Here is a 72,089-nt window from a genome sequence, read left to right as displayed (position 1 = left end):
ATGAAAACGGATCTTTTCCAGTCCTGTGGCCACTGCTGAATTTTCCAAATTTGCTGGCATGTTGAGTGCAGCACTTTCACAGCATCATCTTTCAGGATTTGAAATAGCTCAACTGGAATTCTATCACCTCCACCAGCTTTGTTCATAGTGATGCTTTCTAAGGCCCACTTGACTTCACATTCCAGGATGTCTGGCTCTAGGTCAGTGATCACACCATCGTGATTATCTGGGTTGTGAAGATCTTTTTTGTACAGTTCTTCTGTGTATTCTCGCCACCTCTTCTTAATATCTTCTGCTTCTGTTAGGTCCATACCATTTCTGTCCTTTATCGAGCCCATCTTTGCATGAAATGTTCCCTTGGTATATCTAATTTTCTTGAAGAGATCTCTAGTCTTTCCCATTCTGTTGTTTTCCTCTATTTCTTTGCATTGATCGCTGAGGAAGACTTTCTTATCCTTACATGGCAAAGTTCAATTGTCCATCTCCTAAACTTCTTGGAAATTTCACTGATCTCTAAACCCCCAAATTCTAGGAACTACCTCTCTTAATGTGTAATTAAGTATGATTTCAATTGACTAGTTTGTTCTGAATGAAATGGAAGAAAGAAGATGCATTTTCAGCTCCTAAATCCACTATTGCTGGTCTTGATTGGTATTGTTTAAGGCAATGCCTTTTGGGTCACATTCACAGCCTCTTCAAATTAAAATTTGTAAGTGAAAGAATTGCCACAGCACTGCCCTCCCCCCCCCCATACTGCCCACCCGACTGTCTGTGTATGCAGGGTTTGTTTTTATAATCAGTATGCCATTTGACAAAGTAAAAATGTGAAAGTGAGGACGCTCAGTGGTGTCCGACTCTTTGGGACCCTATGGACTGTAGCCTGCCAGGCTTCTCTGTCCATGGGATTTTCCAGGCAAGAATACTGGAGTGGGTTGCCATTTCCTTCTCCAAAAAACAACACCTTGCATTGTGTTATTACAAAGCAGTGTTTATGTAATGATTACATATTTTCACTTACATAATTATGAAATGCTCAATTGTTATTATGCTGCACAGTAATTGACCACAAATGGCACATATTTCACATGAATGGCTGCAATTCCTGTGACTTTTCTTATCAGGGCCAGCTTCACGAGCATGCAAGCGGTGTAGTCCCACATGGCCCTGTGCTCCAGAGAAACAAAGCTTGGTTTAATGCTCTGCTGTTACTGTCTTGAAATTGTTAATAATTTCTGAGCAAGGGGCCCCACATTTTCCCTTTACACTGTATGCATATTATATAGTAAGTCCTATTAAGTCCTTTTTTATATCCATCCACTTTTGCAAGGAATCAGGTCAGGCTAAGAGATAGACACAGAGGGACTGGGCAGAGAGTTGAGAGACCACACTCCTCTGGAAATTCCAGTTCAGCAGTCCTTGTCTCCAATCCAGCCTGGAGGGCTTCTCCTGTTACTTAGAAGATCCTGGCCCTTTTCTTCCCCTGGAGGAAGGAGGAAGTTTGCTTTTCAGAAAATAAGTGATTTAAATTAGCTGACTGTAAAGGGAGGAGGCTGAGAATGTATGTGAACGGGAGGGACCGCTGATGGAGAGAGTGGAGAAACAGGAAAGATGCATTTGGAGGTTTGAAAACATGAGGTGATGCCAGAAGTCAGTGGCAGCCCCTGAGCCCTACGGTACTGGGGGATCTGGGGAAGGAAGTGCTCCAAAGGAATTGTTTTTCAACCTTCATCTCCCTCTGGTCTTGGCCTCTGCCTTAATCTAGAAGCCAGACTCGGCTAGCTTTAAGTCTTTTTTCCTTTTAGTATTTATTTATTTATTTGGCTGTGTCAGTTTTTAGCTGTGGTACTCACTTGGGGTTTCTAGTTGTGGGTGCAGGCTTACCTGCTCTGCAGCATTCAGGATCTTAGTTCCCCAGACAGGGATGGAACCCATGTCCCCTGCATTGCAAAGCAGGTTCTTAACCTCTGGACCACCAGGGAAGTCCCTGGCTTTCAGTCTTATTGAAACTACCTGGTAGAAGGATGAGCAGAAGATTCTGGTCTATGTAATTTTTTTTTTTTTTTTTTTGCAGAAGGAATTGGCCCCAAATATCTCCCTGTGGTTTAAAATGCCATCTGACAGAGACCATTTAGGTTAATGTGGCGCAGTCACCCTGGAAGGATAAAGGGTAGGATTGGGGGGCTCCTCTTCAGTCCCTTCTTTGTCATAACCCTTGTGCTGGTGTTGTCTGCAGCAGGAGGTGGGCTCTGCTGGGAGAGGAACAAAGAGAACAATTCACAGTGACCAAGTGGCCAAGGAAGGGCCTTCAGTAAAATGGAAGTACTTAAGGGGGTTAATTGTTGCAGTGAATATGCAGTGCAACCTACCTAGCTCTCCCTGACTCCCCTATAACATCTTCAATGAAAATGATATTGCTCCTTATGGTTTTGTGTTAGTGAATTTCTATGGGAACTCAAAAAAAAAAAAAAAAAAAAGGCAAATTCTGAATCCAAGTTGATTCACCTGAAAATAAAGTTTTTCACAAGGCCCGGGAACCAGAGAACAAAGGGACAGTGGGCAATTGGCCTTTGGGTGGTGTGGCCTCTGTGAGAATTTCACTTCTGCTGTGATCTTCCTGATGAAGTCGGGTCATGAGAATGAGGGTCTGTGGCCCAGACTGTGGTGGGGTTGGTTGATGATCCCGTGAGCCTTGTGTAAGCCTTGTGTAATCTATGAGCCTGTCAGCTTTGGGATTTGCCATCCTTACTCGGGCTCTTTATAAAACGTTTGCATTGGTTAGGTCCATGTTTTGCTTAACTCATATAGTAGACTTCAGACATCATGGGAAATAGTACTGATACTTTGTCACTAGTTATGATGCTTTTAAAATTCTTTTTCAAGTTTATCTTTTATTGCTTTTTCTCTTTCTCTCTTTCCTCCTTTCTGTTTATGCCTCCACACACACACGTAAAGGGACTTCCCTGGTGGTCCTGTGGCTACTAATCGGCCTGCCAATACAGGGGACACAGGTTTGATTGCTTGTCTGGGAGGATCCCACATGCCTCGGGACAGCTAAGCCCCAGAACCACAACTACTGAGCCCTCTCTCTAGAGCCCAGGTGCTGCAGCTACTGAATCCATGTGCCTAGAGTCCATGCTCTACGACAAGAGAAGCCATCACAATGAGAAGCACACACTCAGCAACTATAGTAGCCCCCGCTCGCCACAACTAGAGAAAGCCCATGCAGCAACAAAGAATCAGCACAGCCAAAAATAAACAAATAAAAGTTAAGAAAAAAAGTACATGTAAAGCTTGATCAATGCGAGGTGGTTAGCTTTACCAATGCTAGGAGGTTAACTTAAGTCTCCAGCCACAGGCCAGAACACTGGGCAACCATGTGGGGAAGAAATATTTTGGCAGCAGTGTAGCTTAGGAAGCCAATATTTTTACCATAAGTTACAGTAAATATTTACAAATTCAGTCTCATGTGGGTGTTCAGACTTCGAGTGAAAAGCAATCTCATGCACTGATATTTACTTTGAATATGCTCCCCTCTTTTCAGTAACCATGACTAATTCCCCTTTACACAGAGAGTAGAGAGCAAGTTGGCTCTCAGTCTACACACACACACACACACACCCCCCAAGTTACTATGCGCATTCTGGCAGTAGGCATACAGGTAGAACGCAGAAATAAGATAACAAATGCAGTTCCTAAAAGCATAGTTGTTGTTGTTTAGTCACTAAGTCGTGTCTGGCTCTTTGCAACCCCATGGACTGTGGCCCAGCAGGCTCCTCTGTCTATGGGATTTCCCAGGCAAGAATACCGCAGTGGGTTGTCATTTCCTTCTCCAGAGAATCTTCCTGACTCAGGAATCAAACCCATGTCTCCAGCTTGGCAGGCAGTTTCTTTACCACCGAGCCACTGGAAAGCCCTAAAATCATAGTACCAATTAATAAATAAACTAAACATTGTTGCTAAAAAGACTCAATCACAAGTCCACTGATTCTTACTCTGATTTCTCCCAGAAAGGCAAAGAATCTGCAATTTCTGAGTGTGATGCAGCAAATGAACTGAATCTAGTAGAGACATTTATTGAGTATTGTTGATGTGGTGAGAAATGTGAGGATAAGTAAATTGCCTTCAAGAAATTTCCATTTTTAAAAAGACACATTAACAATGCAAAGTTAAGGTACTATAAAAGATGTGAATGACACTAGAAGATAGCAGCAAAAGAGAGACAGAGATGATGAATATTTAAATGGAGCATGTGGAGTTGTCTCAGAGAGGTAAGAGATTACTTGGGGCTGGCCGGAAAGGACAATCTCTCAAGAGGAGGTAAATTTGCATTGAGTATTGTAAGGGGGCATTTCAGGCAGCAGAAGCCATGAGCAGAATCACAGTGCTGGTGAATGGTTTCTGTGCACAAGAGTGAAATGAGTAAGCCGATCTGTCTGTGAAAAAGTTTTAGGATGATAAGTAATTGGAGGTAGCTGGTGTGTTGGCTTGAGTATCAGGAACAGGATAATCACCATGCACCATGAAAAACTTGCTCTGACATGGTAACCATCTCCGAATCCGCTTTCCCCTTCAAGCCATCTTGGCCTTCTTTCCCTTTCGGCTTTAACCTTGAAGCCAAGAGTCTGTTCTTGTTGGATAGGCCTGCCCTTCCTGGCTCCAGTGGTGCAAGTGTGACACAAGTCTAGGCATGGCAGATGAGTGTCAAGGCCACATAGGAACTCCTTAAATCTCATTACTATTCCAACTTGGACAGGGCCAGTGTAAGAAATGGAGTGGTGAAGTCTTCTTGCCTCTGAATGTATGGAAATTCCCTCTATGTGCACAGTGAAAACAGAAAGGCTTCTCCTATTTACTGTCCCCAGGACCCACTCACTTGGCCCTCAACCCACGAACTCAAGAAATGGGTATAAAATTGAGAATTTGTTTGAGTGATAAGTATTACATCAAGATTCTTTTTTGTTTGTTTTTTTTTTGGCCATACCATGAGGCTTGCAGGATCTTAGTTCCCCAACCAGGGATTGAACCCAGGAGACTGCATTGTTGAGTGCTGACTCCTAACACTTAACCACCAGGGAATTCCTTCAAGATTCCTTTCAATCCCTGAGCAAGGCTTTATGAATGCAGACCTGATAAGGCATTATTATAAGACATGAAAAGCACAGACTTTGTGGTGGTACCTTCAGAGTGAAGTAATTCTGGAGAGTAATTATGAAGCAGGAGAATGATTATACAAACTGCAGACTAAACATTTAAGCCATGTGTGTGGGGCCAGCTGACAAGCAAAGGTAATTAATAGGCAGTTCCAATGTGGAAGATTCTGGAAAATAGAGTTCTGTCGTCTGAAGTACAGTTTCTGACAGAAAAATATTAGTAGGATGAATGTTGTTGGATCAAATAATCTTGAGAGGAAGGATATTCTCAAATCACTTTTGAAAAGAATCCTGGCAGTGTTTGGCTCCTTCTGTCCCTGTAAGTGTATGAAAGAGTGTTCTCCTTGTGTATTACGGTTGGCAAGCGTGTGGGGAAAAGAAATGTCCCAAGCAGCCACTACAGCTGTACAAGCAAGCCGCCGGGAGGATCAGACTCTTGTTAGTTTTTATGAAGTTAGGTGTCTGGTCTCTGTTTCTTTGCCTTCCAAAGGCACTTCCTGGCAGAGAGTTACAAGCAGCGTCTCACGGAAAACCCAGGTCTGCAGCATCTGCTCTAGTGCTTGGCAGGCTACAGCTGGCCCTGAGCGTGGCTTGAGAATTTTCCGGGTCAGGTGTGGCAATGACGGTGATGGTCCTCAGCCAAAGAGACCCTGTAATCACTGCTCCCTTCTGCCCCAGATGTGATGATTAGTAACAGGGATTATTCCTGCCTTCCTTTGGGTCACAGAGGGAAAAGAAGGGGAGCATAGTGGTTTTTCTGGGAGGGCCAGAAACCCAGTTCCCAGAGCTAAGTTTTAGAAAATCATGAGACTGACCTTTGTTGACCATCGTCTTCTGTGTTCTTTCGGTGTACCCTATCCTCCACACCACGCTCATCCTCACTGCTGACAGATCCCTTTGTCCTACTCTCTAAATGTCCAATTTAATCTTCCTTTGGCATACCACCAAAGTTTTCTTTCTTTTTACTCCAATACCCCACCTTCCAAAATGATCCCTATACCCATTTCTTCAGAATGGCTCAAAATCCTCCAAGCTAGGCTTCAACAGTACACGAACCGAGAACTTCCAAATGTTCAAGCTAGATTTAGAAAAGGCAGAGGAACCAGAGATCAAATTGCCAACATCCACTGGATCATAGAAAAAGCAAGAAAATTCCAGAAAAACATGTACTTCTGCTTCATTGGCTACCCTAAAGCTTTTCACTGTGTGAATCACAACAAACTGTGGAAAATTCTTAAAGAGATGGGAATACCAGACCACCTTACCTGCCTCTTGAGAAACCTATATGCCGGTTAAGAAGCAACAGTTAGAACCGGACGTGGAACAACGGACTGGTTCAAAATTGAACTGAGCGACTCAACAACAACCAGTTCCCTGAGGGCCAATTTCAGAAGAAGCAAACTGACTAATTTACACAAATATGTGATTGCTTGGTGCCCTTAGAGGGTTATAAGATTAAAGTGGTTATTCATTATAGGAGACCTTTAAAGGTCAAGTGGTTGAGAATATTTTATATCCTGTTCTGTTGTGATGCAAATCTCAGTTTTACAGTGTTTATGTGTGCTCAGTCATATCCGACTCTTTGAAATCCCATGGACTGTAGCCCACCAGGAGGGTTCTTTACCACTGCAGCACCTGGGCAGCCCTAGTTTTACAGGCTGCAGCTCAATAAACATAAGCAACCTACTTAAATGTCAAGGTAGGTCTTGAACCCAGATCACTGGCTCCAAGAGGCCTTGTCCATTCCCTCACACTCTGCTGCCTGGAAAACAGGGGAAAATATTTTTAGGTAGTTGATTCTTCTCAAATTTCATTAATAGGGTAATGGATAGGTTAATCTCCATCAATTAGCAATCTGCTAAGGGGGTATGAGGAACTGAGGTGTGTGTGTGCGTGCATGCTAAGTCGCTTCAGTCATGTCTGATTCTTTGTGACCCCATGGACTGTAGCCCACCAGGCTCCTCTGTCCATGGGATTCTCCAGGCAAGAATACTAGAGTGGGTTGCCATGCCCTCCTCCAAGGGCTCTTCCCAACCCAGGGGTAAAACCCAAGTCTCTTATGTCTCCTGCATTGGCCAGTGTATTCTTTACCACTCACATTACCTGGGAAGCCCAGTCTCTAAAAAGTAGCAATCTTCTAAGGGAGTATGATGAACTGAGTTGCATCTCCACCAAATAAATTCATATGTTAGAGCTCTAACCCCACTGGGAAGGTATTTGGAGATGAGGGCTTTTGGGGAAGATTGTGGTTGTTGTTCAGTTGCCAAGTCATGTCTGACTCTGCAACCCCATGGACTGTAGCACACCAGGCCTCCCTGTCCTTCACCATCTCCTGGAGTTTGCCCAAGTTCATGTCCATTGAATTGATGATGCCATCGAACCATCTCATCCTCTGTTGCCCTCTTCTCTGACTTCAGTCTTTCCAAGCATCAGAGTCTTTTCCAAAGAGTTAGCTGTTTGCATCAGGTGGCCAAAGTATTGGAGCTTCAGCTTCAGTATCAGTCCTTCCAGTGAATATTCAGAGTTGATTTCCTTTATACTTATGTATAAATGAAATCACAAGGGTGGGGTCCTTATGATGGGATTAGTTCCTTTAGAGGAAGAGACACCAGATAGCTTGCTTGCTTTCTCTCTCAGCCATGTGAGAGACAGGACACGGCAAGTCAGGAAGTGTTCCTACCAGAACCTGACTGTGCTGGCACCCTGGTCTCAGACTTCTAACTTCCAGAACTGGGAGAAAATAAATTTCCATTGTTTAAGCCACCCAATCTGTGGGTACTTTGTTGTGGCAGCCCAATCTAATACAGGAGAATGCAAAGAGAACTAGGACCATGGTGCCAATGTGTTTTTAGCCATATATTTTTTACTTATCAAATGATCACCTGATATATCCCAAGAAACTGGGAAATAATTAGGGGGGAAAAAACAGGAAATTATGTTGGTACCTTCTTACTAGGTTTTCTTAAAATTATATTTTGCTTTGAAACCCTGAGTACAAGCCACTTGCTACAAAATAATCCATAATTTCTCTTAACCTAATGATATTAGCTTGGAGTTTTCCTTTTGCCCCTTTCCTAATTGAGTACAATGTTCCCAATTGTATTAGTGATTTAAAAAATGCAAAAAACCACGCATAGTCTTTTAAAATAATTATCTTTTTGACTTAGTTGGTTTCATCTGATTGTCCAGATGAAAGAAGTGCCCTCAAATGAGCTTTCTTCTCTGCTAGTTACTTTCTTTGATGCTAAACCCATACATCTGGTGAGTGGCAGACAGGAGAGCTTCCCCCATGATAAGCTGAGTGGGGATGATTCATATCACCCAAGGGTGATGTCATAGCCCAAGATCAACGGAAACTTGCTTAGGCACAAGAGGAGTTCATTGTCTCTCATAACTAAACCATGAGAGGCCAGGGGTGTGGCTGAACTTTAGGGTAAAGGAGATGAGGACTCAACGATTATAAGCCTCCATCCCTCCTTTCATGGCCTCTTTGTACCCTACTTTTTATTTCCATTCTTCCTGACAACGTCCTCCTGACGGCTGGAAATAAGACCAGCAGAAGTAACGAATCCACTCAGTTCATAACTTAGGTCCAGGTCTCAACCCCTAAACCAGTTGACACTGATTTTTTAAACCACTTGAATAGGGTGAAGGAAGAGATTATCTCCCAAAGATAAGAAGAAATCCTATTCATAAAAGAAGTGTGGAAAGGAGCTGTATAGATTCCAGATAAATGATGTTATAAATGGTTATGAGAATCACATATAAATGATGGTAAACAGATTGTTTATATATTATATGTATTCTTGAAATATATGTATTCTTCAAAACATTTGATTTGTAGCATCTAAAATTCCCACTATTTTATATTATTGAAGTAGAAATATGAACAGAAACTTTCTATTTTAAATACATAATAAAGGTGTACTTAAAGACTTTTGATTCACACGTTTTAAAGACTGGCGGTTTTCAGATGGAAAATAAGGAGAACTTTTCAAAAATAATAGTAACAAGGAAGAACTCAAGTAATGAAGTATTTATTCACTTATCATTTTTCCTTGAGTATGTGCAATGTAACTGTAAAATAAGGAGACAAAAAAAAGTGACTAGAACCTTAAGCCAATAAGTTTAAGTTGTAGTCATTTTGTTGGTATGTGTGTGCTTAGTCACTCAGTCGTGTCTGACTCTTTGCAACCTCATGGACTGTAGCCCACCAGGCTCCTCTGTCCATGGGGATTCTCCAGGCAAGAGTCCTGGAGTGGGTTGCCATGCCCTCCTCCAGGGAATCTTCCCGACCCAGGGATCAAACCCAGGTCTCCTGCATTGCAGGTGGATTCTTTCCTGTTTGAGCCACCAGGGAAGCCCAAGAATACTGGAGGGTAACCTATCCCTTCTCCAGGGGATCTTCCCAGCCCAGGAATCCAACCAGGGTCTCCTGCATGGCAGGCGGATTATTTACTAGCTGTGCTACTAGGGAAACCCTTTGTTGTTTTAATAACAGCTAATATTTATTAAATGTTTGTTAAGTGCAAATTTGGAAAACTCAGCAGTGGCCACAGGACTGGAAAAGGTCAGTTTTCATTCCAATCCCAAAGAAAGGCAATGCCAAAGAATGCTCAAACTACCGCACAATTGCACTCATCTCACATGCTAGTAAAGTAAAGCTCAAAATTCTCCAGGCCAGGCCTCAGCAATACCTGACCCATGAACTTCCTGATGTTCAAGCTGGTTTTAGAAAAGGCAGAGGAACTAGAGATCAAATTGCCAACATCCGCTGGATCATGGAAAAAGCAAGAGAGTTCCAGAAAAACATCTATTTCTGCTTTATTGACTATGCCAAAGCCTTTGACTGTGTGGATCACAATAACTGTGGAAAATTCTGAAAGAGATGGGAATACCAGACCACCTGACCTGCCTCTTGAAAAATTTGTATGCAGGTCAGGAAGCAACAGTTAGAACTGGACATGGAACAACAGCCTGGTTCCAAATAGGAAAAGGAGTACATCAAGGCTGTATATTGTCACCCTGCTTATTTAACTTCTATGCAGAGTACATCATGAGAAACGCTGGACTGGAAGAAACACAAGCTGGAATCAAGATTGCCGGGAGAAATACCAATAACCTCAGATATGCAGATGACACCACCCTTATGGCAGAAAGTGAAGAGGAACTCAAAAGCTTCTTGATGAAAGTGAAAGTGGAGAGTGAAAAAGTTGGCTTAAAGCTCACCATTCAGAAAACTAAGATCATGGCATCTGGTCCCATCACTTCATGGGAAATAGATGGGTAAACAGTGGAAACAGTGTCAGACTTTATTTTTCTGGACTCCAAAATCAGTGCAGATGGTGACTGCAGCCATGAAATTAAAAGACGCTTACTCCTTGGAAGGAAAGTTATGACCAACCTAGATAGCATATTCAAAAGCAGAGACATTACTTTGCCAACAAAAGTTCGTCTAGTCAAAGCTATGGTTTTTCCTGTGGTCATGTATGGATGTGAGATTTGGACTGTCAAGAAGGCTGAGCGCTGAAGAATTGATGCTTTTGAACTGTGGTGTTGGAGAAGACTCTTGAGAGTCCCTTGGACTGCAAGGAGATCCAACCAGTCCACTCTGAAGGAGATCAGCCCTGGGATTTCTTTGGAAGGAATGATGCTGAAGCTGAAACTCCAGTACTTTGGCCACCTCATGTGAAGAGTTGACTCATTGGAAAGGACTCTGATGCTGGGAGGGATTGGGGGCAGGAGGAGAAGGGGATGACAGAGGATGAGATGGCTGGATGGCATCACTGACTCGATGGACGTGAGTCTGAGTGAACTCCGGGAGTTGGTGATGGACAGGGAGGCCTGGTGTGCTGCGATTCATGGGGTCGCAAAGAGTCAGACACGACTGAGCAACTGAACTGAACTGAACTGAAGTGTGGTAAGTATTATAAAGCTTTTATTGACATTATCGGAATTAATGCTAAAAACAAGTAGTTACCAAACTAAGGTCTATGGCCCCAATCCAGCCCACCATCTGTTTTTGTACAGTTTTATGGGAACACAGGAGCGCCCCTTCATTTATTCATTGCCTGTGGCTACTTTTATGCCACACAATCGTGTAGTTGCAACAGACTGTATGGGCTGCCTAAAGAATCTATCAAGCAGCCCTTTATAGAAAAAGTTGATTCTTGAAAACAATCCTACAAAGTAACTACTGTTATCCCCACTTGTTGCCAAGGTCACTTACTGGTTTTGTCAGCATGGTAAATTAGACTCAGGTCTGTCTGAATATAATAATCGATAATCTTTTTAGATATTTTCACAGCAGAGGACACAGGTCCTAAAGTCAGACTGTTTTCATATCCAACTCTACCACTTAGTAGCGCACACTGGACATTTGCTTGCCCGCCCAGTGTCTCAGATTTCTCCACAACTCTTCCGGTTGGTAATCCCTGTTGCTGGTCATCCTTGACATCAGCACAGCCCTTGGCCCCAGTGTCTGTCTGCTTTAAAATGATTTCCTCAACATTTTCAAAATTCCCCTCAGATACTCAAGAACAACCAGGGTAGCCTTGTTATCTGGGCAGGGTCCCCGTGGACCCTGGTCCCCTTTTCTCCCTTCGGGGGTGTTTTTGGATCCCTACTCCTCATCCACCATGTTGAATTGACTAGATGCCCCAAAGAACTCCAGGCCTCATATCTGTGGGATCATTCTGGGGCCCCCGCCCTGGCCCTGATTTTAGGAAGCTGACCTGAAAAGCAATTGTTCCTCAGGAGAGTTGTGTCTTCTCTAGTGAGACTTGGTAAGACTAAGCCACCATACAAGTACAGACTCACTTGATGACTCCCATCTGGGAGACACAAGTTCATGACTCTGGGGTACCCATGGCCCACTGTCAACCCTTGGGCTGCCATATGTTGGGTGCATGTATCAGCCCTCACCCCTCCATGTTCTGATAGAAGGCAATGTCTGGTTTCCGTCCTCCTCCCTCTGCCCCAGGGCAGCAATCCCTTCACTGGTAGCAGGATAGTTGAACCTCCTCCCTGCCCAGTTCTCCAGAGATCTATGACATTCTCCTCAGAGGGCTTTCCAGCTGTTTGCCTGCAATTCCTCTAGATCCTCTCTGACTGACACCTTCACTAGGCTCCAAATATTCATGTTTAAGCCATGCTGGAGAGATAGGCATTCTTTGCGCAAATAGGACCGCTCATCTTTGTTTACTCCCAGGCTCTTCCCTCCCCCTGCCCTCCCTCTGATGATGGTCTGTGGAAGGCAGAGGTACTGACAACACTGGAAGAAATCACATTCTAGGAATGCAGTAATTCCCCAGGGGACTTCAAGAGAAGCTATGGCCCAAAAATGTGATGTTCTAGTTTATTCCAAAAAATTTCAAGCAGTGACTTTAACATGGTCAGAAAGCCAATTAACTTCACATTTTCTTTTGTACTCAGGGGAAGGGTTGCCTTTGTGGTCACCAGCCACAAAGCCAGTAAACGAACCCTTGAGAGAGTCATTGGAAGCTGGAATTCATGGGTGGCAGGATAGGTGACATAATCAGCATTAAATACATAAATAGTATCAGGGAAATGCAAAGGCAAGCAGATCTATGTTGTTTCAGTACAAACGTGCTCTGAAGGGCTATGATGCTATGAATAATAACAGCTTCTCCTGGGGACAAGGAGGTGGGTGGAGGTGAAATTAGCACATCTAACAATGAAGAGCACAAAGAGATGGTTGTGGCACTTGCATAGGAAGTGTCTACATACTGTGACTAATCTTCACTCACACTGATCAGACAATAAACAAATGCGAAAATACCTGTTCTCCACGCAGTGTTCTGTATCTCCATCAATAATCAGTATGCCTCATGCAGGACCATGAATTTTTTAAAATATTAAAAAGTCAAATTGCAGGGACCCTGAAAAACATATTTGCCTGGAGACATTTACCTTAGGGACTCTCTGCCTTGGGGTCATCTTATTTTCTTTCCTATTAAGGTGCTGTTGCTTTTATTTGTAATTTCTCGTATCTCTTTTAAGGTTTGTGTTTTCTTGCATGTTTTCTGCATACTTAAATTGCTCTTTCTTTGTGGTCTCTGTTTCAAAAATCAACTTGTGTCTCATAATATTGTGTGCCCCTCGACTTCTTTTCAGGCTGGTAAACTGCCACCCTTTCTCTCTATCTCTTGGATCATCTGCCTGTTTTAGTCTGCCATTCTCCTTCTTTCTGTGTCTCACTCTCCCTCTCCCCACATACACACCATAGCACAAATATGCACACACAACTGGTGAACGTGTTGCTTTAATGAATAGGCAGCATGTTTACACAGAATTTGTCCCTTGCTTTAGGGACTATGAAATTCATGAAACAAAGAGCCCCATATCTGATACAGAAAAAAGATCCCAGGGTTACTTACTGTCATTCTCAGATTTGGCATCCGGACAGTCAAGTCCTCGTATGCTGAGAATGCCCAGATGTCCAGTGTGGCACAAGTGGAAATTCTTCTAGATGTCTGTTGTGTATTCCTGTTTGTGGTTAGACCTTAGCTCTTTTAAATCTTAACTTGCTTGTGGATCAAGTGCCCTGTGACTTGTGACAGCTGCAGTGTTAGATGAAATAATGGGATGTTATGTGTAATTCAATGGCTAGGGGTCTACATTGTCAGTATGGAAAGCTACTTAACTAAAATCACATTTTATATCATTTAAAAATATTTGGATAGCCTAAGATTCAGTCTTTGCTTTCTACCAGGAGACCATATAGTCAATTTTTACACGTTATTCCTCTTGGTTACTGTGAATAATTTATGTTTTTATTCCTGACACAATTTGGCTGTTCTAAAAATAGCGAGTGCCGCTGATTAGGACATGAAATCAGTTACTGCTGACTTCCTGTCCTATTATGGGTTCGTGCAGCAGTAGGGTAGGGCATTTGAATGCATTTGCTTGAGCACATTTAGATAATGTATGGTAAAGGTGACAGGCCTTTTTTTCTTTTTTGCCAACTTATACATTAGCGTCTCTTAAGAGGCAGCTTAAAAATTTCATAAAGCACTAACGCTGATTAAAAATGTTTGTTTAGGCTTGTTCAGGACTCTGAGTGCTTATAGACTCCAAATTACATTCTTGTCCTTCTTTAAACCAACAATATTTAAAAGCATGCTGTAATGGCTTTGTCTTGTTGGAGCAAATAATAATAAATTTCTATAGGGCTATATTTTTCTTATAGAATAATGAAAATGTGTAAACATGTAAAACAATCCGTGGAAACATTTGCATGTGTATATATTGGTATTTTTAAATGTTTTAATCCTATTAATCTCTACAGCCTCCTGTGAATATGTTGAATTGTACTTTATTTTCTTTTCCTTAAAAGTGCTTTTTCAGTATTTATGGCATTTTTCTTATTCAGTTAAGGGTCCTGAGAAGTCTTAACTTCTTGTGGACTTTATATCTTGTGGACTAAATTCTTCTGGTGAGCTTCAATTTTATTATCTGCTTTATATCCATTTGTCCATTTAAAGGATCAAAACCTTTTAAAAAAACACACCACCAAAAAAATGAAACAAAATACATTGGCAGAGGTCATACTGAAGACAAGGAAGTTGTTACGAATCTATTGCTGTCATAGAAGCAAGGAATAATGAGGATCTGAAAGTTAGTGGCAGTGGGAATGGAGAAAAGAGGTTGAACATGAGGAATGTCTGGAGAAGGCAATGGCACCCCACTCCAGTACTCTTGCCTGGAAAATCCCATGGATGGAGGAGCCTGGTGGGCTGCAGTCCATGGGGTTGCTAAGAGTTGGACACGACTGAGCGACTTCATTTTCACTTTTCACTTTCATGCATTGGAGAAGGAAATGGCAACCCACTCCAGTGTTCTTGCCTGGAGGATCCCAGGGACGGAGGAGCCTAGTGGGCTGCTGTCTATGGGGTCTCACAGAGTCGGACACGACTGAAGCAACTTAGCAGCAGCAGCAGCAGCATGAGGAATGTCAAGGGGGTAGAAGTAGAGGGTTTCTGGGGGTGGGATGGAGTCAATTCCCAGGTTTTCACCTCAGGCAGCTGGCTGGTGGTGTCATTCGCTGTGAGTGGAAGAGGAGAATGAAAGCATATTATTGGTGATGGTGAACTCCATTTGGAATAAAGTGAGTTGGGGGTTCCTGGAGGACCAACAAGTGGAGAGGATCAGTCCTTGGTTGCACATTCAAGTAAGAAGCCTAGGAGTTGAGTTTGGGCAGGAAACACAGATTTGGAGTCATAAGTAGCTGGTAGTTAAAGCTCTGCAACCAAACTGAGGACCAAGGGAAGGCCAAGGATGACCCCCCAGTTGTGCTGTAGGGACAAGGCACACAGAGGAAGAGGAACCAGGAAGAACCCAGAGTGGGGTGGTCAGAGGGAGAGGAGGGTGTGAGAGGCCAAGCAGTGCCCAGTGGAGTCAAAGCCTGCAGAGAAGGAAGGAAGGTGGGATAGGAGACTTCTGTGACTTTAGGAACAGAATCTATTGGTGTCGTTGTTGAATGCAGCTTTGGTGGCGTGGTGGTAGGGGTAGAAACCAGGGGCTCAGCGAGGTCACAAGCTGGGGACATAGGTGTCAGCTATCCTTTGAAGGTCACGAATAGGTCACAGCTGGCTTTTTGGTTTCCAGTGGGAGAGACTTGAATAGATTCCCCACCACATGTTCTCCAGGAGTCCGTGACACTGAAAGGACTGTTTTGGCCACTGATGGTTAGAAGCCGTCTCAGTTGGGCTTCTCCTATTGGGTGGAAGACTTTGCTATTTACTTTCCCAACTCACCAGATGTCTCCCCAGCTTCCCAGGCTCCCTGTCCTGGGTGTGCTTCCTGTCCACTGTCACAGGCAAGGAGCTCGCCGGGCCCCTGCTGCCCGCCTCCCCATCACCGCCTCCACTGTCACCTGGCAGTCAGGCCTCACCTATGCCTTATTCTGTGTCCCCTAGACCCATACTTGCTCCTCACCACTTGTACCCACATGGGTCTCAGGACTCCGAGTCCTAGGAAGAGCCTGGCATGGTCCCATAAGTAGCCAGATGGCCAGTATGATGATAGGTACCCTGGAACAGGATTTTTCCACACCCCAACTTTTGGGTTTTGAATGCATTTCAAAGGTGCTGAGGTGTTGACCCTATAGCAGCTGGGGTAGGCAGGGGCAAGGCTGCCTCAGTCTAGCAGCCCTCTCATTCCCCAGGGTGTCCTTTGAAAGAAAGTGAGAGTGTTAGTTGCTGAGTTGTGTCCAACTCCTTGAGACCCCATGGACTGTAGGACGCCAGACTCCTCCATCCATGGAATTCTCCAAGCAAGAATACTGGAACGTGTAGCCATTCCTTTCTCCAGGGGATCTTCCCAACCCAGGGATCAAACCTGGGTCTCCTGCATTGCAGGCAGATGCTTTACCTTTAAACGTCTCTGTTTCCTTTGTGAGTTATGATGTGGGAAGCTCTGCCCTGCAGGGCTCCCCCGACTCCCACCCACCCTTGGAAGATACCCTTTCATCCTAGTGATAACTCAGAGTCCCTCTGCTGTCTTCTCTGCTTCCCTTTCCTTGTTCTCTGGAGACAGGGACAGTCTGGCCCCTGCCCACATCAAATGCTGTCTGGGGCTGGGAACAAGCCTCAAAACACACTTGATTTAAAGTGTGTTTTCTCTCCATCTTCTTTCTCTCCATCTTTCCCAAGTGTGCCCACCATACACAACCTTGACCTGTACACCAGTTCAAGGATCAACAATCAACAGCAATCAACTGTGAGTGACAGTGACCTTCCTGAAGGTAGCTGACTCCTCTACGGGCCAAGGCATCACACTAGTGTCTGATTAGACTGTGCTACCCCGTAGAAGCACATGGTGCATGAAAGCAGCTTTCTCCTGTGCTCTTATAGGTACACTTCCTGGAACTGTTATTGCAGGGCTAGACTTTGCTCCTGCTGATCTCCTGCCTGGAGTATTTTCCGCTCCCTCTTTACCACTGACTCAGTGTAAATCTTGTCTTACAGGGGAGACTGACAACCAGGGAGGTGGGGTCATCTGGGCTTTATTTCCTTGAAGAGCCTAACTTAAAAGGCTGTCTTCTTTGTCAACTACTTGGGCTGCCAGAACAAAATACCACACAGTGGATGGCTTAAACCACAGAGATCTATTTTCTCAGAGTTCCGAGGGTGCCAATGATACTGGCTTCTTCTGTGGGCTCTCTCTTTGGCTATCAGATGCCACCTTCTTGCTGTGTCTTCACAGAGCATTTTCTGGGGTTGGGGAGGGAGAGACAGGAAGAGTGAGAGAGGGAGGAGGAGGAAGAGAGAGGGAGAGAGTTTCCTTTCTCTTAAGTCTGCAAATCCTGTTGGGTTAGGGTCTACTTTACCGCCTCACTTAACCTTAATTACCTCTTTAAAGGTGTCCTCTCTAACTACAGTTACATCAGGGGTTAGAACTTCCGCATATAGATCTTGAAAAAAGTAAAAGTTAGTTGCTCAGTCATATTCAACTCTACGATCCCATGGGCTGTAGCCAGCCAGGCTCCTCTGTCCGTGGAATTCTCCAGGCAAGAATACTGGAGTGGGTTGTCATTCCCTTCTCCAGGGGATCTTCCCCACCCAGGGGTTGACCCTAGGTCTCCCACAATGCAGGCAGATGCTTTATCTTCTGAGCCACCAAGTAAAGGTATGTAAACCTTGGGGGAACACAATCCAGTTCATAACATTCTCTCTTTAACACATTCTATTTTTCTGCATTTTCTCCAGTGCTTGGGTATTGCATTAGTTTCCTAGGACTGCTTTAACAAATTACTACAAACTTGGTGGCTTAAACCAACACTAGTTTATTCTCTAACAGATCAAGAGGTCAGAAGTCCAAAATCAGTATCACTGAGTCGAAATCAAGCTGTCAGCGGGGCCTCACTCCCTGTGGAAGTTCAAAGGGGGATTCTGTTCCTTGTCTCTTACAGTTTTTGGTGCTTAATAGCATTCCTTGAATTGAGGCCACATCATACCAGTCTCTGCCCCTGCAGTGCTCACTTTCTTTCCTCCTCTTCTGTGTATCAAATTTTCCTTTACTACTCTCTCATGAGGACAATTGAGATTGCATTTAGGGACCCCCTGAATAAACCAAGAAAACAACCTATCTCAAGATCCTTAACTTACCCATATCTGTAAAGATCTGTATTCCAAATGTTACATTTTCAGGTTCCAGGGACTTGGACCTGCTACTTTTGGTGGGGGCCTTTATTCGGTCTACTATAGGTATATAATTCATATACTATTATTTGGGGGTTTTCCTGGTGGTGCAGAGGTAAAGAATCCTCCTTCCAATGCAGGAGAAGTGGGTTCAATCCCTGGGTTGGGAAGACCCCCTGGAGGAGGAGGAAATGGCAACCCACTCCATTATTCTTGCCAGGAAACTTTCATGGACTGGAGGAGCCTGGTGGGCTACAGTCCACGGGGTTGCAGAGTCGGACACGACTGAACACACACGCACTATCGTTTAGTGTTTTAGTAATGCAGTCAACCTATGAAAGACTTAAAGTTGTCTTTCTTGGGTATGTGCAGGCAGGATCACACCCCTCCAAACCATCCTGCTGGACAGGTTTGTCCATCCAAAGGACAGCTGGCCCTGTCCTTCGCTGTGGTCTACTCCTAAGACCTGAAGGGTGGTCTGGAGGCTGGGAAGCTGAGAAGTCTCTGGAGAGGGAAAGTCTCTGGAGAAGTCTCTGGAGGGGGAATGCTTGGATTATCAAGGATGAGAAGAAAGGAGAGCATCTTCCATGGATTCCTATTTCACGGCTGATTAGAGGGGTGGGTATATCACTCCTATTAGCCATTTCACTTGCAGTAATTTTACTTCTAGTTAGAGCAATCTCCAGGCTGAGTCTCGGGCAGTAAGACTCTGCTTTCCCCCTCTTACATAACAGAGTCTGTCCCTAATCTGTGTTCTGTGTCATGATGCTTTTTTTCCCCTTTCTGGATTACTTAAAGCACCTGATCAATTTTCAATTCACTTATGAAGTCCAAGGGCTTCCCTGATAGCTCAGTTGGTAAAATATCTGCCTGCAATGCAGGAGACCCTGGTTCAATTCCTGGGTCAGGAAGATCCTCTGGAGAAGGGATAGGCTACCGACTCCAGTATTCTTGGGCTTCCCTTGTGGCTCAGCTGGTAAAGAATTTGCCTGCAAAGGAGACCTAGGTTCAATCCCTGGGTTGGGAAGATACCCTGGAGAAGGGAAAGGCTACCCACTCTAGTATCCTGGCCTGGAGAATTCCATGGACTGTATGTATAGTCTCTGGGGTCATATGAAGTCCAAAGAGGCAACTGTGTTGAAAATTAGCAATTTTAATCAATGGTGAAAGCACCTCTTTTTTTTGTTGTTTTAACAAAGAGGGTTACTGCAGAATGAATCTTCACAAACAGTGCTTTATTTGGTCACAGGATCCATGGTCCACTATGAGGATGGGAGAACTTTATTGGATGCTAATCTAACATCTAAAATTATATTTGTCTGCTCTTCTTTCTTGCCATTTATGGTGAAAAATCTGAAGCCAGAGCACCGTAAATGTTTTGCTTCTCATTTCTAGTCCCATCCCAATTTCATTTTCTTGCAATGAGAGGAAGGGTTGGAAGATAATTAGCAATGTTCTTCTCCCACATTTAACATCTCTGCTTACTGTGCTCTATGTTACCGCTTACTCTGAAAAATTCAGTATGTAGCTTGAATGTTGTTTTAGGCTTTTCTAAGTTTTGTGTGTTTCTGGGGCATTACTAATGGTTTACCTTAAAATGCAGAAAAACTATTATGAAGGAGACTTTAGGATAAAAGCATAATCCCCTCTAGGAAACAAACCACTTCACTAAAATGCCGTTGTTAAGGGATGGGGTGGAAGAAGCAGAAGGAAGGTTAAACAGTGACTTAGAAATAAATATCAACATTTGATGTCAAGGCATTAATCCCTTTATACCTGGTGATCTGTAGGGTGAATGGAACCATGTTAATCACTGGGAGCTTTATATTAATGTTCTCTTGTACTATCTAATTTGCATCAGTTCAGTGCGTACGTGCGTGCTTAGTCACTTCAGTTGTGTCTGACTCTCTGCAACCCCATGGACAATGGCCCACCAGGTTCCTTCGTCCATGGGATTCTCCAGGCAAGAATATTGGAGTTTCCATTTCCTTCTCCAGTGATAAAGTATGAAGCCAGTGAAGTGAGTGAAATGAAGATGCTCAGTTGTGTCCGACTCTTTGTGACCCCATGGATTGCAGCCCACCAGGCTCCTCCGTCCACGGGATTTTCCAAGCAAGAGTACTGGAGTGGAGTGCCATCTCCTTCGCCACATCAATTCAGTATTAGATTTAATTGCATTGTTTGCATCTATTCCTCTGACACCAGGGACATGAGTCAACTATAACCTTTATTATCTCTTCTGGTGAAGTTAGCCCCATTGGTAATGGGTAAATCTTTCGGAAAAGACTGTCACCCACTCCCTCTTTTTTGGGGTGCCAGGCAAAATATTGCATTACATGAACTCACTCTTCATGTTCTTCCTGTTCTTACTTATTCTCTGTGTTTCCCTTGACCCAGTCCAGTTGCTAGAGGCTTATACCCCTAGAATAGACACCTGATTAGTGAGTTCACATCCTGCTGTTGGTGGCTTTGCTGCTGCTGCTGCTGCTAAGTCACTTTAGTGATGTCCGATTCTGTGCGACCCCAGAGACGGCAGCCCACTAGGCTCCCCCATCCCTGGGATTCTCCAGGCAAGAACACTGGAGTGGGTTGCCATTTCCTTCTCCAATGCATGAAAGTGAAAAGTGAAAGTGAAGTTGCTCAGTCGTGTCCAACTCGTAGCGACCCCATGGACTGCAGCCTACCAGGCTCCTCCGTCCCTGGGGTTTTCCAGGCAAGAGTACTGGGGTGGGGTGCCATTACCTTCTCTTGTTGGTGGCTTTAAGATGCCTATATTCCTGGGAGTGTTTTAAGGAGACTCCATGCTTGGCATAACACCTTATCTAAAGGAACCAATCTCCAATGGTAGATTTTCTGGCCCTAGGGCAGTTACTCAGAGGAGAAAATTTTTGAGCAGTTTTGTCTTTATAGGGTCCCTCAAGTTCTGCCAATTTCACTTACAAATAAGACTGCTCATGGATATGGGGACAACATCCTTTGGGGATTTTAATACATACTTCTTGTGACTCCTATTAAAGATGGAATTTTCCATGGAAGCAGTACCTCAAGGGTCTCTTTGTTTAAGACCCAAATGTAATGAAAGGATCTTTCCACTTCTCACTGTGGATATTTGTGGTGTAAATGTCGGGGACTTCCTGCTGTGCTGAGATGACCCTTTTCCTGATGTATCTCCTGGGTAAGGGCTCATGCTAGGAGAGAATCTGGACTTTGCTGAGGGGTGCACGGCTCGCAGGTCATCCCTGGGAAGATGCAGGTCCTGAGGCAGGAAACCAGAGTCTGCAAGCCTGGCCTTTGTTCTCTCTGGGCCTCAGTTCTGTGAGCCTGGGCTTGAAGGAGCTGGAGAGCACCTCAGGCAGGGGCTGTTTGCCTCTTCTCCATTTAGTTGGTTTTTGTACTCAGCTTAGATTCTGCTGATATTTAGACTTTCCTTCCTGTTTTCTGAGGCGCTTTCTTCTTTAACCCTGGGCTGCTCAATCAGAAGTTGCAACTAAGACCTGGGAAAATGAGCTGAAAAGGGGGCTAGAGGAAACTCCGGTGCTGCTGGTGGGACAGCTGCCCGTGAGTGTTCCGTCCAGGTGCCAGGACGTGGACTTGTCTCACATGGTGCTGTTTCAGGAGAAACGCAGCCCTTCTCACTGCTTTCATCACGCGTGACTTTCCTTGACACCCAGTAGTCTGTCTGCCTCCAGGTTACAGCATAGGCAGATGGGCAGGAATTTGCACAAGATGGTGGCTTATTATACACAGATTCCTAACCCTGGGAACCACCTGTTCAGCACTCTCAGATTCCAGAGTCTTTTCTTAGTCCACAGGGGAAGACTTCCCAGGCTTGGACCCAATCCTTTCGGGCCTGGAACTCAACATTTTTTAATTTTTAAAAATATGTATATTTTTGACTGTGCCGCACAGCATGTGGGATCTTAGTTTCTTGATCAAGAATTGAACCCTCACCCCTTGCATTGAAAGTGCCGTTTTTAACCACTGCCCTGCCAGAAAAGTCCCTGGAACTGAGCATTTTCTACGTCAATCCCTTTTCTGATCCATTTTGAGTAGAAACTCTGCTAGGATATAGTGGATCCTTTTATTTGCTCAAAATCTTCCTCCTTGAGTATGTCCCTCCCACTAAAAAAAAAAAAAAATCTTACCAGTCCCTTGAGGCCCCATTTGGGTCCTGCTCTTCCATGGAGCCATCCCAGGTCTTTCCCTCCCCAGAACTCAAAGTGCTGTTTTCCCAATGATTTGGCAACGAATCACACACGTGCCCGATGACTTTCTCCAATAATCGCTTAATGGTGAGCATGATACCCATTTTACATTTTCAGCATCACTAATTTTGATGTACAGCTAACATCTCTGTCTTCGTGATGAGTCTCTGAAATATTAACTCTATTCTGCATAGTGGTCTTGATTTGGGCAGATTTTTAAAACCTATCACCCGCTTCAATCTGCTTCACAAAAAGGAAATTTGGCTAACCTTCACAGGATGAAAATTATTGACCTCCCTTAAAAGCCAATGGAAGTAAATTCTCCATCAGAGTATCTGAAGTAAAGATGGAAGATAATTAAATGCAGCACACTAGTTGTAAAACAGATCTGTGTTGTACATCACTTCATAAAATAAGCATACTTCTCATTCTGCCACACAATTTCCTTTACAGCACTTTACCACAGAATAATGCCTCCTGACAAGTAAGAAATGCTTAGGCCTCCTTTTTGATAAGCACTTGCTCTAAGAATAAGATGAAAATTAAACATTCTCAGGAAGGGAAGGCTAGCTTGCCATCAGAATAAAGCATGTGACATTCCAGGTATTGTCAGATGAAACAAACATGTCTTAAAAACCGACAAGGGAAACCCTCTTCTTTGGAGAATAAATATATTGCTTTCTCAGAACCAACACGCTGAATATGTACAAGTATAGTTTTGAGTTGCATGATGTTATTGAGTCCCATACAGTCAATGAACCAGAAGGCTACCCATCTGGGTCAGTAGTAGCTTTTCACTTGGTATCTGCAAACAAAAAACTTTATTTTGCTGAATCTGATGCAAAAATACGGGTGGAGACACAGGGCAACACCCAGTAACCCCATTTATATGACTGACTGACCTGTGTAAGAAAAAACAAGTTCAGTCACTGATATTTATCTGATAGACTCATTCGAAAGTCTGAGAATCCTCTTTATTAGACCTGCTAAATTTTGGACTAGGTTGGGAATGTACTTTCCAAGGGAGAAGCTCTTATTGGAGAGAAACCATCATGTTAACTTGTTCTGCTGTATTGATATATTTTGCAGTAAAATTGAGTCTCAAGTGCCACATTAAGAGGATCAGAACCATCATCTAAAGTACAATTATCTTTTCTGTTTCAAAATATTTATCAAGTTAACTCAGGGACTCATGAAATTCCTCCTTGCCAGGATTTCAAGTGTTTTCATGGGGAGACTTGAGAAAAAATGATAACTTTCAGTGACATAAAAAATGAATAGACCATGACTCTGAAAACCCTTTTTTATGTTCAACCAGTTTAGTCTTTTGTTTGTGACTCTGACTCACTGAAATGTGATACTTAATGACCTTACATTTGTGAAGACCTAAGTACCTTGATATTTTATCTTTTTCAGCAGGTAATTTTAGGTACAAACAATCTCTCCTGTTCTTTGTTAGACCTACTCAAAGGGAAGAACCTTGACTGCTACAACACCAAGGGTCTCTAACCTGTACAAATTGCATGGTGTTTTTTTCTGGTTGTTGGGTCACCGGGGGCTCACAGTCTGGATCTTCAAATAAAGTGTATCTTGGTAAATTAGGGTAAAAGTGGCAGAATGGTCACTGGCTGAGAACATCAATTCAGCTCTCAGCAGGTGCAAGTAGCAAGAGCCTTTTTGCAGGAGAAAACTTCCACCAGCCCTGCACCTGCTCCCTAGAGATGGAACCGAGTATTAGAAGGGCTGCCACAGAGGCGAAATGACTCAACAATATGGTTCAAAAGCCGGATGTGGCTGTTTCCTTTGTTACAGGGGTATGTTTGTTGCCATCTCAATGGTATCTAACCTCGTGGGAGGGACCATATGTGAAAGGGCTCAGAGAAAGTCTAGCGGGTGCATTATTGCTTAGATTCTGTACAGAAACCCAACTCCGGCAGAGTTGTCCTCTCCACCTGAAACAGAGGGAGCAGAGGAAATGCAAAGACGTTCCTTGCCATTTCACCTAACAGTTTAATCTGCAGATGAAGAGTAAAATGAGAATATGATCAGTAAAAAAATTAAGATGTGTTGAGTCTGCTTAAAAATGATGAGATATATTGGACTCTTGCTCATGCATAAGATTTAGAAGAGGCTGGGAAGTCTCTGTGTGGAACTTGAACCATGAGTGCGTGTGGTCTAGCAGAAAAAGAACACTGGAAAATTGTGAGGTAGAAACACAGCGGGGAAATTAAGGCAAGAACTCAGTGCACTGGGGGAGCTTGTTGCCTCTTCTACTATGTTTCAGCTCTAACTCAAAGATTATTTCAGCTAACCAGATGACAGAATTGCAACAATTTCAGACGTGGTGAGAGAATCGCTGAAGGGTTTGGAAGCAGTAGTTATTTCAGGGATACATTTCAAGGAGAAATGAAAGTTTTTGTGTGTGAGCATTTGTCTTGGAGGGGGAACGGGTGGTTGACAAGGACAGGAATCGATGTGTACATTTCCTGTTCCTGTTTCCTTAATCAACATTCTCAGAGCATCTCTGTCTCTTTGGGGGCCAAGTGCTTTCTACTGCCCTCTTTTTGGCCTCCTTAATCTTGTCTGTATGGCACCCACAGAAAGGAGACATCCATCTGATAGGGACAGGGTTAGGCCTGCATGAGTTTACCGTGTTAAATTTAGGTTGGAGATTCATGGAAATGAGCTTTTTGAGAGGTTGGCGTCAGTGTTGTCTTAAAAAAAAAAAAAAATCATCTCACATGTTCAGTTTTCCTAAAATTGAAGAGCATTGTTTCTGGATAATAATCAAAATAATCAAAATTACTGAGTGAGTGGAATACACCTCTTACCTCATTTAAAGCCTTGTGTACACTTTACAGAAGCAATTTTTTCTAGCCCTGGATGTCAAGAAAATATAACTCTTGTCTTATGTTTTTGTTTAGTACTATAACCAAGCAAGCTGATTTTAACATTTACTCTTTATTGTGTTGTATGAAGTACCTATGTAATGCAAGTATGTACTGCACTAAAATACCCATATTTCCAAAGAACATTAGGTGGTATAGCCCACAGTCTCTGCAGAAGCATTGTGAGTAACCTGTGCCTTTACACTTTACAATCCACTGTTGGCTGCTGTGAAAAGTATAATAGATGAAGAAAAAAAAATAATAAAGCTAAGTATGAGTACACTTTTCCAAACATACACATACACAGCTTACAATGGAACCCAATGGAAAAAGTCAAATAACCACATTTGATGTATTATCTATAAAATGTAGACTTTGCAATAAAAAGCCAAAGGCACATAAAAATATATTTTAACTTTAAAAATAACTTAGTTACAGTAATACTTCGCTTGTGTCTTACCAACATGTAGCTGACAGTCAAGATTTCGCAATATAGATATAACATATAGGGATATATAAGAGCTACAAGCAAATCCCCAAAACCCATAATGTTGTTCAAATGTGGAAACGAGAAAAGTTTTAACACTTAAGAATTTGTTTGCTATGGTGAGCCCAAACCATGTAATATAGAAAAGAGTCTAGAAAAAAAAGGCGTGGGTGTTAAACAAATTTGACTTCCTTTTGCTCAGAAAATGCCAGAGTTCTGTAAAGGTCCTTAATGTGACTGGCACAGCCCTTCATAGCTAAGTAATGCCAGTCCTGGCCAAGCCAGATTTCTCACGTGTCTGGAAACAAAAAATGTGAGCTATACATCAGCATGGCCCACTGAAAATGGGTTGACTCACTTCCTCTCTTTTGCCAGGACAAGTTTTTTTTTTTTTTCCTTTATATTGTTTTTGCAAACAGGGTATACCAGGTAAAAAAATATTTTGTAGGAAGGTTATTTTAGAAAACGCATCACATGACAGCAAGTATAGCCAGTGAGGCTCTCCTCTTTGTGGTTCGTTTTCTTCCATTCTGTCTTTTGGTATCTTTTACACCAAAGGAAAAGGGCCCGGCCGTGTCCTGTTACTTATTTTTATCCATGACATTCAGCACCTCATCCAGAAAGGAGGGCCCGAGATCAAGCTGCAGGGACAGGAGGGAACCCGTGAGGTCAGAGAGGGACTCCTCTGATTTAGTCTTTTCCTTGACGAGCTCGCAAGGGGCGGGATGGTCAAACATGTCCTCCGCTGCCCAGTCGGGGTACTGTTCGGACAGGCTGGAGGAGTGGCTGTCCCTCCCCTGGCTGGACTGCGATGCAGACCCGCTCGACCCCCATGAGACGTCCCCCTGGTGGACCGTCCCGTTCTCCAACACACTGCTTTTCTCTGGAACCTTCTCCTCCATGACCGGCTCACAGCTAAGCCGGGGCAGCTTTCCCGGCCCAAAGGACTCCTGCTTGGAACTAAATGTCACCGGGGACAACAAGGGCAACATGAGGGCTTGGGACCCTCCGATGGTCGGGAGAGAGATGGCGTTTTTGAGCACTGGCGAAGGCGTTTCTGTGAACATGGAGTCGGAGGTGCTGTTGGCCCGGAAGAACTCATTATGCCCAGGGAACTGGCCCATGTGTGCTTTCTCCTGGTTTCCGGGTAGAAGCTCATAGTTGCCTTGGAGAAAGGAAATGTCTCCGAAGACGTCGTGCTGGCCCTCCTTGCCGATGTGAATGGTGTGGCGGAAGTCTCCGAGGGGCGGACTTATCATATCGGGAGACAAGATGTCCCTCAGTTTAAATTTCTTTCCTTTCTTGTTATTGGCAGCTTTCAGGTAAATCGGGGTTTTGGCTGGCATTTTGGAGTTTGAGAATGTCGATTTTGCAAAAGGGGAAGAGGGCCACTTTCTTCACCGATGTTACAATCCTTTTGGATAGGTACTGTCACATCATTTTTCTCAAATAGCTCCAGAAGTGGCTCTGAAACAAGAAAGCTAAGAGGCCTTCCTGGACGCAAGCAGGCCTTTCTGGAGAGCCACTCACATCCTCAACCTCTTCCACAGCAGGGAGAAACCTGGAAGAGAAACCAAAGCAGGTTAAAACTGGCTGCCCCTTCAGGGGTCCCTTGGGCTTCCCTGGTGGCTCAGATAGTAAAGAATCTGCCAGCAATGCAGGAGACCTAGGTTTGATCCCTGGGTTGGGAAGATCCTCTGGAGAAGGGACAGCTACCCACTCCAGTATTGTTGCCTCAAGAATTCCATGGACAGAGGAGCCTGGTGGGCTACAGTCCATGGAGATCACAGAGTTGGATACAACTTAGTGACTAACGGGTCACATGGGCCTGACTTTTTCACAAGAGCCTGTAAATAATGGAGGACTTCAGTTCCCATTTGAAGTCAAGCTTTATTGTTCAAGTAGGATTAAAAACTTTAATCCTAACAAGGGTCTACTCATCTTAGTCTTACTTCAGGGCAAGAGAAAGAGATTAAAAAACCCAAACATATGAAATTAGCACTTTTTAAACATGGTAATGGACACAAATTTTCTGGATTTTTTTAAGCTTTAGGTCCTTTTCCTCTAAGCTGTCAGCACATGACCAGAGTGACTGCAGCTCCTTAGACACAACTGAATTTAAAATATATTTTCTCTTGTGCTTTGATGTTCATACCAGCAAGGCTATTTTGTTGTTGATTGACTTTTACATATAAATAAAATTAATGCAATGCAATGATAGTTCCATAAGGAGCTGGAACTATCATTTACTAAGTGACAGTGATGCTAGTGTCCAAAAAAATCTCAGTGAAAATGCACTCTTACAGATGAGAAAACTGAGATTGGGAGTCAAAACAAAACAAAACAAAACAGGCTTGCTCAGTAACATACAGTCATTATGGAAGTTGGAGCTGGAATCAACTTGGGGTAGAGAGAATAGGGCTAGCAAAAATTTTAGGATTTGGAGGCATTCTGAAACAGAAGGAAAAGAACAAAACTGCTTCTTTTCAAAGAAAAAAGTGGGATCCTATATCACTCACAAGTGGTCTTCATTTGTGAGTACTTTTGAAACATTTGCTGATAAGCTTGTATCCTTTCCCTATATTAGGCCAGGTTCCAAGTAACCACAGTGAGTTGCTGCCTCGTGTTGATGCCTTTGTATTAATAGGTGGTACCTGTGACTTGATTCCAAGCAAGGTAATGAGATATCAAAACCCTGATTAGGTTACATTATAAAAGATACCATCTTAGCACACTGGAGGGAGACTCCCTTACTGGTTTTGAAAAAATAGGCCACTATACTGAGATGGCATATGGAAGTGAATTCTGCCATTAACCCGAGGGAACCTGGAAATGGATCTTTCCCCAGCTGAGCCTTGAATTAGACCACAACTCCAGCCCTTAGTTTATAGCCTGATGCGACTGTGCATCTAAGCTCTGTCTGCACTCCTGATCCGCAGACACTGGGAGATGATACGTGGGTAGGGCTGTGAGCCACCACGTTTATAATCTACCACCTCATATGGAGAAAACTAACACACCCTCCCTGCCCATGCTGTATGATACAGTTAGAAGTGATGGGCTGCAAGAAGGTTTGGGGGCTCTCATCTTACAGATGAGAACCTCGTCATCTCTTGAAAAGAATCCTTCAAATCTTCAGTCACATCAGCTGACCTGGAGAAGTTAAAACCCTCCCCACTGTGGGAATTCCTGAAATGGCTCTGCTGTGACTTCTTCCACTGGGCTCTCCCCTTATCCACAGAGCAAATAAATAATCCTCCAAGGGTTGGGTCAGATGGTGGCTTGAGGGGAGCTACATTTGCTTTGTAGCAGCTGGAGGCCGTCTGCATCTGTTCCATACCCCATATTTCTTTCCTTTCAGCACAAGTTTTAAATTCATCTGCCTGTGGCAGGTGGTGAGAACTGTGCTCCAGTACCCACTGGCAAGGTAACAACTGACTCTGGGAAGTGGCAGGCACACAGGCCTGAGAAGGCAGGGAAGGATGAGCTGGAGAGACCACCCCCCCCCCACCCCCAGCCCTGGCTTTGGGAGTGGGGAGGAGGCCGAGGTGGTATGAGGGTTTGCACCAGAGCAGGCTATCCTGGAAGCTGCCAGAAAAGACCATGCACTCTCTGGAGGAGCCTGGCGGGTCTGCCTTCCCACTTCAGACTCAGAAGGCATGGAGATACTATGTTATGAAAAGAGATGCTTGATACCAAGCAAGTAAATGGGGAACCCCAGCACAGGAAGACATGCTTATGGGTCTGTCATTCTCATAGTTTCAACTCTAATTTGGGTCTTGTAAGTAGTAACTAAAGGGGAAGCCCTGGGTCTTTTTGCTAAAACATCAGAACACCCTTCCCCTCTAAGTGCACAACAGCCCAGAACCCCTGCCATCCTGGGAGGCTGGCACTGCCTCCCTGCCCCTCTGGGCACAACGCAGTGACCACCTGCAGAAGCAGCAGGGGCACTGGGGCCGCAGAAGGTAGAGGGCAGCCCTGAACAACAGCTGCCCACTGGAGCTGTGTCCTCAGCAACATGGCCAGGAGAGCAGCTGCCATGGAAAGACACAGTGTGTCCACAACTCCGGGGCAAGCGAGGGCGAGGGCTGGATGCGTGTGGTCAGCTGGTGGAGCCAGGATTATGCAAGGCCAGAACAGGCATGGCATTCATTCCAGATTCTTTAGAAAAATAAAAATATCACGAAGATGCAGTCAGCCTGCTTCTTGGTCACTCTGACTGGATCACTCACACTCACCCCTTTACCTGTACAGCGACTGGGGATGTTGGGAGCAAACGTGAGAAAAAGTAAAGCGTACTCCTGCTATACCTGCAAGGCTCAGGGAGGAACGCCCAGTCCTCAGTCCCTGCTTGGCTATGGCCATGGCCCTTCGGCAGAGGCTTGCCTGGTCTGGTAGAAGCTGGATTTTATGTTAGTGGACTGCATGCAAAGATGGGAGAGAAGAACCAAAAAAGAGAGAAAAAAGTAAGAGAAGAGTTGGTGAGTAGAGGCTAGATAAGCTGCAGGCAGTAGATTCTCCAGAGTGGGAAAAGAGAGGAGATACCTTAAAAGGCGCTTTTCTTTCTTTCTGCAAATATTTACAGTTTTACTGCATGACAAGGCTGGAGGCTTGTAGGACTTTGCAAAGAATAATTGGTATTGAATTTCTACTGTGTGCCAGGGTGAGGAGCTCCCCAATTCACTGAAAGTTTGGGTAAAAAAAAGAAAGAAATTTGGTGCAAAAATGTCAGTTTTATAACTTTAGATGAGTTTATGTTTGTGATATGATGCTGGGGAAATAACTGAGCACTCAGACCCATCTGCCTGTTGTATCTGCTTTCTTTCCTCTTCCAGCGCAGGGGCAACCATGCTTGATCCCAGGAGAGACCATCCAATATCATGACTCTGTCCTGACTGCTTGCTCCCCTCCTTTCTCAATGTTTCTGTGCCCCTTGGCTTATCAGTCAATGGACAGCCATGCCTCAGGCCAACTGCTCAGCATCTTCTCTGCACTCACTAAAGCAGGAAACGACAAGGCAGTTTCTTCATAGGGAACAAAGTATCTGGTCCTGGAGCCGGTATGTGTGTGTCTCCTGGGAACCACCAACACTTCCTATGACAGGAAATGTTTGAGAGTGTCTCACTGTGCCAGGCACTGCTCCAGCCTTTGATGTGTTCTAGGTCACTGACAGGAACCCATGTTAACATCCCCATTTTACTGACAAAGTACTGAGGCACAGGTTGTGCCAGGTGGCATGGCTCCCAGGCACTAAGCCAAGTGGCTAGGCTTATTCCACTTAATCCCAGACACAGAGGTCTTGACATTTAAGAAGCACGCTCCCCGGGAATTCAGTCAGTGATTGATTGCCAAATGATAAAGGGGGTGCCTTCCAAAACCTGTTTAAGATATAATATGTGATAACACGCTGGGCTAATAAGAGTAGGAAGCACATACTGGTCCAACCCCAGCGGAAGATGGTTATCTATGAAAACTACGTAACACATGCCTTTGACCCCAGAATTCCACTTACATATGTTTATCCAATTTATGTATATGGGAAATAAGGAAATAATATTATACAAAGCTGTCACTCCAGCATAGTTTATAGCAGCCAAGAGTTATAAACAACTGTGAATTTCCTGATGGTCCAGTGGTTAGGGCACAGAGCTTTCCCTGACAAAGGCCTGGGTTCAATTGCTGGTTGGGGAACGAAGACCCCACCAGCCACACTGTATAGACAAAATTTAAAAAAAAAAAAAAAAGGAAAAAAAGAGTTGGAAACAACTTGTTGTCCACCTTTAGAGGATTGATTCTACAAGTTAAGTTACATCCATACAAATGAGTATTACACGGTCTACAAAAGGACAAAGCAGCTCCTGATATGTTGATATAGAAAGAGCTTCAAAGATGTGTGTCTTCAAAGTAAAAAAAGATTGGTGCCAAAGTGCACAAATAACATCTGTCCCGGCTTGTATGTCAATAAACCTCTTCTGGAAGCAAACACAGGAAATAATGGTGAGTGCCCACAGGGAGAGAAAGTAGGTGGAGGGGGATAAGGGTAGAAGAGAAACTTTTCACTGTATATCCTTTCATGATTTTGGATTTTTGAACCACACAAGTGAATGAGCTATTTAAAACAACAACAGCAAAAAATAAGTAGAGGGTTGTTTCAGGCTCAGACTGCACTTTCCTGCAGGGACAATTTTATACACAGGTCCTGAAAAGTCTACCCAACCTATAAGTTATTGATCGTAATGCAAACATGACTATGGGAAAGTGGGCTCAAAAGCCAAAGTCTGCAGGGGAAGTGCATGGATCTACAAAGACCTCACCAGAGGGTGAGCCTCACTTTGTCAATGGGACAGAGCACTCCTTTCTGCGTTAATTAGAGCTTCACTGAGGGGTACCCGCGGCCCACGTTTGCAGAATGGAAGAGGTCTTAGAAGAGAAGGGTTTTCATCAGAAGGAAACGAGAAGAGGAAAGAGACCCAGGACACTGGGGTAAGGGTGGGTGCAGGGTATCTACGTGGAAGGCAGCACGGGAAGGTGGAGGTGCTGGGGCTCAGGGGTATAGCTCCTTGTCTTGAGAGGTGGTGGCCACACAGATGGACAGCTTCTTATGGTAGAATAACACAAAATCCTGTCCCTCCTCTCCATTTCTGAAAAGGAGACTTGGGCTCCAGGAGGATGTAGGTTGACCCATGTGGCAGCAGACAGAGCAAGGGATGAATCAGAAGGAGAGCCTCTGAGTCAGGGGGACACCCAAGAGAAGAGTGTGAGAAGAGGAGAGGAGAGGAAGAACTGAACCAGAAGGGCTCATAGGCCTGACTAGAGCTGGAAAGGGAGGCCTCCTGGGTGCTCCACGAGCCAAATGAAAAGCATCAGAACAATACCACCATCACTAACTCTCCACACTCGGGGCTCTCCTGCTGGCCAGCTTTTCTGCATTGCTACCATTCCTCCACTCCCACTGTCTTTGAAAGAGAGAAAGGAAGGGAGGAAGGGATGAAGGACTAGAGCGAGAAAGGAAGGAAAGAGAATGAGAGAGAAACCAACCATCCTATGTATAGCCCTTTCTCAAAACTCTCCCCTTGACCCTGAAATCTGAACCCTCCAGGACTGCTAATCGCTTTCTCTGGGAGTTTTTGGATCACTGTTTGCTCCTCTACCCTCCGTCCCAAGATGACACTCGACATAATATTCATCTGGGAATTTAGATTCCTCTGAAATCAAAGGTTCGAGCTCTGGGGCACTGGAGAGGATAGATATGCCAACAAAAGGTTTCAACTCTTCAGTCAGTCGCCTGTCACCCTCTGTCAAGGTTAGAGAGGGTGTCTGGCAGATGGGTAGGGATGGGTGGGCGTGGAGTCCAGCTGCAAGGGCACAGGTCCTCACTCTCAGGAATTTGTGAGAAGCTTAAGGGTTCCAAGACAAAAAGGACTCAAGAAGAATTTGAAGACACGGTTTTGATAGGAAAAGCAGAGTGTCAGGTGGTCATTCCGATACCAGGCTAGACAATTCCAGTTTCTCACATGTGACTGACTTAAGCATAGGTGACAGTGTTAATAAGAGCAATCATAGCAGTAATAATTCTACGAAGAAAGAAAACTGAAGTGGCCCCCTTTTGCTTCATGTCCTTATCATCTTTTTGGTAAAGAGAATGATGCTAAGAAGACTAAAACAGGAGGTGGGAGAAAAGCAAAGGGTTATGAAGAAGTTACACCCTGAAAAATCACTCCGTAGATGACCAGAGCTGGCAGTACTGGCAAGTCACAGGGCTCTGAAAAGAACAAAGGGGTTGAGATTTTTAAAAATTCCATTTATGTTAAGAATGGAATGTGTGGCTTGTCTGCTAATTGTTTTTAGATTAATTCTTAGGGGAGAGAGAGGGTAAAAAAAATCTTGCATCCTGAACAATAGGTTGTTAATCTAAAACACAAATGCATGAACCGGGGCAGGTGGGGGTGAGGGGTGTGTATGTGTGTCTCTCCTGAGGGACCTGTGGGCCTTTTCCTTTCTTCGACTTGCGGGAAGTGAGTCTGTGCTGGATTTCCCCTTTCTTGCTTGTTGTCACATCCGTGAACATCCAGCTTCTGCTCACTTTTCGCTTTGTCTCAGTGTAGAATCAGCAGGCCCTTCCTCCCAGCTCCTAGATGCTGCACCGCTGCAACATCTGGGCCCCAAACAAAAATGCTCAGTTATTATTCATTCGTGCCTGAATCCACAGTCCCAGGGAAGGATGTTAACTCAGCCAAGAACCCGCTACCCCTTCCCCACCCACCACTGTCTTTGGGGTATTTCTCTCCGCTGCCAACACAGGGAAACACAAGGGAGACAATGCCCTGGAAAAGTGTATTTCACCCTGGGCTCCACACTTGAAAGGGATAAAGGTGACTTGGAACATGTTCCCACATGTTCCCAGGAGTCCAATTGGGAGACGACAGGACTCAGGACACGTGAGAAGGTAAGAGCGGAGCAGCTTGAAGAAAACTCAAATACAGAGGGAAAAGGAATCCTTAGGGATCTGAAGGATTCATTTAACTGTAATGGAAAAGGGATTAACTTGTTAAGAGAGGCCCTAGGGATACAAAGGCAGAAGCTAAAGAGAAACAGATTTTGGATCCTCTAAGGGAGAACCCAGGGTTCTGGAAAAGATGGAATGGGTTGCCATGGTGGGAGGGGCGGTGTATTGAGCATGTGCCGAGGCTGTCACAGCAGCAGCCTTGACTTGGAGCCTCCGATGTGCCCAGCGGGTGGGGTCTCGTCCCTGTTCATTTTGAGTCTCCTACAAGGGAAAACCATCGCTGCTCACTTCCTTATTGCCCCACTTCACACTAACCTATAAAAAAAAGCACTCACAGACTTCCTGGAAGGCTTTCCATTTGAAGACGGCAATATAGGGATGACAATCTTCTGTATCAGAAACGCTAAAGTATCACTACAATGAGGGCCTCTGTAGGCGCGCTTCCCTGGACCAAAGAATTTTAAAATTGGAGGAGAAAAAAAAGGATACTATTAGAGATTCAACATTGAACTTACATGAAAACCTAAGACTGAAGTAAATGTAACCGGAGAATACCCTGGTAAATGGCATCCTGGAGGGACGCTTTCCATATTTTTTAGTCTGTTTTACTCCACCCACAAGAAGATAAGAAGATGCCTTTTTTATTTTTAGATTCTTTTCCTCTCCCCATATTATCTGAACCTGAGGACATGGCTATATGCTGCAAGGCTATAAGATGCCATTAGCTCAGTTCCCAGCTGCCTGGCTGTCATGCAAATGAACTTATAGCCAGACTGAGCAGACAGCATTTTATAGACCCACTCAGAAAGTCTATGCTACATCTCAACCCTCAATTATTTATAAATGGACTTCTCCTTTATGATTCAGCTACAGCTTGTATTTATTTTTCTTTTACAACTCCGATTATACAGAGACCCACAAATACCATATGGGAGACTCATCACTAATGTGCGTACACTCCTCACGTTTATAGGATCTAATTGTACTATTTGAAAGGGTTTTTAGAAGCAAAATTGGAAGACAGAACATCCACCTAAAAGTACTGACCCTGCACTTTAGAAGAGAGGCCATTACGCCCTTTCTCCCTATTAAAATGAGTTATTGGGGAGGACTTGAGGCAGACCTGGATCCCTGGCAGTTATGAGAGAGGGGAAGGGTCTGGCTCATTTATCATGACTAGTTTTACAGGGGACTCAGCCTCAGGGCTGGTCACAAGGACCAAGGCAGACGTTCTAGCTGGTGGATATGAACCAAATGGGGCGATTCCCATCAGTTGCTTCCATGCTTCTAGAACAAATGGATCTGAGTTGGTTTGTGAAATTGCAAGGACAAAAATCAATACAGGTTGAGAACCTCACCCTTAAGTTGTCAGCAATGTTCAGCCAGGAACTGGCTCGAATCTGTAGACTCAGCTCAAGTTAAGTAACTGGTAAAGCTGCTCACCAAAAAACAAACAAAACAAAACAAAACCCCAAACCACTAATATTAAAGTTACTCTATGAAATTCATAGAGCAATTACTCTATGAAAACTCCAGAAATAGGAATATCAAATGTTCCAAACAGGTTTGACAAGTGTCCAGAAATTCAGACTGATCATTTCACTCATACTACATAAGTCATGGTCCTCTTCATGTGCTGTGTGTCTTCATAGCACATCCTCTAAGTTAGGTCCCTTGACTACCTTGACTATTTCCCTAATGGGGTGAGGGGACAGATAGGGATTTCCATGCTACCCTCCCATCCTGCTAGGGCCCTTGACAATCGTCCACAGTCACTAGATGGACTGAAACTTGGCTTCTCTGCATCACACCAGCAGTGGGTATATTTGGAGCCTGGCAGTGGCCAGTGCATGCTCTACCAACTTCCACTGCAAACTCCTCTGTTATTTGTACATAAATATCTGTACACAAATATTTGTTGAATGCATGAATGAATATCCCTTTTGAGTAGGCTGAGAGCTTTTCTGTGAGCGTGAGCTGGGTCTTAATTCATTTCTTTTTCTCTCCCACAACATGTGGCACACAAGTAAAATAATTAAGAAGTGTTATTTAAATCCCTAAGCCCTCCTAGGCCTTCCATGATGAGAGATAGTTGCTTTGTGCTTAGGAACCATTCCCCCATCCAAGTCTGCAAGAAAGTATAACATGGGAAATGCTGAGTCCTCTGAAGATTGTACACATGTGAACAGCAATGGCTCAAGTGCATGCTGTGGGCCAGGCAGGTGAGTATTAGAACACACTTCTTAGGAACCAGGGTTAGATCAGACCTGTGTCTTAGGCCCATCACTCAAAATGCGGAGGAGCTAGGATTTCAGCCATGGTTGAACACTGCAGTCTGTGCTTCTAACCGCCGCTGACTCGAAAACTAACGTGAGGACCTCCAAGGAAATGGGTTGAGAATGGGAATGGCTGTTCCAGCCCATCTGTCCTGCAGTCCAGCAGCACTAAGGGGAAATGATACACTATGATCTCAACATCAAGAGTCAGAGATAAAAATCTGACCTTGTCATTAACTAAGAATGAGTAAAATGGTCCCAGACACCAGCCTCCCCAACTCACTAGGAATCTTCACTCTTTTTGTCCTTGTCAAAGAGAATCTCAAATGGGATTTGACTTCATGTGAAAGAAACACCAAAATATTAAAATTTTGAGGTAATAAAAGCCCCCTGAGTCTTGAGGAGAAAAACAAATATCCTGTTCTGAGAAAAAAACATTAAGTGCCATTAATTTTTTTTCCCAGAGGAAACACGTGCATCGTGGCTGTGCACCGGGGGGCCCTGTACACCCACAGGCTTTCATGGGGACAATGGCTCCCTTCCCTTGCTATTGACACTTCACTTCCCTCTTGACTTTCTGAAACCAAGAACCCTGTGTTTCTTACATGAATTGTCCTCCCACCTCCTTACCATCAACCACTATTCATAACATCCTCCAAGACCCGCTTCAGTCACTTCCTTCCTGCAGGAATTCTCGAACTCACCTCACGCAATCTAGGCTCATTACTGCCTTACTTGGAGGTTTTCTCAGGGCTCTTAGCTGATATTTGCTTTCTTTCCTGTTCCCGGATTTTACGATTTTGTATCTGGTATCTCCTGGTAGGTAGTAAGCGCCATAATAAGGTAGGCAAAAGTGGTGTAAAAAAAGAAGTGCTGCTATGATAACAATCTCCTCTTTATGCTGGATCACTTACAGAGCCTCCTCCTGGGCTGTGAACACAGGAGGCCCTTATAACTTATGGAATAAGCACTTTTAGTTTTCCCTCTGGCCAGCCCTTGGATCAAGGGTCTGCAAATTATGACAGGTGAGTCAAATCCAGCCCTGTACCTGTTCTTGTAAATAGAGCTTTATTGGAACACACCAGTGCTCCTTCTTTTATGTATTATCTTCAGTTCAATTGAAGGTGATTCTGTGCCCCCCACCCCTGGACATTTGGCAGTATCTAGACGTATTTGTAGAGGTGGTGGTGCTACTGGCATTTTTGTGGACAGAAGTCAGAAACACTGTACAATGCACAGGACAGCCCCCCATAACAAAACATTATCTGCCCCCAATTCTCTGTAGTGCTGAGGTTTGGAAACCCTGGTAGAGCTGCTTTCCAATGACAAGGTCAGAGTTGAGTAGTGTGACAGACTCTATGTGCCTGATGCTTTATGGGAAAAGCTGGAACCCATGCCTTAGACGCTGGCGTTTTCAACATCTTAGGGTTGGACAGTGGTTGTCCATCCCCCAACTCTCAACAGTCCTCTTGCAATCACACCCCTGTCCTCGGCTTCAACCACCACCTCTAATGCTAACTTCCAAATTGGAGTCTTCAGCCCACACATACATTAGTCTAGCCCAGTGAAACTCAAAGTGGGTCTGTGCACCAGGGTCAGTCCATGATGAGATATGGAAAGAAATGGGAAGACAGCTTGTAGAAACTTTCTCACATAATCAAGCATGCAGATCAGTGGATTTTTCTCATTGGTCAGACTCTTGGCATGTTTGAGAGGGTGTATCATCAGGTTTGCACGGAAGCTGGGTATGGTCCAAGCAGCTACTCGACATGGCTGCTATCAGTATACAATGGACTGGAAATTGAAATAAACAAAACGCTAAACATCACTGGTCCTTCACAGAAAGCAGCACTGGACTTTTCTCCTGTAATCTTTCAGACTTGACTTTGCTTCCCTCAGGTACTTCCTATTTAACTTATCCCTGATGGAATATGCCATCTCTCCTCCTCTTGTTGGCCCTCAGCTTTCACGTCCTGTACTTTTCCCTTTTGGTAAGTGGCAGGAAGTCACCAAGATCCAAAACCCAGTTGCCACCCAGGATTCCTCTCCATGCCTCATTCTCATCAAGTCCTATTCTCTCACTTTGTCCATCCTCTTTACTTCTAGCCCTTGAGATCTCTCTCCTCAACAAGGGCACTGGCCTCCCTACCTGTCTCACTGTCATCAACCTCATCTCCTCCCACTTTATCTTTCAATATCTATCAGAATGAGGCATCTTGAATGCTCCCTTAACCTTGGGTGGCAAGCCTGCCCTTGAAGCCTAGAGATAAGATAGCTGGAGAGGCCCACTTTTGCAAACAGGGTCTCGCCCAACCCTGCAGCTACAAGTCCAGCCAGATCCCATGGTCCACACTACCTTGTTTATACCTCAACCCACCAGCTGTCATTGGACTTCCCTCATAGCTCAGTTGGTAAAGAATCTGCCTGCAATGCAGGACCCCCAGGTTCTATTCCTGGGTCGGGAAGATCCCCTGGAGAAAGGAAATGGCAACCCACTTCAGTATTCTTGCCTGGAGAATTCCATAGGCAGAGGAGCCTGACAGGCTACAGTCCATGGCCTCACAAGAGTCAGACGTGACTTAGCGACTCAACCACCCCACCAGCTCTCATACTATCCTGCAGTTAGTACTGTCTGCTCCACAAGGCTGCCTTCTCCTGGGGGGAGAACTATAATTCATAGCTGGTACTGAACAAATGTTTGTTGAATGAACAAATGAGAAAGCTTGAGATTGCCCTGACTTCTTTCCTCATTAACACTACCTGTCTTACTGAAAATACAAGCTGAGTCTTTCTGTGACTCCTACGAGAGAAAACCATGGAGCAAGGAGCTGTCATCTATTTTCTTATGGCAAAGAGTTTCTTTCATTTCTGCTTTCTCTATCCATGCAGGGTAAGAATTTAACAGCTTATCAATGCAAGCCACAGTTAATTCTACAGGCTCATACAAGATCTTGGGATTAAGGCAAAGAATATTTGTTGACATGATGTTTCAAAAGGAAATGACTTCCATCCACCACTACCATGTGCAAACAGAGACAGGCAAGCCTCTAGAAAAATTTGACAATACATTTCCCAGGAATGCAGGCTGACTAGTTATATTTCAGTCAATCTTACAGAATGAGGCCCAGGAGAAACAATGGGCTTGCATGCTGACCTCTCCTTTCAAAACGAAATGGATTAAAGGGGGACTTGAAGTTTTTAAAAGACCCTTGCTCCTTGGAGGAAAAGTTATGACCAACCTAGACAGCATATTAAAAAGCAGAGATATTACTTTGCCAACAAAGGTCCATCTAATCAAAGCTATGGTTTTTCCAGTAGTCATGATGGATGTGAGAGTTGGACCATAAAGAAAGCTGAGGGCTGAAGAATTGATACTTTTGAACTGCGGTGTTGGAGAAGACTCTTGAGAGTCCCTTGGATTGCAAGGAGATCCAACGAGTCCATCCTAAAGGAGATCAACCCTGAATATTCACTGGAAAGACTGATGCTGAAACTCCAATACTTTGGCTACCTGATTCGAGGAACTGACTCATTGGAAAAGACCCTGATGCTCGAAAAGATTGAAGGTGGGAGGAGAAGGGGATGACAGAGGATGAGATGGTTAGATGGCATCACTGACTCCATGTACATGTGTTTGAGTAGACTCCGGGAGTTGGTGATGGGCAGGGAGGCCTGGCGTGCTGCCATCCATGGGGTCGCAGAGTTGGACACGATTAAGCGACTGAACTGAACTGGATTTTTTAGCCCAAGATATGTAGGGGAACCTGTAAGAAACTCTAATGGATATTCTATAGAAAAGGATTGTTTTGAATATTAAGGTGTCACTAGCACAGATCATGTACTTAAAAAAAATTTATTAAATGAATGAACACACCGGCAAGCAAAACGGTAGAAAGACCTCTCGCTGCTATTCTAGGCCTTAGAAGAGGAAAGAAACTTTGAGCTAAAGCTATAGGATTCTTATAAAATGCCAGACCATACAGGTGCCAGTTACCTCCTGTGTAAATGGGGATAGTCACCCCAAACCCATCTATCTCTCATGATTATAAGAGCTGAGTATGAGGATCTTTTTAAGTGGCAATCTTCATAGAGTGTTATGCAAGCACAAAGCATCATCTCAAATGAAAAACCAGAACATCTACTGAAATGCAATATGAAGGAGGGGAACCATTCTAATTGCCCAAATAATGAGTCCATTTTCTCCTTAAATGTTGTCTGTGGCAGTCACCAATGTATGATTGCAGATGGGGCTAAAATGGTGTGTGTCTGCCCTGTGCACAAGCTCCACAATTGGAAAAGATTCTTATTTCAAGCTTTGTTATTGTTGTTCAGTTGCTAAGGCGTGTCCAACTCTTTGCGACCCCATGGACTGCAGCATGCCAGGCTTCCCTGTCCTTCACCATCTCCTGGGGTTTGCTCAAACTCATGTCCACTGAGTCAGTGATGCCATCCAACCATCACATCCTCTGTCGTCCCCTTCTCCTCTTGCCCTCAATCTTTCCCAGCATCAGGATATTTTCCAATGTGTCGGCTTGTCCCATGAGGTGGCCACAGCATTGGAGCTTCAGCTTTAGCATCAGTCTTTCCCATGAATATTCAGGGTTGATTTCCTTTAGGATTGACTGGTTGGATCTCCTTGTAGTCCAAGTGACTCTCAAGAGTCTTCTTCAGCACCACAATTTGAAAGCATCAATTCTTCAGCGCTCAGCCTTCTTTAAGGTCCAACTCTCACATCCTTTCATGACTACTGGAAAAACCATAGCTTTGACTGTATGGACCTTTGTGGGTAAAGTGATATCTCTGCTTTTCAATACACTGCCTAGGTTTGTCATTGCTTTTCTTCCAAGGAACAAGTGTCTTTTAATTTCCAGCTGAATTAGAGAATACTTCTTTCTGTCGACAGGACAGGGAGCTAACTTCTATACATACACATGTATCCTTTATCTCCGTGTGCAATTCTTCCAGCCTTGAGAACAAGTGGGACTCCTTTGAGTCAGGAAAATTACTGCCATTTATTGGTCAGATAAGGAAAAATTTAAGGCCATACAGTTATTTTCTTTAAATATTCGGTGAGCTATCAGGTGAGAGGAAACCAATACCATCCCTTGAAAAGAATTAGGTGTGTGATTAGGGTTCAAGGAGAGGGCAGGTGGAGCTGGATAGGAGGAAAAAGTCTAACCAACTTGAGTTAATCAGCTTGAAGAATGGGAGAGGCCCGTCAGGGGAAGTTTTCCAGCTGAGTCTGAGACTGGTAGCGATTCCAGAGGGGAGGGAGAAGGAGAGCATTCCTGCACTGGGAGAGGAGTTAGTGGAGATACCTGCGAGTCTCAGTTCAAGCAGCAGCCCCTGGTATGTGTGTGTAGACTTCATATATATACAGATAGGTGTTAGAATCATAGATCTGTGTTTGAAGTTTATTTATACTTAATAAAGAAAATGAATCTTAGAGTTCTGTGATTCTGTATGTTTGCAGAAACATCTAGCTTCTAGGGAATTATAAGAAAAAACATGTTTTTTTTAATGAAGTTAAGACTACCCTTAGAATTAAAATATTTTTTACTAGCTTGTAGCATTTTCATTATCTTTTCTCATCTTTCCTCACATTAAGTTAAGGGTACAATGCAATGCCAATGACTTTCTCTGCAAGCCTCAGCTTGTGTATCTGTGGAGTGGAGCTAGTGAGAGACAACACATATAAAATGCTTGACAAAGTCCTGTGAGGCAATGAACTTACAATCAATGGAGATATAGTTATTGTTATTAATTATCCAAAAACCTAGAACTGCATAAGGAACAAGACAAGCTGAAAGTTCACCATCAGAATTTTTTCCCAACTTTACTCGGGACCTGTCTACCCAAAATGATTGTTTTAAATAATGTGAAACCCGAAATGGTCTGGTTTCAAATACAGTCATCCCCCAGTATCTGTCCAGTGTTAGTTTTAGTTTAGTTTTGGTATCCCACGGATACCAAAATGCACAGATGTTCAAACCTCTTATGTAAAATGGCATAGTATTTGCATCTAACCTATGCACAACCTCCCCATACTCTTTAAGTCATCTCTAGATACTTATCATGCCCAATACAATGTCAGTAGTTGCTAGCACATAGCAAATTCAGGTTTGCTTTTGGAACTTTTATTTCTCCCCAAAAGTTTTTGATCTGTGGTTGGTTGAGTCCACAGATGCAAAACCCACAGATACAGAGAGCCAACTGTCTTAATTCCTCATTCTGAGAAAAAAACTGGAATCGGGAAGATATCACTGCTCTATGGTTCCCTTGTGCCTCAGCTGGTAAAGAATCCGCCTGCAATGCAGGAGGCCTGGGTTTGATCCCTGGGTTGGGATGATCCCCTGGAGAAGGGAAAGGCTACCCACTCCAATATTCTGGCCTGGAGAATTCCATGGACTGTATAGTCCATGGGGTCGCAAAGAGTCGTACATGACTGAGCAACTTTCACTTTGACTGCTCCATTCCCCAAGCTGCCCCTGAGACAGAGCTCAGTGGGCTGGCAGGGGAGCACTACCTGCCCTCTCAGTTGAGCCCACAGCTTAAGGGCTTCTTTAAGAGGAATACAGAACAAAATCCACTCATGAATGGAGGGCAGGAAAAGAGTTTCCGGTTTGGTGCTATGCCGTGCACAGCAGGGCATGTGGCTTGAGCTGATTCATTCAGCAAGCAGCAGGCCTTGGAGAGAGCCTTCCACTTGCCTTCATCCAGTCCCTGGCTAGTGACTCACCTTCTGAAACATTCATCAACAACAAACATCTACTGAGGACCTACTGAGTGCCAGGCAGAATCCCAGAAACTGAGGCTACAGCAACGATGTGCTCACAGAGCCGACATCCCAGTGTGGAGATGGCTGATAGGTAAGCATACCAATGATGAATGGCTGATGTTGGCATGGCTGAGCAGTCTAGGTGGGCACTAGGAAACAACCCTCATCCTTCCACCCCTGGGGCTGCCCGGCCTGTGCTCTGAGTGGACACATGGTACCGAGCTACCGCAATTACACCCAGGCAGGAGAAAGCTTCCATGCAGGTTGCAACGGCCTGGCCAAGAAGGCTTTGAGGAAGTTCTGCTGGTGGCCTGAATTTCAAAGTACCCTGGATGGGCTAGAGGTGCTCCTTTGGAATTTAAACATTTGGTAGCCTAGGAAGAAATTATTTTACCATGGTCAGACTTAAGGTAGGTAACTGAAAAAGATTTCTGGCTTGGCAACCTCTAAGAGAAAATAACATGAGTAGGACCAGATTGTTCCTTTTTTCATTAACTCTTAGTATTAAAAAGATGAGTGCCAAGCTAAACTAGGTTCAGTCCCTACTTTTATGAAGCCAATATTCTAGGTGGTCACAAGGGTCAATAAATGAAAATTTAAACATATTAAGTGTTAAAATAGGAAAAGCTATAAGACACTATGGAAAATGCCTAAGATACAAGCGGGGCGGACAGTATTAGGATCAAAGCTGTTTAGAGCCAGGAGAGCGCTTGGAGAATTTCAATGGCTTCCTCTACATCCTTCCCCTTCCACATCTTCACCCAGAGATGGGCAAGGATCTGCCTTGCAACACAGCTGGCCAGTCAAGGGCTTAGAACCTCATCTGCTGTGCTAAAGATCAATGGTACGTGTCTTTTAAAAAAGTTAAAAAAATAAGTATATAAAAAAGGGAAAGAATTCACATATATTCTGAAATGGCGAAGCCACATTTCACCAAAAAATGTCTTTGCTTGTTTAAAAAGTTCTGCGTGGCCTAAATGATTATAATGGTTTTGAACAGAAAAGGTCTTTTTCAACTAAACACAGTCATCTATCACTGGCATGATGTGTCTACAAATATGACCTTCATGTTGTCATCTGAATGTGACGGATTCCCAAATGTGTAAGCTGTCTAAATAGAGGCCTGACTTTGAAATTCTCTGCCTTCCACGCTGGCTCAGGCTGCTCTGCACTGGGTCTGTTTTTCAACACAGGGTTTTACATGATGAGTTTAATAGTAAGATTGCTATGCTCATAGATGTCACTAATCCTAGCTCACTGGATTTTAGAAGCTAGAGATGATATGAAATGCTCCAGCACCAAATGTCTCATCTTAGAGCTGAGAATAAGACCCTGAAAGGTCACAGTTCCACAACTTGGGTCAGAGGTACGATCAGAATCTATGCTCTCTGATCTCCAATCCCTCTGTGATTGTCTCCATTTAATTCGGCACGAGTTTTATCAAATAGCAGAATGGCACCTTCCAGTGTGTTCCGGTGGCTCTGTTCCTGTACCCCTGAACAGGCTGGAGGGCAGGCTGCAGCGTGTGGCTTCTGCCTCTGGCTTCATGGTTCCCAGAATGTTTCCTGTCAGACTAGCTCTGCCAGCTGCTCTCTGGGCAAAACGATTGGATAGATACCTCCTCCTTGTGCAGATTCACTGCACACAGTGACATTAAGTGCTCTGAAAAGTCCTGCACAGGGGGACCTCTATCAGACTGGTTTCCCAAAGAACCATTTTTGGATCCTATTCATGTCTCAGAGTTCACATGATGTAGGGTTGTATAGTAACCCACTCCAGCATTCTTGCCTGGAGAATTGCATGGACTGAGGAGCCTGGCAGGTTACAGTCCATGGGGTCGCAGAGTCAGATACAACTGAGCGACCAACACTTTCACTTTTTCTTTTTTCAGTGCTGAATGAGCTAACTGCAGGTGTGTGATCTCTGTGATAGCTTAGCAAACAATCAAAGGCTATAAGGTTACTGATGACTTTCTCAAATGTACAAATAAAACCCAAATCACTGAAAATCCAGGTTTTAAAAAATTTAAAATTTGAGATTCTAGGATTCTATTCATTCATGACTTGATCAAGCAAATACTAATTTGAACTCACCAGCCCTTAAACTCACTCATCTGTTCTCTTGGTTATTCAGAAATAGCAAACTTTTTAATATCAATGATTTGTATTATAACACTATATGCTTTAATTTAAAAAAAACGGCTCTTCCACCAGAGGTACTGTCAAACTCCATCCTTCATCATGAGACTGGTGAAACTTGGCACTCAAGAAGTGCATCAAGGCCAGAAGAGGCATTTTTTTTTCCCTAAAGGAAAGAACATTTGCTTGCCCGCTGCTGTAGAGGCATCAGTATTTGGCTACCGATATTATTTATTCTGGTCTGTGGGATCCATTTTGATTTGTAACCCTGAGAGGATGGGGCAAAAGATGGGAAGAAAATGGAGGCAGACAGCCCTAAGGCTACTGCCCTTGGTTTTGAGACAACCTGGATTATTTCAGGAGAAGGCAATGGCAACCCACTCCAGTACTTTTGCCTGGAAAATCCCATGGACAGCCAAGACATCCTTTCCAGAACCCCTACTTCAGTCTGAGCAGCCTCCCACAGCTAATCACAAACCCACAGTATCAGAGGCAGTGGAGGCCAGGCCATCTCCTTGGGTTATCCGGGGCACCTCTCTATGTCTCAAAGGCCTCCTTGCTCTATCTTTCACACCAGAAGCTTATCTGGCAGAGTCTGGGTCATGTGCAGAACTTAGAACTGGAATGAGGCCCGACTTCCTCCAAGAACAGAGCCTTCCTACCCACCTTACTGGTGGCTCCTGCCTTTTGCTTTAGCTCCCCTTGGAGCAACATCATTATGAAATGTGTATTAAATGCCCATTGAGTGCCAGGGACTGAGGGGTCAGGCACCACGGCTGTGGTCACTAGTCTCAAGGAGGTGACCGTCCAGCTTATTTACTGGACCCTGCAATCCCTGACCCTCCAGAACTTTAAAACAAGGATGTTTGCCGCGCACTAAACTCCAGTTCATGTTTGGGTCCTGAAATTCCTAGTAAAACTCTTTATAAACTAAACCGCTCAGGTAACTGCTACTAGTAGTTTGAAGCTCGATCCACTGCAGGTGACTACTGACTATACAATGAGATTCAACCATCTCCAATAAATAAAGCAATTCAGGGACTTCCTTGGTGGCCCAGTGGCTCAGGCTTCTAATGCACGGGGCCTGAGTTTGATCCCCGGTCAGGTAACTAGATCCTACACGCAGAAAGGATGATCACACGTGCCACAACTAAGATCCAGTGCAACCAATTAAATAAATAAAAATATTTTAAAAAATAATAAAAATATGATTCATATGGTGTTCCCAAAGGCTGGCAATCACTGTCATCTTCCTTAGGGCAGTGGTACTATGTGATACAGTGTGCTGCAAAGTGAGTTCTCTGCCAGAGGCTAAAAAACCCTTATAACAGTCAGATTTAACAGCTTCTCTGGCCTTTTTCTGGTGGTGAGGGTGAGGTATTCATTTAGGGCAAGGTCAAACAGGTCTGAGTTCAAACCTGATTCTGCTACTTACTCAGTGGTGTGACCTTGGACAAGTTACCAACCCTTTCTGAATCTGTGTTTTCATCTGGAAAATAACAATACTATCCACCTCAAAGAGCAGTTGTGAATATTAAACGAGACCAGTATTAAGCACCTAGGGAAACAACAAAGGCAGTAATGAAAGCATCAACTTTGTATTGTGTCTACTCTGCACCTGGCATGCTCCGAGTGCTATTTAACTTATGTAATCCTCAGAGCAGTACTATCTGCATTTTGCAATCGATAAACTGAGGTATACCAGCTAAGTAATTTGCTTCAAATCACACATGTATTGAGTGCCAGGGCCAAGATATGAACCCAGACAGCCTGCCTCAGAGGCTCTTAACCTCAAAGTTCTTTCTCCCATCTCCTTAAGAAGGAGACGCTGATCTTTGTGGAAAATTAGCCATTCATTTATGCACATATTGGGTCGCTAAGTTGCATAAACCTGTTTAGGTATGTTCCTTATTGTGTAATTTGGGCTTTCCTTTGTGTCTCAACTGGTAAAGAATCTGCCTGCAATGAGAGAGACCTGGGTTTGATCCCTGGGTTGGGAAGCTACCCTGGAGAAGCGAATGGCTACCCACTCCAGTATTCTGGCCTAGAGAATTCCATGGACTGTACAGTCCATGGGGTCGGAAAGAGTCTGACACAACTGAATGACTTTCACACTTTCACTTATTATGTAATTTCGGGCAAGTTTTAGAAGACATCTGTCCTCAGTTGCCACAGCTGTAAAATGAGGGTATCAACAGTTCTTTCCTCATAGGTTATTAGAAATAAATGAGTTAATCAAGGTATAAGGATAAGAACAGGGCTTGGCACTACTGGCAGGCTCCATGTAGTGAGTAGCTTTAACATATAAATTCACTGAACAGTGTGATATATTAGAATTCTTTGGCTTTGGTGCTTGGTAAAGATTTTGTGGCTGGCTCCATCCAGTAGTTTCAAATGACTATACTGCCCTTGCTCTCTGGCAAACGTAGTGGATTTAAAAAACAAGTTTAAGTTCTTAATCCATCAATGAATAAACAGGTCAGCAGGATTCTGTTTAGAAAGAAATTAGGCCAGGCCTAAATAAAATCAGACTGAAAGCAAAAATTGTAATAATAAAAAAAAAAATCAGAGCAGTCTTTTGGAGTTTTTTCAGGTTATGAACTAAAGTCCACCCATTGGATAAATGTTATGGCTACTGGGCAAAGAGCTCGTGAAAAATTTATGGCCTGGTAAAAAAAAAATCTCTGGGTGATGTAGGTTAAAACAACTTTATTCCCAATGCTGTTGAATACCATGAATTTTAGAAAGAAAAAAGGGCAGCTTTTGTGAACATGTTGGACATAAAACACCACTTTAAAGGAAAAGCTGGAGAGCAGATAGGGCAAAGCAGCTCATATGAATAGTTCTGCAATGATTTTTATGGCTTTGCATTTACTCATCTTGCACCACGTTTAAATTTACAATAAAAGCAAAAAAAAGTGCAACACTCATTACTCTAGCTGTCTTTACATGTTCCGTTGAGATACAAAACAGGATTTCACTACTCAGGTTTTAAGGGAATGGGGAACTCATCTCATTTCATGTCTGTAGCTGCTGCTGCCACAGCACCATGTTCCAATCATGAAATTTATAACGTAAATCTCTTGCAGATGATAACCACTGGAAAAGAGAAACGGCCATGGATCCAGAAAGGCTTCCAAATTTCCCCCCCAAAGTTCTCATCTGTGAGCCCAGAGGCTGGTGCTGAGTGTTTTACTCAATGAGTGAGGCCTGTTGGGAAACCTACATGCTTTAGGAGACTTAATGAAGAAATCTGAACCGTTCCTTGGTTCTCTTCTAGTCTTTATTACTTATTTCACATTTGACAATACCAAACACTTCACAACTGCCCTAATTTATCTCAGAGCGTGTACATCTAATCTGAAAACATACCTGTGTAGCTTATTCTTAATTGTCAACAAGAGCTCTTACAAATTTCAGTGGGTATCAAAAAGAGGATCTCTGGAACTGTCCAGAAAAGAAGTTGCATTTCCTGCTCCTTAGATGAAAAGATCTTTTCAAGATTAGAAGACCACAGGAGTCTTTTAAATTGACTTTAGGAATACCCCTGGGGCACCGACAGGCCTTCACGGTGAGCCTTTGTCTCCCAGTGCTTTCCAAGGAAGTCCCCAAGAAAGGCTTTGCTATTCAAATTGGGACATCTGCTGCTCTCCAGATTTGTGTTCTTTTTTTGAAAGGCAGCACCCCCAAGAAACTCTAGGATATTATGAAGCCTAAGAGTGGGGGGTTGGGGAGGAAATCTTTGTCTCCCTAACATTCATCAGTTCCCTCCTCCTAAGCAGCACCTCCCTCGCCACCGCCCCCCACATCCTCAGCAGGCCACAGCAGCGACTCCCCCAAATACACCAGCTCTGGAAAAGATTCAGGCTGCAATACCCTCGTGACATTCCTATTCCCGCCCTCATTTTAATTCCCTCACTTTTTTTTTTTTTTTTAAACGAAATGTAATTACTTGACTGTCAGCCTGGGCTGCACTCTGGGGCTTTTACTCCTTTCAACACAGCTGTGCTCCCGGCTTTGATGCTGCGGTCCACGCAGCTTGTCCCAGCCACAGCCTGGCTCTCGGTAATGTAACATTCAAGTGCATATTTATTTTTAAACTGACCTCGCGGGCTGTACAGTATAAAGGTCCTGCCAAAAAATATGCTACTTTCTATTTATAAGATGAAACACATGCCTCCCGAAGTCGAGAGGGGGATGGAGCATAATAATTCATAACGAAAAAATGATTGGCCAGATCCATTTGTCCTCACGTGTCTGATACTTGTCTGTGTCAAGACAGTTTCAAGGAGAAAAGGGGAAAAAAATCTTGAAAACACTTCAGTTGTTCAGAAACCACCGTAAAAAAAAAAAAACCTGCCAGATCTGCAGGTTGGCGCCTCAGCCACAATGCCCCTCAAGTGTAGAGAGGGCACCAAACGGGTATTGCCACAGCAGATCTGAGCCGTGCGCCCTTGTGTAGCCCTGATGCCAATCCACGGTGGGAGGGGAGCGGCAGCCATGTGCGGCTTGTTCTCGGATGGAAAAATGCAATACGCGCCCCGAATGGTTGTCAATAGCTCTGAGGGTGCAGTGTAGCCGCGCAGACTCACCCTGAAAAGTGGTAGGCACAAAAGGTGAAGCTCTGAGTCCCGGTCGTGCCGCGTACCACCCCCCCCCCCATCCCCACCCCCCAGCTTGCTTTGTGCCCCCTACGGTCCTTTGAAAACCAGCTGAAAGGTGATGCCCTAGGTAATCCCCGCTCCCTGTGCTTTACCAAACCTAGCAGCCACGAACGCCGGAAGCCGCCACGGCCGCCGGTGAGACAGACTCACAGACGCACAGAGAAGAAGCCGTGGGCAGGCAGCAACTCACCAGCGGCGCCAAGGATCCCAGCCGCTGACCCTGGGACCGGGCGCCCGGCACCGACACCTCCCGAGGGCGCACGCAGTCCCTGCCCGCCACGCGCAGATCCAACCGGGTCGGCCGGCTCGGCGCCCGCTCACAGTATTATCCGCTCCGAGACGGCGTGAAGGCGCCCAAGGCCGGGGTCTCTAGGCTCGCCCCCACTTCGGGCCCCACGGCTGCGCTCCCCGCTCTGTCGGGCAGCAGCCGGAGAGAAGGTGCGAGCTAGACTGAGCGTGCAGCCGCTGGACTCCCGGACTGAACCTGCGGAGGGCGGGGAGGCGCGGGGCGGGGCCGGCAGCGCGCGGGGCGGGCCAGGGCGGGCCGGCGGGCGCGCCGCAGGGCGCGGGCTGCCGGCCGACCCACCCAGCCAGAGTACCTGCGCCCCGGCCCGGAGCGGGCGGACTGGGTTCACCCTCTGCGGGGCCTGCGGCCCCCGGAGGACAATGGGCGTTCATTGTTACGGCCCCGGCGCCACCCCCAGGGATGTGGCTTCCCTGCGAGAGGCTGCGTTCAGCTCCCTCCACACAAAGAAAGGACTCTGGACGCTCGGTTCAAAGAGGGACCTGGAGTGCAAGTTCCAGGTGCCCCTAAACAAAGGGACTCATCCCGCACCCCAGACACCTGTACTAAACCTCGTGCGCCCACCTCTTTCCGTCCCAACGACCCGATCTAACCCGGCAAGGCTCCGGCGCGGCGGGCGGGGACTCTGGCGGAGGAGAAACCACTTGACCGCGCCGCCCCCGTCGGGCCGTGGGCCCCCGGGCCACTCGACGCCCGGGTTTGGGAGGAGGGTCGTGTTCTGTCAGTTTCCAGCCTGATCCTCTTGGAGCTGCCGCCAAAACCCGGAGAGTGGATTTGGCAATTGGAGACGCCAGGGGCTGCTGGCTGAGCAGGGGCACACGAACTGCCGACGCTGCAGGTTTTTCCAGTCCAGGGGGAGGCGTTTCCTCTCCCGCGGGGACCCTAAAAGAGATATGCCCAAAGCTGGGGCAAGCGGGTGGCGGCTGCCGGGGACGAGGGACTGGGCGCTAGCGGCGTGGCGGCGGCCCAGGAGCGTAAAATTCAGCCCTGGGCGGCACCTGCGCCCTCCAGTCATTCCGGCCACAGCCGCTGCGCGCCCCGCCCCTCCGCCTGGAGGCCGAAAGTGGACCGGGTTAATTAATTTTCTTAATCCGTCTCCTGCTCTTCCTACTCCAGCTGTCAGCCTGGGGAATGAGTAGGCGACAGGAAAGGGCGGTGTTTTCCGGTTGTAAGGCCCCAGCCCGCACGTTCTGCCTGGGGAGGGGACTGGAACCCAGGAGAGCCTGGCACTCTGGGCCTGGCCCCGGCCCCCGGGGCTCTCAAATTGAATGTAAATCCTGGCACAGAGAGCGATCCTCCAGGGGACCTTGACTTTCCGGTGTGGTATCAGCTTCAGGTCATCACCGCAAGGTCCCTGGGTCTGTCTGAAACCTTAAGAGGATGCACATTAAGCTTTACTTTGTAAACCTCGGCTGAAGTTAAGGTGAAGTGAAAAGGAAACAGGCACAACTATTCTGGAAAGCAAAATACTTGGGTGGAGTGTTAAAAGCCTCAAAGAAAATAATAGTTGGCAGGTCAAATGGCCATGAAGTTGGAAGTCAAATACAAAACTCAGCTGAAGAGATGTTAGAAATCTGACAAGTCAAATAGTCCACAAAGATAAGAGACACAACATCGTTTCCTTTCTTCAAATGACAACTACTTCGAAGTTTCCTTTGGCAGATACCTGAATTTTGCTCCAGATTCTTGAGAGTTTTTACTGGGCATTCATATTTCAAAATATATGTTCCCTTTGGCACTAACGTATGTATTTTATGTATGAATTTATTGAAGAATATTAAATGTTACTGGCCTACTTAGATATAGGTATTTTATAAATATTTATGCATAGCTCTCATTGCACATGGTATTTTTATAAGTACAAATAATATGTATATATTAAATACCACATGAAAATTTCCTTTTGCACACACATTCTTTACACGTGTCTTGTGTGTAAACATTTTTTTTTTCATTTTGCTCTGTTGTTAGATGCTGTTAATAACAATTTATTTCCACATGACTAAGTAACTTCTTTTATATCTTGTGCAAATACAGAGTGGCAGTTTTTTGAGGTAGCAATTTTACTCCCAAGCCCCATTTTCCCTTTACTACACTGTTCTTCAACTCCTAAAGACTGTCCCTCTCTACCCTTTCTTCATGAGACTTCACTTCTGGGCTCTAAACCATTAATCTCAAACCTACCCCTTCAGGGGCCTAGTGGTGCTGATTTAATTTATCTTGGCTTCTTTGACATTCCACATTATTTATTTGCGTTGAACATCTTGGTACTGAACATCTCCAGTGAGGGAGAATGCCCTTGTATAGTGGATTATCCTTCCAAGCTAGGCATTTCCTGTACTATGATGGTTTTTAGGTTTGATGGATTTTTATTTCAATATGGAAGAGAGGGGAAAACTGCTTTAGGAAGATTTTAAAGATTTGGAGATTCTGCTTTGGGTTACAAAAAAGTTTAGCGCCTTGAAAAATAGGTGGTTACCTTAGAAAACTAACTGAGACTAAGCAAGTGGACATAGAGAAGATATTTTGATCAGGTTCAATTAATGCACTTGTATCTGTAGAGCAAGCCTCTGGCAGGCCAACAGTGAGCTATTTTTCTCTTAGTCCCTGCCATGGGAGAAGAACTGAGAAGTGTCAGCGGAACCCTCCCATCTATTTAGGGGGCAGAGAGCAACAAGCCAGTGTATGCAAACAAGTGCAGACTGAAATATTCTAGCCTGTTGCCATTAAGTATAATCCTGGGCCCAGCAGCACCAAGCCTCACTCTGGAGCTACTGAGTTGGAATCTTCATTTTAATGAAATGTAGATATTTTGTGTGCACATTTGGTGTGTGAGAAGCACGGGTCAAAGGGTGTGGATCTCAGTCTTTTAAATCACAGACTCATTTTAAAATCTCCTGTGACTTATGAACACTCTTATGAAAACGTGAAGGGAGAACTACACAAACACTTTTGCATTCAATTTTAGGGTTCCCCCAAATGCTAATCTGTTAATAATGAGGAAGTCCTAAGTAAAACCTCCAGTCATAGTGCCAGAGGGGCTGCTGAGTGTCAGCCAGAAGAGTTAGGGGAGGATTCTTTCAGGAGGCAGAGCTTAAGTAAGTTTTGAAACATAACAGAGACTGAACAGGGAGAGGAGTCAAGAAGGACATTTCAGGTGGGAGAAATGCCTGGGTAAATCGGTCCAGAAGAGAAAACAACAGACATGTATTTCTACACAGAGTAAGGGGAAGGTCAATGAGGAGACTGCAGTTTGATAGCAGGGTTTCCTTGCAATTCATTTTCACTGTCTGGACCTCTAAGAAAATGAGACTGGACTGTGGGTGCAGTGGCTGTTCCACTTGTGGGGGCGGGGGGCACCAGGAACCTTCTGACATGTGGTTCTGTTAACATGTAAGACCTCATTTCCAATGCTCGGTTCTTCCTCTCGGTGGACCTTGGCCACGTGGCCCCCAGGCTTTTCCAGGAACTCCAGCACCCCTGGGGCACTCCATCTGCCTGGGTGCTTCTTGCTCAGGTAACAGAAAGGGTCTTTTAAAGGCATTATTCAAATGAGACTTCAGAGAGACTCTGTCCCTCTAGAATAGCAGCCTCACCCACTTTCCTTTTTCTTGCTCAAAGCAGGAAGAATTTCATTACTTGACATTACATTATATTTACTTATAGATTTATTTATGGCCTTTTTTCTCTAATGTATTCTCTTTGTTTGCTATTGTAGCTTCAGTTCAGTTCAGTTCAGTTCAGTCGCTCAGTCGTGTCTGACTCTTTGCGACCCCATGAATCCCAGCATGCCAGGCCTCCCTGTCCATCACCAACACCCGGAGTTCACTCAGACTCACGTCCATCGAGTCAGTGATGCCATCCAGCCATCTCATCCTCTGTCGTCCCCTTCTCCTCCTGCCCCCAATCCCTCCCAGCATCAGAGTCTTTTCCAGTGAGTCAACTCTTCACATGAGGTGGCCAAAGTACTGGAGTTTCAGCTTCAGCATCATTCCTTCCAAAGAAATCCCAGGGCTGATCTCCTTCAGAATGGACTGGTTGGATCTCCTTGCAGTCCAAGGGACTCTCAAGAGTCTTCTCCAACACCACAGTTCAAAAGCATCAATTCTTCGGCGCTCAGCCTTCTTCACAGTCCAAATCTCACATCCATACATGACCACAGGAAAACCATAGCTTTGACTAGATTTAACCTTTGTTGGCAAAGTAATGTCTCTGCTTTTGAATATGCTATCTAGGTTTGTCATAACTTTCCTTCCAAGGAGTAAGCGTCTTTTAATTTCATGGCTGCAGTCACCATCTGCAGTGATTTTGGAGTCCAGAAAAATAAAGTCTGACACTGTTTCCACTGTTTCCCCATCTATTTCCCATGAAGTGATGGGACCAGATGCCATGATCTTCGTTTTCTGAATGGTGAGATTTAAGCCAACTTTCATCAAGAGGCTTTTGAGTTCCTCTTCACTTTCTGCCATAAGGGTAGTGTCATCTGCATATCTGAGGTTATTGATATTTCTCCCGGCTTGTGCTTGATTCCAGCTTGTGCTTCTTCCAGCCCAGCGTTTCTCATGATGTACTCTGCATATAAGTTAAATAAGCAGGGTGATAATATACGGCCTTGACGTACTCCTTTTCCTATTTGGAACCAGTCTGTTGTCCCATGTCCAGTTCTAACTGTTGCTTCCTGACCTGCATACAGATTTCTCAAGAGGCAGATCAGGTGGTCTGGTATTCCCATCTCTTTCAGGATTTTCCACAGTTTATTGTGATCCACACAGTCAAAGGCTTTGGCATAGTCAATAAAGCAGAAATAGATGTTTTTCTGGAACTCTCTTGCTTTTTCCATGATCCAGCAGATGTTGGCAATTTGATCTCTGGTTCCTCTGCCTTTTCTAAAACCAGCTTGAACATCAGGAAGTTCACGTTCACATATTACTGAAGCCTGGCTTGGAGAATTTTGAGCACTACTTTACTAGCATGTGAGATGAGTGCAATTGTGTGGTAGTTTGAGCATTCTTTGGCATTGCCTTTCTTTGGGATTGGAATGAAAACTGACCTTTTCCAGTCCTGTGGCCACTGCTGAGTTTTCCAAATTTGCTGGCATATTGAGTGCAGCACTTTCACAGCATCATCTTTCAGGATTTGAAATAGCTCAACTGGAATTCCATCACCTCCACTAGCTTTGTTCGTAGTGATGTTTTCTAAGGCCCACTTGACTTCACATTCCAGGATGTCTGGCTCTAGATGAGTGATCACACCATCGTGATTATCTGGGTCGTGAAGACCTTTTTTGTACAGTTCTTCTGTGTATTCTTGCCACCTCTTCTTAATATCTTCTGCTTCTGTTAGGTCCATACCATTTCTACATACCTAAAATGGGGCCTGGCACATAGTTAGTTCAGTTCAGTCACTCAGTTGTGTCTGATTCTTTGCGACCCCATGAATCCCAGCACGCCAGGCCTCCCTGTCCATCACCAACTCCTAGAGTTCACTCAGACTCAGGTCCATCGAGTCAGTGATGCCATCCAGCCATCTCATCCTCTGTTGTCCCCTTCTCCTCCTGCCCCCAATCCCTCCCAGCATCAGAGTCTTTTCCAATGAGTCAACTCTTCCCATGAGGTGGCCAAAGTACTGGAGTTTCAGCTTTAGCATCATTCCTTCCAAAGAAATTCCAGGGCTGATCTCCTTCAGAATAGACTGGTTGGATCTCCTTGCAGTCCAAGGGATTCTCAAGAGTCTTCTCCAACATCACAGTTCAAAAGCATCAATTCTTCGGCACTCAACTTTCTTCACAGTCCAACTTTCACATCCATACATGACCACTGGAAAAACCATAGCCTTGACTAGACAAACCTTTGTTGACAAAGTAATGTCTCTGCTTTTGAATACGCTAGCTAGGTTGGTCATAACTTTCCTTCCAGGGAGTAAGCGTCTTTTAATTTCACGGCTGCAGTCACCATCTGCAGTGATTTTGGAGCCCCCAGAAATAAAGTCTGACACTGTTTCCACTGTTTCCCCATCTATTTCCCATGAAATGATGAGACCGGATGCCGTGATCTTCATTTTCTGAATGTTGAGCTTTAAGCCAACTTTTTCACTCTCCTCTTTCATTTTCATCAAGTTTTTAGTTCCTCTTCACTTTCTGCCATAAGGGTGGTGTCATCTGCATATCTGAGGTTATTGATATTTCTCCCAGCAATCTTGATTCCAGCTTGTGTTTCTTCCAGTCCAGCGTTTCTCATGATGTACTCCGCATATGAGTTAAATAAGCAGGGTGACAATATATAGCCTTGATGTACTCCTTTTCCTATTTGGAACCAGTCTGTTGTTCCATGTCCAGTTCTAACTGTTGCTTCCTGACCTGCATATAGGTTTCTCAAGAGGCAGATCAGGTGGTCTGGTATTCCCATCTCTTTCAGAATTTTCCACAGTTTATTGTGATCCACACAGTCAAAGGCTTTGGCATAGTCAATAAAGCAGAAATAGATGTTTTTCTGGAACTCTCTTGCTTTTCGATGATCCAATGGATGTTGGCAATTTGATCTCAGGGTACTCAATAAATATATATTGAATAAGTGACCCCTTGACTACAACCAGTGAAGAATGTAAAAGCCATGTTCACAAACTCCATAACTCCACAAATAGTAATGTATGAAACATTCCTGAAATATACCACACATATGCTGAGACTGTTTTCAACCACTTTTCTTTAGTCTAGATGAACAAGAAATACTAAACACATGGAACATTTTAAGTCCTGAAATTCAAACATTTAAAAGCAAGGCTTACAAAAAATGTCTTTATAGTCCATGTATAATGCATAACTATTTCTCTTGTAGCAAAGCTGAAACATGCTGGTGTGTACTCAGCTAGGGTTTTCCTCCAAAATGCCACATTCCGACTGAATTCATATGTACTGTATGTTCTCGATTATCCCAAGTTTGATTTAAGGAAAAATGTAAGAGAAACTGAAAGTTTAGAGCATTTTGAACAAGAATGTCCTTATACCTGGAGGATTCCTCTCCTTGCTACCCAAATAGAATTGCACCAGTCCTGGAAATAAAGTTAATCTGTGCTAATGAATTTGACTGAACAGCTGCCAAAAATTAAGGAATTTTCTAACTAGTGATTTCCCTGTAAATAAAGAACGTCAGGTCACATCTTGGTTACGAGATTTCAGTTTCACCTAATCAAATGCAGCAGGAAATGGTATATATGAGACAGTGTGAGCATGCAGACTACAGTCCTAGCATACAGCTCTGAGCAGGTTAGACAGTGAACCACCAAATCCTAGGACTCTTGGTATTTGGAATTGCTTTTGAACTCAGGCAGCACCGATTTTATTTGTGGATAAGACCTTCAAATATAGATGCATACTCAGTTTTGATTGTTGATTGGAAACCAGTGACTAATAAATAGCATTACCTAACACTGCACAGAAGAACTGTACAAAAAAGATCTTCACGACCCAGATAATCACGATGGTGTGATCACTCATCTAGAGCCAGACATCCTGGAATGTGAAGTCAAGTGGGCCTTAGAAAGCATCACTACAAACAAAGCTAGTGGAGGTGATGGAATTCCAGTTGAGCTATTTCAAATCCTGAAAGATGATGCTGTGAAAGTGCTGCACTCAATATGCCAGCAAATTTGGAAAACTCAGCAGTGGCCACAGGACTGGAAAAGGTCAGTTTTCATTCCAATCCCAAAGAAAGGCAATGCCAAAGAATGCTCAAACTACCACACAATTGCACTCATCTCACATGCTAGTAAAGTAGTGCTCAAAATTCTCCAAGCCAGGCTTCAGCAATGTGTGAACGTGAACTTCCTGATGTTCAAGCTGGTTTTAGAAAAGGCAGAGGAACCAGAGATCAAATTGCCAACATCTGCTGGATCATGGAAAAAGCAGGAGAGTTCCAGAAAAACATCTATTTCTGCTTTATTGACTATGCCAAAGCCTTTGACTGTGTGGATCACAATAAACTGTGGAAAATCCTGAAAGAGATGGGAATACCAGACCACCTGATCTGCCTCTTGAGAAATCTGTATGCAGGTCAGGAAGCAACAGTTAGAACTGGACATGGAACAACAGACTGGTTCCAAATAGGAAAAGGAGTACGTCAAGGCTGTATATTGTCACCCTGTTTTTTTAACTTCTATGCAGAGTACATCATGAGAAATGCTGGACCGGAAGAAACACAAGCTGGAATCAAGATTGCTGGGAGAAATATCAATAACCTCAGATATGCAGATGACACCACCCTTATGGCAGAAAGTGAAGAGGAACTCAAAAGCCTCTTGATGAAAGTGAAAGTGGAGAGTGAAAAAGTTGGCTTAAAGCTCAACATTCAGAAAACGAAGATCATGGCATCCGGTCCCATCACTTCATGGGAAATAGATGGGGAAACAGTGGAAACAGTGTCAGACTTTATTTCTGGGGGCTCCAAAATCACTGCAGATGGTGACTGCAACCATGAAATTAAAAGACACTTACTCCTTAGAAGGAAAGTTATGACCAACCTAGATAGCATATTCAAAAGCAGAGACATTACTTTGCCAGCAAAGGTTTGTCTAGTCAAGGCTATGGTTTTTCCAGTGGTTATGTATGGATGTGAGAGTTGGACTGTGAAGAAGGCTTAGTGCCAAAGAATTGATGCTTTTGAACTGTGGTGTTGGAGAAGACTCTTGAGAGTCCCTTGGACTGCAAGGAGATCCAACCAGTCCATTCTGAAGGAGATTAGCCCTGGGATTTCTTTGGAAGGAATGATGCTAAAGCTGAAACTCCAGTACTTTGGCCACCTCATGGGAAGAGTTGACTCATTGGAAAAGACTGTGATGCTGGGAGGGATTGGGGGCAGGAGGAGAAGGGGATGACAGAGGATGAGATGGCTGGATGGCATCACTGACTCAATGGACGTGAGTCTGAGTGAACTCTGGGAGTTGGTGATGGACAGGGAGGCCTGGCGTGCTGTGATTCATGGGGTTGCAAAGAGTCGGACACAACTGAGCAACTGATCTGATCTGAACACTGCAGATGGTGATTGCATGAAATTAAAAGACGCTTACTCGTTCAAAGGAAAGTTATGACTAACCTAGATAGCATATTAAAAAGCATAGATATTACTTTGCCAACAAAAGTTCATCTATTCAAGGCTATGGTTTTTCCAGTGATCATGTATGGATGTGAGAGTTGGACTGTGAGGAAAGCTGAGTGCCAAAGAATTGATGCTTTTGAACTGTGGTGTTGGAGAAGACTCTTGAGAGTCCCTTGGACTGCAAGGAAATCCAACCAGTCAATCCTAAAGGAACTCAGTACTGAATATTCATTGGAAGGACTGATGCTGAAGCTGAACCTCTAATGCTTTGGCTACCTCATGCGAAGACTTGACTCATTGGGAAAGACCCTGATGCTGGGAGGGATTGGGAACAGAAAGAGAAAGGGACAACAGAGGATAAGATGGCTGGATGGCATCACCGACTCGACGCAGATGAGTCTGAGTGAACTCCAGGAGTTGGTGATGGACAGCGAGGCCTGGCGTGCTGCGATTCATGGGGTTGCAGACAATCGGACACGGCTGAGCGACTGAACTGAACTGAACCGAACTGCATACTTAAATGGTCTTCCAGGCTTAAAAAAAGAAAAAGAAAAACACTTTGACATTCATCTCTTTTCTTTCTTATCTTAGATTATTTGTCCATGTTGGGTAGGTGAGGCCCTTAGGACTGGTTTACGCTTTGTCTCTTTCCAGAAGGGATTCAAGGCAACTTAAAAGACTGTGTGTAATGAGGAGTCATTCCTATTATGTTCTTTGTGATAGGTTCTTTCTCTGAATAGCTGTATGTCTCCCTCCTTAGATTCTTTCAAGCCTTTGCTTAAATCTTAGCTCCCCAGAGGCCTTCAACATGTCCTATATATATATATCTGCCTTCCATCTCCAAACATTCTGCATCTGCAGATTCAACCAACTATGGATTGAAAATATTCTGCTTCCCTGCATGCATGTGTGCTAAGTCGCTTCAGTCATGTCCGACTCTTTGCGACCCTAAGGACTGGTAACCCATCAGGCTCCTCTGTCCATGGGATTCTCTAAGCAAGAATACTGGAGTGGGTTGCCATGCTCTCCTCTAGGGGACCTTCCTGACTCAAGGAACAAACCTGTGTCTCCTGAATTGCAGGGGGATTCTTTACCACTGAGCCGCTGGGGAAGTCCATTCTGCTGTCCTAGAGAGTTCCAATAAGTAAAACTTTAATTTTCCATACACTGACAACTATTTACATAGCGTTTATGTTTTCTTAGATATTACAATTAATCTATAGATGATTTAAAGTACACAGGAGGATGTGTATTGGTTATATACAAATACTATGCCATTTTATATAAAGAACTCAAGCATCCTGTGATTTTGGGATTTTTAGGGAGAACTGAAACTAATACCTAGGATTGACTGTATAAAATATCACTAATGACCCTTTCTATCTCTTTACCCCTCTTGACTCATAGCACTTACCATTCAACATATTGTATATTTCTTGATTATCTCCTCTACCCAACCTCACTAGAATATAAGCTCCATGAGGGTGAAAGCTTTGCTTGTTTTATTCACTGCTGCATCCCAACAATTTGATCAGTGTTTGGCACATAGTAGAGACTTAATGAATATTTGTTGAGTGAGTAAATGCATACCTTCTCAAAACTTAGTACAAATACCTGGCACATGATAAGTATTTGTTGAATAAGACAATGCTTTATTGAATGAATTAGAGAAAGGTGTGTGATTCATTCAAGGTCATGCAGACAGTGATAACTTGGCTTGTATAGATTTCAGGGTGGCCTGGTGTGCTACAGACCATGGGATTGCAGAGTTGGATACGACTTAGCAACTGAACAACATCGATTTCAATCCCTGCTAGTGTTTTCTCTGGTGTCTCTTCATTTATATACCGGGTAGCAAATCCAAACTGTTATATTGTCAAAGTTTCTTTTCTCATCCAATTTGGTACCTGCCAAAATGAACACTGTACGGCTATGACAGTGATTATAAAGTGAGAAGAAAGTAAAATTTTGTCTGTTAATGTTCCTGGCTAGTAAGAAAATGAAAAAAGAGAGAGGAAGAGAGAGGTCGTCAATGATGCCTCCATTTCTCCTGCTTCCCTACATGCAGTCAGGAACTTATGTGGAGGGACAGGTACGCATATACCTCTCCCCAGCACAGGCACTAAATATATTCCTGCCCTCCAGGGACTTGATGTCCTCACCGTCCCTCTCTCTATCACCTTTCTTATTTTACACAGTGTCACAAGTCCTGTGCATAAAGGCAGAGCAACTCCTAGCGGTTTATTGCAGGTCACTGAATTTGGACTCCCACGCAGAAAACCAGGAAATCTGCCATGGGGGGCACCCCGGACTCTCCTTGCATTTACTTCACAGACAACATTCCATCAGGATGTTTGAAAACCACAGCTGACAATAATCTCTTTTAGGACCCCGAGGTCACTTAGGCTCAAGCTCAGGGCCATTTGCCACACCTCACTCTGCTGATGGACTGGACTCGTCAGCACATCTCTCCCACCTGCCGTTGTGGACGTTCGGAAGCCCACTTGTTAGAGTTTGTCCTCAACCCTCTAGAAGCAATCGTTCCTTGGAGAGGATGATAATAGATAGATGCAGCCTTGAGCTGCCTGACTGCCGACTGAACTGGAGCAGGTGGAAAGGGGAGCCCTTTCACACATTCAACACGAGTTTACTGGGGGCCCAACCTGTGCCAAGGAACTGGGCCAGTAACATTGGCACTGCTCTCAGGCTGACTTATTTTTCCTTCATCTTTCCAAACCTGCCTGAGTGAATGTGAAAACTGTTCTAAAGGCCTTCACCTTAACCTTCCTGGGACATCTAGATGCCCTTGACTGGGGTCCAGTCGTTTGTCTGGCAGAAGTACATGTTATGCAAGTTAGGCACCCACACAAGAGTTAACACATGGTGCCCCTACGCTTTGCACCTAATCCCAGAAATGCTGGGAGACTTACACAGCGAGCACTGGATGCTGAGCTTTCTCAAAGATAGCCATCTCCTTTGTGGTGATGGTTGAGTCACTAAGTCATGTCCAACTCTCGCAGGCCCACGGACTTAGCCTGCCAGGCTCCTCTGTCCAGGGGATTTCCCAGGCAAGAAGACTGGAGCGGGTGCCATTTCTTTCTCCAGGGGATCTGCCCTATCCAGGGATTGAACCTGGGTCTCCTGCATTGGCAGGCAGATTCTTTACCACTGAGCCACCAGGGAAGCCCAATCTCTGTTCCTAGAGTGGTCCAAGACTTCCTTTTTGGTTTGTAAAGTCCTATTTTAAATTGTTTCTAATTGTGAATCTGTCTAGAAACAAAGATGAGAGTTGTGAGCATTGTTTCATTATGTTGTAACTCTCAGGACCTGCTGCATAAGTCTGATTGTTAGGGACTATTACCTTAAATTCTTATTGTTATGCAACTTGTTCATGTTGAACACAGGAGTGTAAGTCTCCATGACAGGTACAAAAAAGAATATGCCCTCTACACTTGTTACCCTCCAGGGTTCTTGGCTTCCTTAATCAGTAGAAATTGATCAGAGGCCACACAAGAAATTCAGGCAAGGCTTTCTTGGGGTGAGAACAAACAATGGGTTCCCTTGCTTGCTTCTCTTGGGGAGGGGTGGGGAGTGGCAAGCTGTTCCTATGTTGGAGGAGGGCAGTAGCTGGTTCAGGAGTCCTGCCAGAAGGTGGCCTAGGTGGTTTTCCCACCTTTTAGGTGGTGGTGTGTGTACGGGGCATGTGCTTTTGGGTTCTTCAGAACTGGCAGTTGGGTGTTTCGGTCTCTTTGTATCTTTTGTCCAAAATTTGCTCCAACTGGGTGGTTATTTTTGGTCCCATACAGTTTCTTTGTATTTTGTTGCTTCAGGTGCTGCAGGTATATTTTGCCTTTGGTGCAAAGCATTGCAGCACTGCAGCAAAGGGTCCTCTGCCCCAGGCCTGGCTCACAATTTAGTTTAAAATTTTGTAGAGGTGATAAAGCAAGTACACAAGTAACTATAATACAAGACAATATATGATAAATGTCATCAACTCTATGACATTTTCCAATGCCAAATAGGGTTGTGGAAAATTCTGAAAGAGATGGGAATACCAGACCACCCGACCTGCCTCTTGAGAAACCTATATGCAGGTCAGGAAGCAACAGTTAGAACTGGACATGGAACAACAGACTGCTTCCAAATAGGAAAAGGAGTACGTCAAAGCTGTATATTGTCACCCTGCTTATTCTAACTTATATGCAGAGTACATCCAGAGAAGGCGATGGCACCCCACTCCAGTACTCTTGCCTGGAAAATCCCATGGACAGAGGAGCCTGGTAGGTTGCAGTCCATGGGATTGCTAAGAGTCAGACATGACTGAGCGACTTCACTTTCACTTTTCACTTTCATGCATTGGAGAGGGAAATGGCAACCCACTCCAGTGTTCTTGCCTGGAGAATCCTGGGGATGGCGAAGCCTGGTGGGCTGCCATCTATGGGGTCACACAGAGTCGGACACGACTGAAGCTGCTTAGCAGCTTAGCAGCAGAGTACATCATGAGAAACACTGGGCTGGAAGAAACACAAGCTGGAATCAAGATTGCCAGGAGAAATATCAATAACCTCAGATATACAGATGACACCACCCTTATGGCAGAAAGTAAAGAGGAACTAAAAAGCCTCTTGATGAAAGTGAAAGTGGACAGTGAAAAAGTTGGCTTAAAGCTCAACATTGAGAAAATTAGGATCATGGCATCTGGTCCCATCACTTCATGGGAAATAGATGGGAAAACAGTGCAAACAGTGTCAGATTTTATTTTTTGGGGCTCCAAAATCACTGCAGATGGTGACTGCAGCCATGAAATTAAAAGACACTTACTCCTTGGAAGGAAAGCTATGACCAACCTAGATAGCATATTCAAAAGCAGAGACATTACTTTGCCAACAAAGGTCCATCTAGTCAAGGCTATGGTTTTTCCAGTGGTCATGTATGGATGTGAGAGTTGGACTGTGAAGAAAGCTGAGCACCAAAGAATTGATGCTTTTGAACTGTGGTGCTGGAGAAGACTCTTGAGAGTCCCTTGGACTGCAAGGAGATCCAACCAGTCCATTCTGAAGGAGACCAGTCCTGGGTGTTCATTGGAAGGACTGATGCTAAAGCTGAAACTCCAATACTTTGGCCACTTCATGGGAAGCGTTGACTCATTGGAAAAGACTCTGATGCTGGGAGGGGTTGGGGACAGGAGGAGAAGGGGATGACAGAGGATGAGATGGCTGGATGGCATCACCGACTAGATGCACATGAGTTTGGGTGAACTCTGGGAGTTGGTGATGGACAGGGAGGCCTGGCGTGCTGTGATTCATGGGGTCACAAAGAGTCGGACACGACTTAGCAACTGAACTTAACTGAACTGATTTTGCTATGTTATCCAACAATGGGATAATATGTATTTAAACTGAGATCATCTGGATTATCTGGGTGAACAGTCAGTAATACTGACATTTCACTCTACGTTAGTGGTTTTAAAGTTCTTTCCTTTTTAAATAGAATTGTAAGAAGGACCTTGGCATATGTCATAGGCAAAAGTGTAGTTGTTTTGGCTGAGCTACAGTGAGGAGTCCCTCCCTTCTCAGTCCTCTACCGTTTCACTAAAGAGTTACTTGAAACTCCCTCCTGACTCTTATGGGCTCCAAGAAACACAGTGGAACTATGGAGAGATGATGAGTAAGTGGAGAGATTGCTTCTGGTTGGACTGATCAGGTGGCCTGCTGGCAGAGGCAGCATTTAAAGTCGGTCTCCATACAAAGTGATCATTGGCCTTTGCATTGTATAGTACTGGGTCATGTGGTCTGGGTGCACCTACCCTGGGCATACATCTTCATGACTTGTGAAACGGGCTTCATAGACAGTTTGAGGGGAGATCCCACACTTGATCCCCTCATGGTCATGTGCACTCTGCCCCTCCAAAAAATTACTGAGTTTCATGGTGATGAAGGATCCGAAGTTCATTTCTGGCCTCCTCTGACCCTTCCCTTGCTCTTCCTCCTTTTCCTCTAAGGAAACTTTATGCTGTTCCTTTGTCAGCTCAGGGGCCCAGCTTATCTGGATATTTGTCCTTTGCCAGCAGCAACACTACAATGGAATCTAATGTTTATTTCTTTAGCATTGGACCCCAGAAGCAAATATGCAGTTCAAGGCAATAATGATGAAACTACCACCCTCAGGGGAGAAGGCAATGGCATCCCACTCCAGTACTCTTGCCTGGAAAATCCCATGGACAGAGGAGCCTGGTAGGCTGCAGTCCATGGGGTCACTAAGAGTTGGACACGACTGAGCGACTTCACTTTCACTTTTCACTTTCATGCATTGGAGAAGGAAATGGCAACCCACTCCTGTATTCCCTGGAGAATCCCAGAGACGGGGGAGCCTGTTGGGCTGCCGTCCACGGGGTCGCACAGAGTCGGACATGACTGAAGCAACTTAGCAGCAGCAGCAGCACCACCCTCAGGAAATGCTGTGCTTTCTTTCAAGGAGGGCAGGCTTGGGAGGAAGGACCCACTCAGGAGCGACCCACTGGATCACTCTAGAACCAGTGATCCAGAACCCTAGTTCTTTTGCATAGCTAATTATGACTAACTGAAGTTTTACTGCATCTTGGAGTATAGTTGGACTTCCCTGGTAGCTGCTCAGCAGTAAAAAATCTGCCAGTGATACAAGAGACATAGGAGACTCAGGTTCAATCCCTGGGTCAGGAAGATCCCGTGGAGGAGGGCATGCAACCCACTCCAGTATTCTTGCTTGGAGAATCCCATGAACAGCAGAGCTTGGCGGGCTACAGTCCGTAGCTTCGCAAAGAGTCAGACACGACTGAAGTGATACAGCATGCGCGCGCACACACACACCACACACACACACGCATGGAGTAGAGTTAACATTGCTTGGGAAGTGGGTTGCCTACTCCAAGCTTCAAGCTGTCTTGCAACATCCAAATGTTAGGATTTGGGGGAATGACCAAATCTCACACACCATTCTCTTCCTTAATTGCTTTGTTATCTCTTGTCAGGCTAAAGCCGTGGTTAGCTTTTAGACAGGCCTGGGACCTGGGAACCTTTGCTGCAGGGCTGCCCTGATTGTACCTTGACATATCTCTCCTTGAGGAACAAAATACAAAGAAGCTGTAGGGGACTAAAAATAACTGTGTGCAGGTGCAGATGGGGCAAATTCTGGACCCAAAAGATACAAAGAGACCAAGAAACCCAACTGCCACTTTTGAGGAGCCTGGAGAAAAATAGAGCAAAAGCAGGTACTGAGCATGCCCTCTGCTCAACACCATACCAGGGGGTGGGCAACACACCTAAGCTGCCCTTCTGCCCAATCCCTGGACACACCCCTGTCTTCCTCTCTTAAAAGGAATAAGCTTGCCCCCCTCTGGGAGTGAGCAAGCAAGGGAACCTGTGGTCTGTTTTCATTGCCCCCTACTGCAGCAGTTCAGTTCAGTTCAGTTCAGTCTCTCAGTCGTGGCCGACTCTTCTCGACCCCATGAATCCCAGCACGCCAGGCCTCCCTGTCCCTCACCAACTCCCGGAGTTCACTCAGACTCACGTCCATTGAGTCAGTGATGCCATCCAGCCATCTCATCCTCTGTCATCCCCTTCTCCTCCTGCCCCCAATCCCTCCCAGCATCACAGTCTTTTCCAATGAGTCAACTTTTCCTATGAGGTGGCCAAAGTACTAGAGTTTCAGCTTTAGCATCATTCCCTCCAAAGAAATCCCAGGGCTGATCTCCTTCAGAATGGACTGGTTGGATCTCCTTGCAGTCCAAGGGACTCTCAAGAGTCTTCTCCAACACCACAGTGAAAAAGCATCGATTCTTCGGCGCTCAGTCTTCTTCACAGTCCAACTCTCACATCCATACATGACCACTGGAAAAACCATAGCCTTGACTAGATGGGCCTTTGTTGGCAAAGTAATGTCTCTGCTTTTGAATATGCTATCTGGGTTGGTCATAACTTTCCTTCCAAGGAGTAAGCGTCTTTTAATTTCATGGCTGCAGTCATCGTCTGCAGTGATTTTGGAGCCCCCAAAAATAAAGTCTGACACTGTTTCCACTGTTTCCCCATCTATTTCCCATGAAGTGATGGGACCAGATGCCATGATCTTCATTTTCTGAATGTTGAGCTTTAAGCCAACTTTTTCACTGTCCACTTTCACTTTCATCAAGAGGCTTTTGAGTTCCTCTTCACTTTCTGCCATAAGGGTGGTGTCATCTGTGTATCTGAGATTATTGATATTTCTCCCAGCAATCTTGATTCCAGCTTGTGCTTCCTCCAGTCCAGCGTTTCTCATGATGTACTCTGCATATAAGTTAAATAAGCAGGGTGATAATATACGGCCTTGACGTACTCCTTTTCCTATTTGGAACCAGTCTGTTGTCCCATGTCCAGTTCTAACTGTTGCTTCCTGACCTGCATACAGATTTCTCAAGAGGCAGGTCAGGTGGTCTGGTATTCCCATCTCTTTCAGAATTTTCCACAGTTTATTGTGATCCACACAGTCAAAGGCTTTGGCATAGTCAATCAAGCAGAAGTAGATGTTTTTCTGGAACTCTCTTGCTTTTTCCATGATCCAGTGGATGTTGGCAATTTGATCTCTGGTTCCTCTGCCTTTTCTAAAACCAGCTTGAACATCAGGAAGTTCATGGTTCACGTATTGCTGAAGCCTGGCTTGGAGAATTTTGAGCATTACTTTACTAGCGTGTGAGATGAGTGCAATTGTGCAGTAGTTTGAGCATTCTTTGGCATTGTCTTTCTTTGGGATTGAATGAAAACTGACCTTTTCCAGTCCTGTGGCCACTGCTGAGTTTTCCAGATTTGCTGGCATTTTGAGTGCAGCACTTTCACAGTATCATCTTTCAGGATTTGAAATAGCTCAACTGGAATTCCATCACCTCCACTAGCTTTGTTCATAGTGATGCTTTCTAAGGCCCACGTGACTTCACATTCCAGGATGTCTGGCTCTAGGTCAGTGATCACACCATCGTAATTATCTGGGTCGTGAAGACCTTTTTTGTACAGTTCTTCTGTGTATTCTTGCCACCTCTTCTTAATATCTTCTGCTTCTGTTAGGTCCATACCATTTCTGTCCTTTATCGAGCCCATCTTTGCATGAAATGTCCCTTTGGTATCTCTAATTTTCTTGAAGGGATCTCTAGTCTTTCCCATTCTGTTGTTTTCTTCTATTTCTTTGCATTGATCGCTGAGGAAGGCTTTCTTATCTCTCCTTGCTATTCTTTGGAACACTGCATTAAGACGCTTATATCTTTCCTTTTTTCCTTTGCTTTTCGCTTCTCTTCTTTTCACAGCTATTTGTAAGGCCTCCCCAGACAGCCATTTTGCTGTTTTGCATTTCGTTTCCATGGAGATGGTCTTGATCCCTGCAGGGGTCCCCATAAAACCTTGCCTGAATTTTTCTCTGGCCTCTAGTCAATTGCTATGGATTGGGGAAGGCCAAGAACCCTGGCTGGTAGCTATAAAAGGAAGCAGGGTCTCCACAGAAAGATGGAAGTCATTTCCAGACTTACAGGTTTGTGAGAACTGTGCAGAACATTCAATTCAATTAAAAAATATATAGCTGTTGAAATTTTTTAAAGCAGTCTTTGGTTCACAGCAAAACTGAGCAGAAAGAATATAGAATTTCCATATACCATCACCCCCCGCACACATACAGCCTCCCCCACTGTCAAAGTTCTGCAGCAGAGCAGTATATTTGTTAGAATCAGTGAATCTACATTGACACATCGTTATCAGCAGTCTACAGTGTGCATTAGAGTTCATTCTTGGTGTGTACATTCTGTGGGTATGGACAAGCATGATGACCTGAATCCACTATTAGAGTATCATACACAATAGTTTCACTGCCCTAAAAATTGTCTGTGGTTCACTATCCATCCCTCTCTTCTCCCTTTTTCCTGGCAACCAGTGATCTTTTTACTGTCTCCATAGTTATACCTTTTTTCAGAATGTTCTATAGTTGGAATCCTAGCCTTTTCAGATCGGCTTCTTTCACTTTGTAATGTAAATTTAAGTTTTCTCCATGGCTTGATAGCTCATGTACTTTTAGCACTAAATAATATTGCATTGTCTGGATGTACCACAGTTTATCCATTCTCCTACTGAATATATGTTGAGTTTTTACTCTGATTAAACCATTAAGCTACATTCAGTTAGAGCATATAACATAAGACATACATCATTCTGTTGTTCAACAGCTAGTTTACAGCCAATTCAAATCTTTTGTTAAGGGCTGGACTAGAGCAAAGTTGTTACAAAGAAAGAGAGACTTCAACTGGTTAAATTTCAGACTTCTCAAAGAGAAAACACAAACACATGAGGAGGGACTAGAAGAATGGGTAGGATTCCAAAGTTGTTATGGACTGGGTTGTGCCCCCTCAAAATCCATATGTTGATGTCCTAACCCCCAAAATCTTAGAATGTGACAGTATTTTGAGATGGGTCCTTCAAAGAGGTCATTAGGTTAAATGAGATATCATATGGGTGGACCCTAATCCTTAGCTGCTGCTGCTGCTGCTAAGTCGCTTCAGTCGTGTCCGACTCTGTGTGACCCCATAGACAGCAGCCCACCAGGCTCCCCGGTCCCTGGGATTCTCCAGGCAAGAACACTGGAGTGGGCTGCCATTTCCTTTTCCAATGCATGAAAGTGAAAAGTGAAAGTGAAGTCGCTCAGTCGTGTCCGACTCTTAGCGACCCCATGGACTGCAGCTACCAGGCTCCTCCATCCATGGGATTTTCCAGGCAAGAGTACTGGAGTGGGGTGCCATTGCCTTCTCCATCCAACATGTCTGGTGTCCTTCAAAGAGGAAGAGACAGGGACCACACACAGAGCAAAGGCCCTCTGAAGACACAGTAGGACAGCAGCCATCTGCCGAACAGGGGGAGAGGCCTCGGGAGAAAGCAACCCTGCCTGCATCTTGGTCTTGGACTTTCAGCCTCTAAGATGTAAGAAAACAGCTGCATGTTTTTGAGCCACCCAAGCTGGGGTGTTTTCTTATAGCAGCACCAACAAACTAATACAAACGTGAAGACGGAAAGGAGGTTAATTTGACAGTGAGAATGGCATGAGAGGGGTGCAGAGGGAAACCTGGCCGAGTTCAAGAACATGATGGAGCCAAGGTTGGTTGGCTGTTGGGAGCTATGTTACCAAGCTGTGGTTGACCTTGGGGTAGCCAGCACAGGGCATGAAGGTGCCAAGTTGGGATGGGCCCTGAGACTTCCCTTGCGAGTTCAGCTAGCAGGGCGACAGTGCCTTAGTCATAGCAAGGGTTTGTTTTCCACAAGTGTCTTTAAAATGCATTGGCTTGCTTCTTTTTACCCTTGGTTTCAGCACACAATGGTTTTAATATGCTGAATCTGCAATACTAGAAATCATGTTTTGACGGAGAAACACTAGCTAAGATGATTCTGAGATGTTTCTCGTAGTCGGGTGAGCACCTGGCCTTTCTTGGCATTCTTCCTCAATCTCAAAGCAAACAGTTCTCGAAACAGTGCTACAGACATGTCTGATTGATTCACAGAACATCAGAATTTCATGAGACCTTAGAGGTCACTAGTTCTGCCCTACTATTTTATAGTAGAGGAAATGGAAGCTTAGAAAAAGTTGGTGATTTTCTCAGAATCATCCACTCGGTGGCAAAGGCTTCTAAGTCCAGAAAAGTTGCTGTTGTTGCTATTATTATTACTTTTTGCTAAATAATTTTTATTTTATCTGGACAAAGAGGCCCATCCTGCAAGGATCGGGATGGGAGAGAGCTATGAATTATGTCTTTGGAGGGACCCATGACATCAAGATGAAAATTGTGTGCTTTGGAGTCAGACACCTGGGTTCAAATACCAGCTCTCCACTGGCTAGACATGTGACTCAGGGGCTACTGCTTAAGTTCTCTAAAACTTAGAGCTTTATCAATAAGAACAGTGGTGGTGAGGGAAAGTTAGCATAGAAGTCATTGTGAGCATGGGAATCAAGATTAAGTGAAACAATTCTTATGAATGTGACTGACATTATCAAACCTCAAAAAAAAAAAGTATAAACCTCAAAAAGAAAGAAATCTCAAAATGCTTTTCCTTCCTCCAATGGTAGATAGTCTTGTTTGTCTCTGTGTCACCAGGACTTGGCACCATCCCCGTCACAGACACCATGTGCAACAGAAGTGTGTTGAATGAATGAAGTATCAGCAGTGACCCAGGAGGAACAATAGCCCATACAGCTGGGAAAAGAAAAGCAGAGGATAATAAATGGATAACGAAGATCTGTAAATATTTAGAGTCTCAGGCAAGCAGAAAGATTTGAGAAATGGTGTGTGTGATAGTTGCTAAGTCGTGTCCAACTCTTTGTGACCCCATAGAGTGTATAGCTCACCAGGCTCTTCTGTCCATGGAATTCTCCAGACAAGAATATACTAGAGTGGGTAGCCCTTCCCTTCTC

At 44.5% G+C, this 72,089-nt stretch overlaps 1 protein-coding gene across 4 annotated transcripts; it reads right to left on the bottom strand.

The window, feature by feature from the left end:
* Positions 1-25,800: 25,800 nt before the first annotated feature.
* CDC42EP3 (CDC42 effector protein 3) lies at positions 25,801-51,566 on the bottom strand. Of its 4 annotated transcripts, XM_070379725.1 has the most exons (3): positions 50,446-50,761; positions 34,735-34,844; positions 25,801-27,454 (listed from the first exon to the last, which is right to left on the bottom strand). In XM_070379725.1, exon 3 carries the CDS (start codon positions 27,237-27,239, stop codon positions 26,475-26,477), a length of 765 nt encoding a protein of 254 aa, XP_070235826.1. In that variant the 5' UTR covers positions 27,240-27,454; positions 34,735-34,844; positions 50,446-50,761; the 3' UTR covers positions 25,801-26,474. The 4 variants fall into 4 exon arrangements, with proteins under 4 accessions (XP_070235826.1, XP_070235825.1, XP_070235827.1 ...); XM_070379724.1 differs by lacking the exons at positions 34,735-34,844; positions 50,446-50,761 and adding an exon at positions 51,124-51,566; XM_070379726.1 differs by lacking the exons at positions 34,735-34,844; positions 50,446-50,761 and adding an exon at positions 51,153-51,566.
* Positions 51,567-72,089: the final 20,523 nt, after the last annotated feature.

This window comes from Bos mutus, chromosome 11 (genome assembly GCF_027580195.1).
Source record: "Bos mutus isolate GX-2022 chromosome 11, NWIPB_WYAK_1.1, whole genome shotgun sequence".
Classification (NCBI taxonomy): Eukaryota; Metazoa; Chordata; class Mammalia; order Artiodactyla; family Bovidae; genus Bos; species Bos mutus.
This window is presented reverse-complemented; position numbering and strand designations above follow the sequence as displayed.

Bases quoted from the DNA above. Each gene is read 5' to 3' on its own strand.
- CDC42EP3 (XM_070379724.1), bottom strand. From the start codon at position 27,239: ATGCCAGCCAAAACCCCGATTTACCTGAAAGCTGCCAATAACAAGAAA.